The sequence below is a fragment of the Seriola dumerili genome, unplaced genomic scaffold (genome assembly GCF_002260705.1).
Source record: "Seriola dumerili isolate Sdu_G_001 unplaced genomic scaffold, Sdu_1.0 BDQW01000068.1, whole genome shotgun sequence".
Classification (NCBI taxonomy): Eukaryota; Metazoa; Chordata; class Actinopteri; order Carangiformes; family Carangidae; genus Seriola; species Seriola dumerili.
In genome coordinates, this window is record NW_019174323.1 from 18,551,980 (window position 1) to 18,623,524 (window position 71,545).

At 41.3% G+C, this 71,545-nt stretch overlaps 5 protein-coding genes across 7 annotated transcripts in view; 2 read left to right on the top strand and 3 right to left on the bottom strand.

The window, feature by feature from the left end:
• LOC111220133 (Na(+)/H(+) exchange regulatory cofactor NHE-RF1-like) overlaps nt 1-13,229 on the bottom strand; it is a 16,925-nt gene extending 3,696 nt beyond the window's left edge. The window contains exons 1-2 of the mRNA XM_022743118.1: nt 12,521-13,229; nt 1,037-1,207 (exon numbers count right to left, since the gene is read on the bottom strand). Coding sequence (XP_022598839.1) covers nt 1,037-1,207; nt 12,521-12,991 — 642 coding nt within the window. The 5' untranslated portion in view covers nt 12,992-13,229. The remainder of the gene's footprint in view (nt 1-1,036; nt 1,208-12,520) is intronic.
• Nucleotides 13,230-16,806: 3,577 nt separating this feature from the next.
• On the bottom strand, nt 16,807-27,577 carry LOC111220134 (ras-related protein Rab-37-like). The gene is made up of 9 exons (XM_022743119.1): nt 27,399-27,577; nt 21,210-21,320; nt 20,189-20,230; nt 19,936-20,002; nt 19,775-19,827; nt 19,620-19,685; nt 18,741-18,797; nt 18,419-18,495; nt 16,807-16,922 (listed from the first exon to the last, which is right to left on the bottom strand). The coding sequence occupies exons 1-9, from the start codon at nt 27,552-27,554 to the stop codon at nt 16,817-16,819; spliced, it is 735 nt and encodes a 244-aa protein (XP_022598840.1). The 5' UTR covers nt 27,555-27,577; the 3' UTR covers nt 16,807-16,816.
• A 1,968-nt stretch (nt 27,578-29,545) lies between these two features.
• LOC111220135 lies at nt 29,546-32,645 on the top strand. The gene is made up of 5 exons (XM_022743121.1): nt 29,546-29,730; nt 30,432-30,538; nt 31,129-31,218; nt 31,337-31,498; nt 32,036-32,645. Exons 1-5 carry the CDS (start codon nt 29,649-29,651, stop codon nt 32,246-32,248), a joined length of 654 nt encoding a protein of 217 aa, XP_022598842.1. The 5' UTR covers nt 29,546-29,648; the 3' UTR covers nt 32,249-32,645.
• Nucleotides 32,646-35,145: 2,500 nt separating this feature from the next.
• mrpl27 (mitochondrial ribosomal protein L27) lies at nt 35,146-38,879 on the bottom strand. The gene is made up of 4 exons (XM_022743122.1): nt 38,827-38,879; nt 37,573-37,701; nt 36,728-36,795; nt 35,146-36,641 (listed from the first exon to the last, which is right to left on the bottom strand). The coding sequence occupies exons 1-4, from the start codon at nt 38,864-38,866 to the stop codon at nt 36,435-36,437; spliced, it is 444 nt and encodes a 147-aa protein (XP_022598843.1). The 5' UTR covers nt 38,867-38,879; the 3' UTR covers nt 35,146-36,434.
• Nucleotides 38,880-39,385: 506 nt separating this feature from the next.
• On the top strand, nt 39,386-46,153 carry eme1 (essential meiotic structure-specific endonuclease 1). Of its 3 annotated transcripts, XM_022743302.1 has the most exons (10): nt 39,386-39,547; nt 40,069-40,825; nt 41,024-41,151; nt 41,891-41,980; nt 43,396-43,517; nt 43,877-44,015; nt 44,639-44,754; nt 44,878-45,067; nt 45,760-45,947; nt 46,108-46,153. In XM_022743302.1, the coding sequence occupies exons 2-9, from the start codon at nt 40,084-40,086 to the stop codon at nt 45,934-45,936; spliced, it is 1,704 nt and encodes a 567-aa protein (XP_022599023.1). In that variant the 5' UTR covers nt 39,386-39,547; nt 40,069-40,083; the 3' UTR covers nt 45,937-45,947; nt 46,108-46,153. The 3 variants fall into 3 exon arrangements, with proteins under 3 accessions (XP_022599023.1, XP_022599022.1, XP_022599024.1); XM_022743301.1 differs by lacking the exon at nt 46,108-46,153 and having other exon boundaries at nt 45,760-46,024; XM_022743303.1 differs by lacking the exons at nt 44,878-45,067; nt 46,108-46,153 and having other exon boundaries at nt 45,760-45,904.
• The last annotated feature ends 25,392 nt before the right edge of the window (nt 46,154-71,545 follow it).

A 71,545-nucleotide genomic window follows, 5' to 3' on the forward strand; every position in this document is an offset into this window, starting at 1 on the left:
TCATGTTCATGCTGGTGACTGTAAATAGATGGATGTGTGTGTCTGTCAGGGTGAGAGCTGTGGGGTCAGCTTTAGTCGGTTCGTCTGTTTTTTGAGGAGGTTGTTTCTTCTGTTTGTTGTTTGTTGGTTCGTTGTTTTTTTTTTTGTTGGTGATAATACATTTCTCAGTTCCTTGTGACTCAGTGTGTGACTTTGGACCCCCCCCCCCCCCCACAGAGGAGCGTAATGTTCCACTGGTGGAGAAGTTCCAGTAACACAGACGCAAAGTAACTGAATTATCGTGATGTTTCGAAGATAAAAGTGACGAATGGAGTGACAGTAAGGAGAGTGATGGAGGATGCTGGGTAACTGTTATCACGGGGCAGGGCACACACACACACACACACACACACACACACACACACACACACACACACACACACACACACTCCCAGAGCTGGAGCTAATCAAACATCCAGCAGATAAGGGAACTGAGGAATTCCAGTGGGAGGACGAGCTGAGCTGCAGGAGTCTCTGGTGGTACAGAGCACGGTGACCTCTGACCTCTGCACAGACTTCATCACATTCTCCACATTCTGAAATCCTCAACATGTATGTGTGTGTGAAGTCATGGTATGACTTTATTTACCCCCCTCCTCCCCCTCCTCCTCGAGTTCAGCCCACAGACACAGTAAGTGGATTAACTCCGACCCAGCCATGTTCAACATAGCCGAAACACCCGGGTGTCTCTCACACACACACACACACACACACACACACACACACACACACACACACACACACACATAGGAGCAGATATATGAACACGTGCACACACATGTAAAAACATACACACCACAGTAACACACACACACACACACACACACACACACACTCCACCTCCTAACGCTTCAGGGATTTCAGCTTTCTGCTTACCCACTGGTGTAATAGGATTACAGCTGATACACAAACAAACTAAATAAAACACACAAAGTATCAAGCAGGACTGATGGGTGTGTGTGTGTGTGTGTGTGTGTGTGTGTGTGTGTGTGTGTACCTGGACGATCTTGTCCTGTGGTTTGAGTCCGGCTCTCTGTGCTGGAGAGTCGTCGTCCACGGCTCTGATGAACTGACCCGGTTTGGACTTCTCACTGTGCAGGTTGAAGCCGTAGCCATTAGCTCCCTTCTTCAGGTGGTAGAGACGAGGCCGCAGCCCACCACTCTCATCCTGCACACACACACACACACACACATCAGTGTCAGAACAGCTTTATATGTGCAGCATGAACTAGTCGATCAAAATGATGATATTAATCCATAATTTATAACGTATAATCAATGAAGACTCGGACATTTCATAAAACCTTCAGACAGATGGAACAGAAGCACAACAACAGCTGATTTCTCTGTGGTATTTACAGCCTCTCACTCTGGTGGTTTAACGGTTTTTCTATGTGAAGTGAATCAGAGGACGCTCGGTAACGTGTCTGATTACAGGGACCAGCAGCTGCTCTCAGACGTGGTCATTCATTGACTATTTAGTGCGGTTAATGTGAACTTTCTCCACTGCAGGTGGTTCACGTCATCACTACAATCATTACATGTTCTGTACGTCACGTAACTTCCCTGTTTACACACTGTGTACATGGAGCTTATTGGGACAAATAACATGAAGGTAGATTTAAAAACAACGTCTTCACAGCTGCACTGACGTCAGGAGCTGCGTCTTCGTCAGGTGTTTTTCCAGGTGGCGTAGCTGCCATCTCTCCTCTAAACACGCACGCTGAAGACACGTATGGACGAGCAGCTCCACCCACAAAAGAAGATCCATACTATTATTTTTTACATTTATTTATTTTAGCCCAAAATGATGAGACAGAAAGTTCAAGTAAGTTCAAGTATTTGACTCGACATCTCCTCATCTCGTATCGATTATCACAAAAATCTGGCGATACGATTTGACCAGGAGCCAGGGGGCGGTTCCACAAAACACCTGAAGTTTTCTATGTAAGTATGAGACTTAAAGTTAAATTTCTCCAAATCTTTGCACTTTAACTATGAATAAAAAAAAGACTTGAACTGTTTTTGAGAGGCAGTATCATCAAATATTTCCTTACACCCCTACATCACATATTGTTGACATAAAGTTGTATTTTATTTGTATTTTTGTTTAGTATTAGTCTAAATGTGACTTAAAAATTAAAAGCTCCAACGTGATCTCAGAATTTAGATTTAACATAAACTGTGTTTCCTCTCTTTTCTCTTTTCCAGACAGATTTTTTCTTCCACATCCATGAGAGAAAAAACTCAACATCCCCTTTACAGCTGACATGTTACTGAGGCAGTAACAGCTTTGTGAACACCTGAAGCTCCCGCCCAGCTGATAAAACCGCTGCTATCTCTGCGACATCCTCGGCTATCAGGGGTTATCTGTAAATGATTCTCTGCCAGCTGAACATTTAAGATGCTGCATCCTCAGCATCTCAGCCGCTCCGGCGGTTAATATGAACTCAGCGTGGTTGATGATTGCTGAAACCTCCCGGGCGAGGACGACTTCAGACGAGCTGACTGTCAGGTTGAACAGCTGGCAGTTAATGAAGATGATAAGGATGATATAACAGGTGAGGTGCAAAGTGCAGGAATGCTGCGCGCTAAAGTCGGCTCACCTCACAAGCAGAGGCGTGAACGTTCTTCTTGATAAGGGGATTTAACAGCTGATGGTTTTACTACATGTGAGACGTGATGAACCAGCAGAAAGTGACTGTGCAGGTCACCTCACACCTGTAGAGCACTGGAGCATCTTTCACACACGGAGCACGTTGCATCTAAAGAGCCAGATATTTTTCTCTAGAGTTGGTGGAGACCAAAACAGAGCGAGTGAATATTAGCCTTACATTCACCTGCTCGCTAACACGTTAGCATGTTAAACTTTATAACATGAAAACATGTCAGTGTTGTGTCTGACCCGCTGCCCTCAGGTGGCCAAAAACATCAATTAAGGCCACGATCAGACAGGAAGAGGTTTTCTAGGGGCGGTAAGTGTTTTGCGCTCATGCTCCTCGGGTGTCTCCGTGTTTCAGATTCTCAGAGCATCTGGAGTTTTTGCAAGAACCTTCTGAATGCTTTTCCCATCGTCCAATCTGAAGAATTGAGAGGCGGGCCTTCTCTGGGCAACAACAAACATGGAGGAGGAACTAGAGGTTCAGCTAACGTTCACTCACTTTCACTATCCACATCTCCCCGGAGAAGCTGCAAGAAACATCTGAAGGAGCTGCAGTGATTGGCAGCAGATTGTCAAAATTTTCCTCCTCTCATCCTAAAATACGCCTCAAACCAACAGGTGAAGCTCCTGGATCAGCTGCTGGAGGAGGAGGAGGAGGAGGAGGAGGGCTTCCTATGTACCCACACAGGATCTACGTTTCCCTGCGTCCTCCACCTGTAGCCTATATATTTAAACGACATGTCCAAATCTGTGAGTTTACTTCACTACAATATCACAGTTAGGCTGAGGACAGGTGAGTCAGCGGTAACGAACAAAGATGCATCATACTGCTGTTTTCTTTTATAGATTATACGCTTCAACAATAAGGCGGTGAGGTGTGCCGTGTGTTTTGCAACCTGTGAAAAGCTTCATGGATTAAAAGTCCCGTCCCTGGATTTCATTTCATAACAAGCTCTGTGGATGAGTAAGGATCGGAAGAGTCTAGTTAAAACACTTGTAACAGCCACTCGTACACACAAACGTGGGAAACACAACAAGGTTTATTCTTTTTTAGATGAAGCTAACGTTATCTGACACTGTTTCCTCAACAACAAGTCGGCCAGGTGAGTTGAGACGGACGATCTGATGAGCAACTCTTGGCTGCTGAGGAGTGTCAGAGTCCGTCATGTAAGGTGAACGAGCACCTTATAATCCATTTACTGCACCACGGGGGAGCAGAGACTCAGCCTGTGGCACAGATAGACTCCCACCTCCGTCACTCGTACGTGAGCGCCGTCGTTCTGCCAGTGAATCTACGTACGATCTGAAGAAGACCCTGGGAGCATGGCTCTCTCTCTCTCTCTCTCTCTCTCTCTCTGAGATGAGTCTGTGTCTCTGGCTTCAGGCCAACATGTTGCCAGTCAGATCTCCGTCTCTCCCACTGGTTGAACTTGTTGTTTCGTCAGAGAGGCCTAAAGGGCCGAGGCCTGGGCGTAGTGACAGCACCCAGCGGGGAGGTGGAGGAGGAATAATGGAGGCAGCAAGAGAGGCTCAGGAAGGATGCCAGGAGGAGTTTCCTTTTGATCAGATTCAAAACTGCCGACGGTTTCAGTGAAAGTTTATCATTCAGCACAGACTCCTGTAATAAGCAGACCAGCAGGTTTCCTTTGCATTTGAAGCTTAGAACTGAGTAAACCAGGACATTTCTGAACGGTGGTGAGAAATGTATAGACATGTTAACAAAAACAATATGCGTCTTGTGTTGAAGCAGCTGTCTCGAGTATAACCTGCATTATACGTGACATCTGAGCACTTTTTGATTTTCAGAGCACACAGGAAAACCACAGTATCAGCAGACACACAGCAGAACAGTGCAGCGACAGCACGCGCTGTACAATAATGACACCTCTGGGTAAAGTCCAGCAGAGTCTCCACTACATGCCTGCACTCATATCATTTCCAGTGTTTGTTGCCAAAGCAACACTGACAATAAAGATCAGAGGAGACACGTTTCCACACGCTCAGCAAATTCAACAATGATGATCCTGATGATCCTGATTCTTACTGCGTTGACTAGTGTTGTCTCACTGTGTGTGCACACTGTTGTTGGGAAGTGATATCCAGTGGAACATACAATGTTGGCCACCAGTGTTTCAGTGGCTGCTGGTCTCTGATGCTCCAACCAGAGGCATGGTGCACATTTAATAATGTAGTTAATTGTTGGTACATATTAACATACAGTGCATATTCTATAGCACAGGGCCAAGTTACCTACAGACAACATACAGTATGCAGACTACTGTGGCTCCTGAAAATAACAACGTTTTTTGATGTTTTTTTTCCCCTTAATATATTGTGACATTTTTATGCCTTTTTATGCCTTACTATACTATGACCTATGACATATAGATGGCATATTTGTCCCTATATCAATAATAATGTTACCATATGTGTCCCTTATGAGAGGATATATCATTATGACATATGTACATCTTCTGGATTTACGAAGATAAAAGTCATTAATATAAACAGACACACTAAAATACATGTTTCTGTTAGCTAGACATGTCAATATATAATATTGTTCCAATTTCTAACAGGTTTCATATGTAATTTTTACATATAGAGGCTATACTTTAAATACATCCATGATTTTCCTTCATATTTCATATATGGAAATTCAGATCTTATATGTTAATAAACCGTTTGGTTGACAGCATTAAAAAGCCAATCTCTTTGTTTCGGAGGGGAACCTACACTCTTGGTGTGATGTGACTCTTTATGACTCTCTGGGCACAGAGGGGAAGTCTCATGTACAAGTCTCATGTTGTCTACATACTGATCTCTTTCTGTACAACCACCCTAACAGGTTTGTCTGTAACACATATGATCCTCACACTGAGCAGCAGTCAGTTGTATCTCAGTGTGTGTCGTCGTGTCTGTCCAAAACGGTTTCACTGATTAACACAGAGAGCACTGCAGCTTTGTGTTTATGGCCTGAGGAAGTCATTAGCTTTACATAATCAAACACAAACTACACAGAACCGCCACCATGTGTAGCACCGGTTATCATTCACTGGCTGAGACAAAAACAAACAATCTAGCCTCAGCGCTATAGCAACAAGCTAAAAGGAAGACAGGAAGTGGTTTCTTCAGGTTCCACCCCAGCAGCTTACAACTGACAGAGCAACCCGCTGTGTGTCTGTATGTACCCATGTCTGCATTGGTGTGTGTGTGTGTGTGTGTGTGTGTGTGTGTGTGTGTGTGTGTGTGTGGTGTGTGTGTGTGCGTGTGTGTGTGCGTGTGTGTGTCTATGTGTGGTGTGTGTGTGTGTGTGTGTGGTGTGTGTGTGTGTGTGTGTGTGTGTGGTGTGTGTGTGATGTTGTGTGTGTGTGGTTATAGAGATGGCCCTCACCCAACCACACTCCAAACCTGAAATGAGTTTAAGATTCATACAGGGCTGTTATGTTTTAGCTGAGTCTGAGTCAAAGTGCATGAGCGTGAAAAAGAAACTCGACCCAGCTCGATTTCTAAAAGTCGGCCACACAGTTGTTTTGGTAAAAGAGGAAACAAAGTGAAGCAGGTGGCTCATTTAACATTAAATAAATTATTTTCAGCACATGCTGCTCGTCGACGTCCTCATTAAGTTAGAAAAGCATTAGAAGCTAATGTTAAGCTACTTTAAATTTTAGCTAGCAGACATTTTACTGATAACATCAGGAGAAATGACACGCTGTTATTTCACTGAAATGTGTGCGGCTGCTATCGTTAGCTCACCATAGATTCTCAATTTAGCAAACATGGACTGATAAGAGCAGGAAGCAGCTGAGCGCACAGCTTGAGGACCAGCACCATATGTTATATAGTATAAATTCAGTCAGAGTGTGATAGGGGAAGAGACTTCAAAGACACTTAGCTAATTGCTTGCACCAAGTGTAATTATAACCCCTGTCGTGCCACAGACCCTGATAAAATCTTGAAAGATCTGCAGACTTTCAATGGACAGTTGAAGTTGAGGGTTCAGTCAGTGCAGAGGAGAGTAAAACCATCAGAGGGGCGACGGTGTTAAGAGCATGTCCTCGATTAACTTCAAATGCCAAATGCTGAAAAATGAATGGATGTGTCCCTGTTCCTCGATGGTAAGAATGAAGTTGTGGGGAAAGCTTGGACGACCAACAGGCTGTTTTGTATCTGGGCGCGTGTTTATTTAGACTATGTCACTAAGAAAACAGTGAGGCAGCGAGGATCTCAGTCAGATGACGCCAACAGCCCTTTCATGAAGTTTGTTTTGGACGGCGGCCCACACAAAGAACCAGCTGATGAAAAGTTGCTGCCCCGGGCAATGTCATCAAGATCTGGTCTCAGTAACAAAACCTTTACTAAAACAAATTCCTCCACGTGAGGGTCGAGTCAAGTCCGTTTCTCTTTATATAGCACCAAATCACAGCAGAAGTTATCTCAAGGCCCTCTACAAATAGAGCCGGTCTAGACCGCACTCTTTATAACACTTGGCGACGGCGGCAGGAAAAACTTCCTTTAAAGAGGCAGAAACCTCGAGCAGAACCGGACTTTAAAAATATGATTATAACATCACTGAACCCTCTTGTGGAGAAGTTTCTGATGTAGTTGAAAAATAATTTAAAACTTTTGAAAACTGTCTGCCCGTCCATCGATTATCTCGACGACCACACATCCGATCAACTTCACACTCTGAGGACGAGGAAGTGCAGCATCAACTGTGAAGTTTAAAAAGGGAAACATTAAACGACAGTCGGTCAGGGAGCGACGCATCCACGTAACTGACGTCGAAGAATTTAGAAATAGCATGGCCATCAGATCTGTCCGCTACAGAACATCCTGGCCCACTTAGAAAATATCTTGCTGACAATTCATTTAAAAACTAATTTAAGGATTTCTTATAAAAAATATACTCTGTATTGATCCAGTATTGGTCGAGCTACGCCACTAAATTAACTGAAGAATCAACTCAACATTTCACTCACCAAAACTACAAAATGCATCTAGATAAAATATTAAACTCACTGGGTGTAACTCCTCCGACTGAACTGAACCACTTTGGTCTCTAACCTGTTTCACCTGGGCTGGAAACATCCTGTCAATGGAATAAACTTAAGCAACTGCGGCCATGTTGAGTAACGTCACAGTTTAATCTTGATTTACAGCACAGTCACTACTCCTGAACCAATAAAGTGACAGATTAATTGTTCTTTCCCAGGCTTATATGAGCCAAGTGATAAGAGACATTGTGAAACACTAAAGGAGAAATGATCCTCAGTAAAGATGAGAGCTGCCTCAAGGCCTTCACTCCAAGTACAAGGATCAAAGTCTTACGTTCCTCTGTGAAGGAGTGCAAGCAAGGAGCACACAGGGTGAAAAGTGTTGTGAGACGATGGGTGGAAATATAATAAGTCAATCATCTTCTCTGAATGAGTAACCAATGGGCTGACCGTTAAAACCCGACCAGGTCAAAACTTAGTAGAAGATGTTGCTGGTTATTTTCATTCTGCCAAGTGTCAGCCGGTCACAGTGTTTTAATACAGCCGTTCTCATTTACATGTTTTTCAGTTTCTTTTGTCAGACCACAGAACGTGTTTGAAACTGGGACTGAAACGCGTCCGACAGCATCACCGAACAAGTCAGGTAAAGACAAAGACTGAGCTGTGATTTACTGTAAAATGATCCTTCAGAGAGAAAGTTAGAAGCTCAGCAGAGAGAGGGAACCGGCCACTCTCCTCTGCAGACAGTAGCTAAGGTTTGTCCAGAAAGTCGCTCGATCTGTCGCTAGGTGTCAACGACCAACGGGGAAACTCTTGGCCGGGCAACCAATGGTGTAACTTGATCACTCAGTCAGTCAGCGACATTCGCATTTATAGTTCTGTCCCTGCTGTTGTTATCCAGTCAAATGTCAAACCTTCCCTCCACACTGTGAACCCCCCCCCCTCATTCAGGATCCTCTTATTTCATCATTTGTTTGACTCGTTCACATCCACAACCACAGAACCGATCGCTGTTTAATCCTGCGGCCAGAACCTTTTGCCCACACACACATTCTCCCTTCGCCGCGGCCCTATTGACAGTGTGTGTTAAGTGAGGGTGTCGGTATTTCAGGGTCAGCGCGGCGTCCCACTCGAGGCGTGAGAGTCCTCTCTCCTTTCCTCCCTGGCCCTGAAGTCTTTCTCCTCATGCAAACACTGTGGACAAAGCCTCCTCTCTCTCTGCTGAGGGGAGTCTCTATGGTGACCGGCAGACAGTTCTCGGTGTGCTGGAGGACTGAGTCGCTGGAGGCCAGGATGTTACCATAATACGATGACATGCTCAGTTCATGCTTTTATCTCCGCAGAAAAAAAAAACAACAAGAAAAACAACCTCTGCAGAATTAGATATCCAGCTCTTTGTTGAGGATATCACCATGACGATTTTGGCTGATCTGGTGTGAAAATAGTTTGGTGACCGAGGCCTGATCTGCAATACCAAGTCCGGCCACAGGCAAACACATGAAAGAAACAATTGTCTGAGCATGATTATGCTCCACAGGGTTGGTTTCATATCATCATTAGCCAGCCCACTCGAGTGTATCCCACAGAGAGGCTGGTATCAGAGGCCAGGATCAGACCATTAGGCTCTGTCAAGCTTTACATTAGGGAGGAAAGTAGCAGGAGGTTTGCAGCATCCCAGCTGGCCAGCTTTACTGGAGTATTAGTGATGGGGCTTGAGCCAACTAGGTGGAAAGAGACCTAGAAATCCCATTTATAACAGCAGAACAGGGGCCAAAGGTGCCTATATGTAGAGCTACCTTTTACTATAATTAACTTATAATACATTTAAAAGAAAGTGTCCTGAATCTAGTATTTAGTAGTTACAACTGTCAGATACATATTTAATGATCATTAGATAAATATAAGTATCAGATCAGACTTGGAATCTGCAGATAGTATTAAAGGACACAGATTGGAATCAGGGCCAAAAACTTGATCAGGACATCCCAAAAAATCAGTTCTGTATTTTAACAATAGATATTCAGGGATATATCTAAATCAGTCTGACAGTAGCCGATCACAAAGAGGTGTAACGGGACGCAAAACTCACATTTCGGTACGTAACTCGGTTCTGAATTCACACTTCTATATGTTTTCGGTACAGTGAATAAAAGACCAAATATTTCTTTAAATTTATTATGAATTTCACTTGTAAACACAAATGTGTAAACTTGTTAACTTGTAACTCAATGTCAAACTGAACTTATTGATATATTTCACTCTATTCTCATGTTTTCTTTCAGAAATATAAATATATATGAGACAGAGAGAGAGAGAGAGAGAGAGACAGAGAGAGAGAGACAGAGAGAGAGAGACAGATACAGAGAGATACAGAGAGAGACAGAGAGAGAGAGACAGAGAGAGAGAGAGGTTAAACATGTTTTACATTACATGTTTTTCTACTTGGCAGAAAAGATGTCGTATCGATAAAAACAAAATGAGAAAAAGTTCAATGTAAAACGAGAATCTACAAATAAATGATGAGATGAAACGGCTGCAGACAAACATCAGCTAAGAAACTGAGATTTTTCCTCATTTCAAACGATGATGACATGTCTGTGTGGTAAAGACTTTATCACTAGTCCAACAACACATGCCTGAACACATCTGCTCCTGACACCCAGTGTAGTACAACACAGTAGTAACAGTGCCCAGGTCATGGCCACTGTCCACGGCACTTTTAAACCTTCATAGATAAACAGATCAATAATGAAGACAATCATCAGCTCAAGTAATATTGTGATGGTTAAGATTTTACAATGTAATGCATAATAATGAATCACCACCAGTTCCTTCGTGTTGCTTTGTAGCCGATCCTTATCTCCTACTTACTGAAGGGGCCATGTCTAAAAATAACCACGTATCCCATTATTTTCATATGAATTCCTGAATAAAATCTAACCGTGAGAGTTCCACACGGATCAACACTTCCACAATGAGGCTATTTCACATCACAGTTACACAACATTTAAATCAGGGCCCAGACTTTGCTCCGGCTGAAACAGTTACATAGTCTGAGAAATCTTCTATTTTTACAACCAAAGATTAATGTTATAAAATAACTTTTATAACCCACAACAAAGGCAGGATTACGGTCAACCAAAGAAAGAAACGTGTATCAAAGTATTTCAGTTTTTGCATGTGCATGTGGTGCACGTCAGACCATCGGATCAAGCTGTTTTTGTGATATCTATCTACAAAGCTGAGTCAGGAATTTCAAAAATGTTGACACACCTTAATCCAACACTAAATACTAGTTACTGTGAACATCTTCAAAGTGATATTCTATCTTTAAAACCCTTCTAGATAACGATAGAGTGTAAAAAAACAAAAAGGATGTCTCATTGATATGCAAATCTGACAGAGCATCTGATCCAACAAGCCGAACTGGACCGGGAATTCAGGACAAGAAGCTGAGACACTGACACACATTTCTATGACAAAGGCCTGGGACATTTCACTTTGCTGTGTCACCTCTCTGTCTTAGCTTATAGCCTTTCACTGGCAAGTGGAGGAGGCTGCTTATAGAGGATCTATTCACATGTAACCTTTGCAGCTTGCAGGCGATGCTGGCCCCAGATCAGATCGGGAGATATAAACCAGGGGCCACTGCTGCTTTGGCTGATGAATCTGACTCCTACATTGCAGATATTTGGAACGAACTGTGTTTTTAACTATCATTGAATATGTCCTGAACCATCAGAGATTTTGTCGTTAATAAAACGGTAGCTATCCCTTTAATACAGTACATTTGGGTGTAATGGGGCATTATAAACAAGGCTGCAAATCAATGATCAATAATCTTTTATGCCAATATAGATTTTTTATATTATTTTTTTGCAGTGATGTAAAAAATTACCTTCATTTACCTGGTATCTGATGCACTGGATTAGTCATAAATAGACATTTCCATCTGGATATTTTGTCAATAAACTGTTGAATAAACAGTTTGTTGATATAAATGTAAGTGATGTAACATAAAGTATGCTTGGGCACACATTATAATATAATATATAATATTATAATAATGCAATATTTTCCAGCATATGCAATACTTTCATAATATCAAAATAACAAAAAAAACAATTTTATTTTTTAAATATTTAATATAATATAATATAGGCTAATATAATATAATATAATATAATATAATATTTTTGGCAGCTTTGCACAGTTTGTCCTACTGCTGAGTCTGACCCTTTGCTGTGCTTACTGTACCTTGTACCTTGGCATGTGACAAATAAAACTTATATAAGATGACATATTGTATGAAAAACACCTGACACATAGAATACAGTCACATAATTATGTTATTATTGCAAAAAACAAGTTAAACATAAAAAACAATACATTAATTTTAAAAATCTGTTTTTTTAATTATTAATATTGAATATGTCGCAATACTTGGGCTGAAATATGTCAAGATATTAATATTGTATGATATATAAGAGTTGAATGTTTAGTGACAGATATTTATCTAAGGGCCAGAAAAAAAACTTCCATGGTGAAGTTTCTCAACTGACTTTAAAGATATTTTGTATGATATCTGTAGCTATATATTCATATCCCAAAACAAACATACATGATAGAGGATTTTATAGATATAACCAAATCCTATTCACAGGGCAAGAGGTTAACAGGTGACCTTTTGACCTGACAAGGTCTGTCTTTGAAGGCATTTATAAATATGATATGCTAAATATGAATATTATATCATATCATATCATATCATATAATACTATATTATACAAAGTCTAAGTAGTGTACAGTAACTTTTCTGTACCTTGGTGCTGGAGCTGACACTCAGCCTCCCCGACCTCTCCGAGGAAGTATCCCCGTTCTCTCGCTGGACCGGGGTGGACCCCCTCGGAGTGCCGTTGCTCTGTGAGTCCCCGCGGTCCGAGTCGCTGTCCCCGCCGGGCAGGGGAATCCCCTCTGAGGCGAACTCTTTCCGGCACTGCAGGTTGTGTTTCCTCAGCAGCTCAGTCGTGTCGGCGTCGACCACGATGAGCTCCAGAGCCCCGGCGGTGGCCCGTATCCTGGCGACCACTTGCTGATGGCTCTCGCCCTCCACGCTCTCCCCGTTCACGAACACCAACCGGTCGCCCGCGAGGAGCCCGGCTGCGGAGGCGGGAGTGTCGGGCTCCACGAGCCTGATGAACTGCCCGGTCTTGCCCTTCTCTCCGTGCAGGTGGAACCCGTAGCCGCTGGTTCCTTTCTCCAGCACACACAGTCTGGGTCGGAGGCTCGACATGTTGTTCCTCTTCTAACTTTAATCCCAAACCACTTCAAAGCCTTTAAGTAAAGAAGTCACTCAACCACCGTAGAAGAAGTGACACCTGTACCAGAGTTCACTTCCGCTCAACTGACTCAGTCAACTTTCCGCTGCTTACTCTGAGTTTTCACGCCTACAGCAGCTCACGGATCCTCCTTCCTCCTTCTTTCTGTGTTGCAGTCTTCTCTTCCACCTCCAGTCCGACACCGTCCCGCTCTGAGCGGAGGTACCACCGTCAAGCTAACTTCATACGATTAGCGCGCGTCGCAGAATTTCAAAATAAAAGCAAATACCGCTCATACGACACAGTCCTTATAACTTCATCAGCAATCGGTGCTGTAGAGAACTGAGGGGAATGTGGCATAAAACTTGGCTACTACATTATGTATGACCTGTAAAATTAAAGAAGTACATATCGTAATTTTACACAGTATATATCCAACACATTTATATTTATCCAAATATTAAGTAGAGTAGTAAGTTAAAATAGTTTCAATATACAAATTACATATTATGAACATAATAATTATGACACTGAATTCATTGTTAATTCGATGATCCTTTATGGCAGATTTCATATACACAAAGATAAAATTTTACAGACTATATTAAGACTTTTGACTTTATTGATACAAAAAAAGGAATAAGATTGTCAAACTGAAATATACTGAAATATAAAATTAGGCAAAACTCAAAAGGTTTGAGTATGATGCAAGTTTATGGTGGGAGAGTTTGACACACACATACACACACACACACACACACACACACACACACACACACACACACACACACACACACACACACACACACACACCCACACACACACAGAAGGTCAGAGGTTGTCATGTCAATATAGATAATAAGACAAAAATTATTTAGTGATTAAGTTCATTTATCAGGAGACTCCATTGATCTACTTTGACATTTAGTTTTGAATGAATGGCTGCATCACATTTTGGGAGAGGCTGTGAGTGAAGAGGATTTCCTCCCATAACCATTCATATGTAAACACTTCACACACACACATCACACACTGTGGCTACAACCATATTGGCGGCTGTGGAGGACACCACTCTCGATATAAAGTGTGTTCAGTTAAAAATACTTTATTTTTTATGCAGCATACAACACATCAAAGACAACTGTCATCAGCTTGGTCTGAACACACACAACTGTTCAGTGTGTAGAGACTATAATGGCCACAATCTGAATAATATTAGATTATAAACTGCATTAGACCTGAGCTGACTCAGAGCACACAATAATTAATCAATATGAAATATTTGCATTGCATACTGTTTATCAAACAGAAGTTCATAAACCTGCTTGTGTGACAGTAAAACCTGAACATGAAACCTCTGTTGTGACATCATTCGTGCTTTAAAGCTGCACTTCCATTAGCAATGGATCAAATTAATATTTGAGTAATTGTTTTGGGTGTCTGAGCATTTTTTAATCCAAAAAATTCTTCAAAAATCAAACATATGGCAAAGTTAGTTACTAGCTAGTGAAAGGAGTGTAGCACGGCACAACTAAAGAACCAGATTTGTATCTCAGGAGTTGGTGGAGACCAAAACAGAGATATTTACATTTATTTGGCAGCCAGAGATTCAACTTCAACAAATGCTTATGTGTCTGTGTGTCTGATGTGTAAATTGGCAACTGTTTGCTAACGAATGCAGCTTTAATATTAGGTCTGGTGTTTCAAAACTAAATTTACCCTGAGAATTGAGTTCAGATTTGTTTAGATATGCTAATTAGTTGTTCATATGTCTATGTTCATCTTGATGCAAATATAAATAGAGTTTCATATGTTCGGGAGGCTCTGCACATGCATGCAATCCAGCAAACATGCAACTGAGCTTTAAACTGAAGTTCATTATCAGGCCGTTAAAAGCAAAAATATACAATGTTTTTAGGAGGAAAGTAAAGCAGCCAACATGTCAAAAAGCAAGTGTCACTCACTCACAAATACAAAGGTGTTTCCTAAATGAAGGACGAAATCAGAAATCCAACCACGGGTAATAGTCAGGTAGCTCGTATCCTGCAGCGGTCCTCCTCTAGAGACACATCTCAGGAGACTCAAACTTTTTTTCTTTTTTCATCACTGACACGTTCCTCTGCATGTCCACAAACAGAAACTCAGGCGTGTCCCTCAGCTTCTCCAACAGCAGCCGGCCGTCACTCATCAGGAGCAGTTCGTCAGGAGGGAACCGGTCTGACTCGGCCACAGACAGACGGGGCTTTTTGTCCATGTACTTGGCTTTGAATTGCCTCCATGACACAGTGTGTGGCCTTTGTCTGGATCCGTCGGTAGATTGCATCATACACAAGGTTGCAGCAACGTTGGGTTTTTCCCTCAGGACGCTTCAGCAGAGACTCTCAGTGGTTGTGTGGGTGCTCAGCAACATCCTCCACTTTGGCTAAACTATGTGTTTACAGACGTTTATTGTTCTTGCATCAGCTATGATGTGGTGCTAAATGAGATGTCAGGTGTCAGTGATTTTTATAAGGCAAACAACCAAAAAATATAAATAAAAATAAATAAATAAATAAAGACCTTGCAGGAAAGCATAAATTAAATATTTCCTTAAAGGAACAGTTTGACATTTTGGACTCATTTGCTTTCTTGCTGAGCGTTAGATGAGAAAATTTATACTATCTTTACATGTTTAAGCTAACTTTAAAGCTAGAGCAGGCAGTTAGCATAGCTTAGCATAATGACTGGAAGCGGAGGGGGGGGGGGGTCACACATTGTTGTTTTTATATTTCTAGATACAATGAATGAATCACCTCTAAAGCTAACTACTGTTGGCGGGTGTGTTTTTTTAGCAAAGCTAGCAGCATGGGCGTAGGTTTGCTTTCAACATTGGGGGCGCGGCACGTTAAGCAGGGGGTATATAATATATAATATGTATAATTACGTTTGCCACAAAAGATTCAAACAATTCAGTGGCTATATGAGCTCATAGTAATTTATATTCATATTTTGGGAGTAAATAGGCTTTGTCATGAGTAATGTTTTAGTGTGTTTATGACATGATTATGGCTTGTTGTTGCGTTGCGTTTCCTCTTGGGCGCTCTAATTCTACCTCATATGATTGACAGATGTTTCATCCAATCAGCTGCCAAGTTAGTTTTTTTATTCAAGGCTTTTTTCCAAACAGGTTCCAACCTGAAAGCCTTCGTAGATCCGTGTAACAAACCATCTGGCACGTTAACAGCCTCATCTATACTTTGTGTACACTGGTGATTAGCAAATGTTAGCATGCTACCATGCTAAGATGATAGCATGCTGACGTTAGCAATATATATGATAAGAATGACACAAATGATCTTAAATAACTTGTTAACGTGACTTAAGAACAAATCTATTTGTATAAAGCTTTGCATTTTGCTGTATTTTAACAGTTCATCTCGGGGGGTTCGATAACGGGGGGGGCTGGACCAGATGTGTCCTCCTACCTTCAGTCTGTATGCTAAGCTAGAACCACGTCCTGACTCCAGCTCTGTGTTCAACACTCTCTCATCTCACTCTCATAAAGAAAGCAAACAGCACACTGTAAGGCTGTACTCTCACATGATTTGATGAGTCATTCTGAAGAGGTGGGGGACCCTGCTGTAGTTTGGTTTGTCCTCTGATCTACGTTTGGTTTTCAGTCTTGAATGAACGGCAGCATCTTATTTTGGGAACAGCGGTGAGTTCCCAAAATACTCCCACTCGGTCGCCCCCGGTGCGTCTCGGACAGTCTGTTCACCCTGAGCGGTGGGAGGAGGGGGGGGGGGGGGGTTAGATCAGGTCTAGAAGTAGCTGCAGCAGCCTGACTTCTCCTTCTGTGCTTCGATGTATTCGTGGATCTGGAACTTGGGCTGACTCGGGTGCTGGACGGCTCGGTGCTTCAGCTCCCTGAGGAACAGAACAGAGTTTGTGTCATCCACCTCTGGTGACATGGAGGTTCCTGCCTGACCACGGCCAGCTGATGTTATCTGGATTTTAAAGTGTGTTGTTGTTGGTGTGAGAACAACCGTCTGTAAAGCCAGCTGTGCTTCCCTGCTTTAAAGAGCTGCTGACCTAAAACTGTTGTTTAGAGGATTTGACATCGTGGTCAGGAAAAACTTTTGTGGCAAGAACAAACACTTTGTTTTGTTAGTTTATTATTTTATGTTTATAGAAACATGAAAAAACCATCTGCAGAATAAGGAGTGGTTCAGTCTGAACAGTGTTAGGGAAAGAAGAAAAATGAGCAAAATGTTTTTTATAAATAATTTCTGTCATGATTTGCCCCTGTGCCTGTGTTACTGCCCTGACTCTGTTATTTCCCGTTTTATTTTGAAACGAGTTTCGTTAAGCGTCTCTTGCTGTTTTACTTCCTGCCCCGTGTGTTTCCGGCCTCTGTGATTACCTGCTCTGCCCTCATGTGTTGCACCTGTGTCTCCCTCTGTCTGTAGTTACTTACTGTACTTTGAGTTTTCCAGACTGGATCTTTTTAATCTCCCTTATGTTGTAGCTCCTTTTGACTGTTGTCGACTCCATGTGTTAATAATTCTTCCCTTGTCTTCGTGGCTCCACAGTTACATATTCATGTTAATTGCTAAATCTTCTCTCATGTAAATTAAAACAGTTTTGATTATAAAAGTAAAACTCTAAGAAAAATTGTTAATAAAGTAAATAAACAAGTTTATATAATATTCCTCATGTAATCACATTGATATAAATCAGTGGTTTATGATGTTTTGTTTAAAGAAATCAATGTGATCATTATTATTGTAATATGATTTAGGTTCATTACATTATGATAAATATTTTCAGGTGAAAATTAATTATATTATAAGTGATTCATGTTCAGTATCATACATTAATACATTGGTTGCAACATATATTATAGTTTTTTTCTGTATGGAATAAATTATTTTTATGGGGTAAAATTAGTTTTTTTTAAATTAAGTTAATTTGAAATTCCTTGGTTAAGGTCCACTAATTAATTATTAATTAATTAATCAATTTAATGAAAAATACATTAATTACATCTCTATTAATGAGTCAATAAAAATGATTTGAAACTGTAACAAATGAGAAAATAGTGAAATTTCTGATGAAGCACTGAGTTATTAGATTATTTATAATAATAAATAATCAATAATCTAGAAATATGCTTCAGCTCAAGCTTAATGAGTTATAGTGCAATAATATGGATTATTATATTATATATTATATGATCTTTTTCAAAGTAGCCTCTTATTAGATTGAAGTCTGTATTATATATATATCAGTTACATATTGATGATAATTCAGGAAGCCGCGGTCAAATGAATAATATAATTAGAGGCTGTTTAATGTAGAGTGAAGAGAAGATGGAGACGTTGTTGTGTGCAGAGAGTTAGTGTTAAAACACAGTCTCATACTTGGCCACGGCGGTGAAGGCCAGCTCTACGTTCACTCCAGTCTTGGCACTGGTCTCCATGAAGGGAACTGAATATTCCTGCGACACGAAGAGGAGAAACAACAGTTTATAGTCTTTTATATTCATGTCTAATGTCAGTTTATTATATTTAAGACCATTTAGCATCAGAGAATTTCAGCTTGACTAAAGGTCTCTGAGCTGTGTCGTATTTACATCCATTCAAATGAAATGTTGGACCAGATGCAAATATCCCACTGATACAGCTGCAGTAAATGTATTGTTGCATAAACAACAGAAAGCACGTCAGTGAAGAGATCACTCACTCTGGCCAGCCTCTCTCCTTCGTCTCTCCTGATCGCTCTCTCACCGCTCATGTCGGCCTGACACACAGATTCACAGCGTTAAGACAGAACATCTAACAAAACAAAAGCACTTCATCTCAGTCACTGAGCATTTACATTTTACAAGATTTAAGTCTCACAGCAAATGTGCTAGTTTGCAAAACAAAGTCTGACACGTTGTCAGTTGCTACAGAAGCCCTGAAAGAAAAGGGACATTTGTTTCTTTTGTTTTTTTTGCCAGGATCATTTTTCTATTTTTTTCCCCCAAGAGGCAAGTGATTTTTTTGTCTTTCTGGAAGTGTTTGTTTTGGTAATACTGACTTTGGCCACAAGAGGGTGAAGTGCACCACGGACGACCCCAGTCTAAATCAGACTTAAAGCATTAATGTTTCCCTCGACGTGATTTTTAATTTCTCCAAAGTACGTGTGCTACCAAGTTATATAACATCACTGTTCTGTTCCTTCTCTTTTCTAGAGATGTAGCTTATTTTCTTCTCACAGAAACTGAGACAAAAAAAAATCCTTTGGGTGAAAATGTAATTTTGTAATTTTTTAATTTGTGGAAAGGACCCCCAGGCTTTGGGGGGTTGTCTCTCAGGGGTTGTTTAAACAGATGGAAAAAAACAAAAAATAATTTTAGTTTGCCTTTCTCACTCAAACACATTGTGTATCCTAGCAGCTGATTGATTGACCTGCTCATCAAAACCTCTGTTCAATTGATCTGCCAATCAATTATAGCTGCTTTCATTTGTAAGATTCATTTTCTTTGTGTTTATCTCCTCTCCTCTCAGCTTTCTCCAAACGTCACTTCTCAGCACTCTTCCCTTCACTTGCTGAGCTTCTCAAGCTTTTCCCTCTCACCTTGTTGCCCAGCAACATGATGACTACGTCGCTCTGCGCATACTCGTGGATCTCTGTTAACCAGGCCTGAGACAACAGAGACAGACAGACACATGAACGCATCGTTTTTATTTCCTCCTCCTGACCCACTCATCTCCACATCTCTCCAGACTCACCCTAATGTTGTCAAAGGATGATCGGCTGGTGATGTCGTACAGGAGGAGCAGGGCTTTGGAGACGAAGCAACAGAAATGATGAATCAACACATGCACACCCGAACATCACAGTAAACTCTCGGTACATGTGGATCATGTAGTAACGTAGATTTGTGTCTCACCGTGTGCGTCTCTGTAATATGCGTGTGTCACGCTCCTGAACCTCTCCTGTCCCGCGGTATCCCAAATCTGAAACAGAGACCAAAGCTATACTTGGAGCTCTGGCCTGGTTTCACATGGCTAACTATAATTTTCAGTTACAACACTGGTGCCCAAAATGAAACCAGTCTGCGCTCTAAAAATAGGCCGTTCTTATGAAAGCACTTCAAGTTTTTTTCTTTTTGTTTTTCCACTGGGACTGATTTTCTCACTGACCTGTAGTTTGACCTTTACGTCGTCCACAGTCACCACTTTATTCTGAAAGGAGCAGAAACAGATTTTAAATGAGACTCAAGACCGAAGGATAAAAAACACCTCAGTTACTTTCTCTCCAGGCAGATCGTTTGTTCGTCCAGGTTTACGGTTTACCTTCACACCACTGTAATGACGACGAGTCTCTGCGAGATTAAAGGCAGAGTCACACCAGCGGAAACCTCCTTGTACTTTTCTGTTGCACTTTTATTCCCCAAGACTAGAGCGTAACATCCACTTCAAATGTGCACTTTTCATTGGTAGAAAATCAGGTTCTGGAGGTCATTTATTTTCACTGTTATTCCATCCATAAGTAACACAGTGACAGGATGTGTGATTGTGTTGGTTCAAACACTTTCTGTAATGAAACATGTAAAACCAAAGATCCTATCAGACAAAATCTTTGTGTCAGTTTAGATCCTTGATGTGAGAAAGTTTTTGAAGCTAGTATCTGAGAAGCTGTTGTATCTACAGTTTGTGCATTGTGGGTAATCCTTGACCTTTGATGGGTGATTAGCTACAGACAAATCCAGCTGCTGTTTACTCCGCTTCCACTGTCCTTACACCAGTTATGATATTGCAGCTAGCTAAGACGAGCTAATGACACTGTGATTTATCATCTCAGATTGGTTGAAGTTGTTTTACTAATGACCTTGATCGACAGTTAGAGTGAACTGTGGAGCAGCTTTTACATTTTATTTATCACACTCAGTTTATATTCATGTTAATATGTGTCTGTCTGTAGAGTCGCCGCACGCCACTGACTTCTGTGTGTCATCACAGGTTTCCAATAAATCCAAAACTAACTGCACGGCGAGAGATAAATATGTAAAAAGAATTATATGTAAAAGATACACACACACACACACACACACACACACACACACACACACACACACACACACACACACACGACACAGCACACACACACACACACACACATAAACACACACACACACACACACACACACACACACACACGCACCGTGAATCCGATGCCCACTGTGGCAGAGAAGGATCCGGGGATGAACTTTCCCTGGTCGAACTGCACCAACAGAGACGTCTTCCCCACGCCACTGTCCCCGACCAGGATCGTCTGCAGGAAAACACACACACACACACACACACACACACACACACACACACACACACACACACACACACTTAAACACACTGACCCAGTCTGTATCTCTATATATACTCTACATACAGCCACTGAGCACTTTATTAGGAACACCTGCACACTCACACCCAGCAGGAGTGTTGTTTGTTCATGGCCACAGTTCACGGCTCCTAACCTTCACCTTCCTGACAAACTGCTCCGTCACTATGTGAAGGTAAACTGGGAGTAAAAGCAGATCCAGTGCAATAAAAACGACTGGAATCAGAGTCAGTCTTTCACCATTTCATAACGTCCAGGTGTGAGTCAGCGTCTGCGTCACGCTGGACGTTTCTGCTTTCAAGCAACACAGATAAAAATAATATTAATAATAATGATAAGAATAAAATAAGAAGCATTATTACAGTGTGAGTCACAAACTGGAGGAGACGACGTCCAGAACAACAAGTTAGTCACACACACACACACACACACACACACACACACACACACACACACACACACACACACACACAAGCTGTTGTGACTTATTTGAGTTTCGATGCTGTAAATACAGGTCGAGTTTTTTTATTTTGAAAAACAAAAGACATTTATTAGTCACTGGACGTGACGTCAAGTCATGAGAAATCCACACTTCAGAACATAATAAGGGTCTTTTTTTCAAAATAAAACACATTTTAAAGTGGCCTTTTATTGTGACCAGCCCAAGGAACACCTGTGCAATACTCATACTGTGTGATCAGCATCTTGATGTGATGCACCTGTCAGGTGGAGGGATGATCTCAGAGAAGGAGAAATGTTCACTAACAGATTGTGAACAGAATTTAAGAGACATAAACCTAAACTTACATCATACCTGTAATTCAACAACACCTGTGTGTTCACGTCACACACAGTCCAGGAGACGTAAACTGACAGCAACAGGACGAGACAACTGAAACTCTGAGTGAGCGCTCTCTGTCTTCACTTCCTGTCTGCGTCCAAATTCTGAGCAAGAAAAGTGACGTCTGCACTGCACAACAATTTTGCCTTAATGCTTTATGGATGATGAAGGCTGATGGGGGTGGGGGTGGGGGGGATTAGAGCTTTTCTCAACAGTTCCAGGTTTTACAGCTTCTCTTTGATCGGAGGGATTTTAGAGTCTCGTCTCAGCGCTGGAGGGAGATATACTGAGGATCCTGCCTCAGCAGCACGTCCTCGAATTTTCATATCAGCCTCTCTCAGGTAAAACTTCAATGACTCAGTCTCTCAGTCTGCTTATGAAATACACTGCTGAGAGAGAGAGAGAGAGAGGGAGAGAGAGAGGGAGAGAGAGAGAGAGAGAGAGAGAGAGAGAGAGAGAGAGAGAGAGAGAGAGAAAGAGCGAGAGGGGAAGAAAAGGGGAGAATGAGAAGAGGATCGAGAGGAGGGATGGGGGAGAGAGTAGAGGTGAGAGAGAGAGGAGGAGGCCGGTTAAATGGGAGAAGAGAGAGGGTCGTATGAGGAGAGAGAAGGTGCAAGTGTCGAGACGGAACGAAGGAGGAGTGAGAGAGTGATAGAGAGAGGGAGAGAGAGGGAGAGAGAGAGGGAGAGAGAGAGAGAGAGAGAGGAGTCATTGAAGCAGCAGCTTAAAAACTCTCATGTTTGTTCAGCGATGAAAAGGTGAAGCAATAAAATGTTGACTGGTTTTGGAGCGTTGGAGCCGTGTGCAGAATGTGGGGGGGGGTCTCAGGGGGTTCAGACCGCTTCACTTGGATCCTATGAAGATTTCAAAATGATTATTTTTATCTTTATTTTATTTGAGAATATTTCTAGCCGGCAGTTATTGCTATTACACGTCACTGACAGATATCAGTGTCCACAGCTGAGTGTTGAATGTTTACACATTACACTCACTGTGGCTTTCAAAATAAAGGCAAGAAAAATGCCAGTTTCTATTACTTTAATTCTTAATTCGCTTTGTAAAATTCAAATTTGTGCTTTAAGCAGATTAACGGAAACAGTTCCCTGTTTTATCTTATTTTATTGTGTGATATCTGTTTACATTTTACTTTGACATGTTTCTATGTTTTATATTGAGAAGTGCTGAACAAATAAAGTCTTCTTCTTCTTCTTCTTCTTCTTCTTCTAATCTAGTTGGTTAATGATGTGCTCCTCGCCCTTGGTAAGATAATTAGATGGAAATGCTAACATTAGCAGCTGCGCTACAGCAGATATACACCATGTTTTATTCATGGCTAACACTTTTGTGCTCGGGGCCGTAACAACAGACACGATGAATCCCTGAAGGTGGAGTGAGTGATCAGGGAGGTGCACACTGAACGCAGCACGAACCACAAACCAGCAGCAACATCATGATTTCATCTGTGACTTAATGGAATCTGTTTCCTGTTTCCTGTTTACTGAGAGTGTGTAACATAACGCCAGCATGAGTGTGTGTGTGTGTGTGTGTGTGTGTGTGTAAAATGACATGCACAGTACACGTGATGATGATCTGAATGTATGTGTGGTTTGAGAGAGAGGGGGGGATATGATGCTGTTTCCATGGTAACAGAGGTTAGATGGGAAAGTCAGCCTGTCTCATAAAACCTCACTGGAGACTGGAGGCAATTAGGTGAAAGTGCGGCAGATGTTTCGGGAATGAGACGTGGAGGACGTGTTGAAACAGATAACAAACAGATTGTTTTTTCTTCCTCCTGTCTGAGCTCAGCGTTCACTGAGAAACATGGAGGCCATCGTGGTCGTAAACTGACTCCTGACGCTGCCCCGAGAGGAGAGAAACCGTCACGTCTATCCTCCCGGGGAACAGGAAGCCCGTGACGCGGCTGGGATCTAACTCAGCCTGACGTCTCTCATATTGCCGCTAATTTACTGATGGACACGCGGCACAGCTGGGATCTGAACCCACAGAGCGGGAGCAGATCACTGCAGCTTCCTGTTCCAAGAGTCAGCCTGATGCATCACACAGACTCATGCAGGCTACATACTGATGGAAGGAAAATGAATAAGATTAGGTTAATGATCATATAGTCTATATATAATATGTGTAATGTGTAGAGAGGCTCTTAAACTTTATTTATAGTAGCACCTGTCAAAACACAGTCACAAAGTGCGAACAGTAAAAAATGAATAAGAAATGTAATAAGAAGTATTTAACAAAAGTTTGTGGTGGGGGGGGGGGCGTGGGGCTGGGGGGGGGGCGGGTCGAGGGGAGGCGCGGGATGGGGGGGGGTGGGGGGGGGGCCGGGCCGGCTGGGGGGCAATGAGGTTCAGTAAAAATAAAATCAGACAGTCAAACATAATGAAATGAATCAATAAAAAACAGGATGATGATAAAAACCTGATGATAAAAACACTTTTACGTGTTAAATGTGAAATATTTGAAGGCAAACCATTCCACATTTTCTTCTCTGTGTGTGTGTGTGTGTGTGTGTGTGTGTGTAAGATATTGAATGGTATATCACAGTATAAACGCTCCATTGATTTCAATAGAGCTGTTGTTTGGAGCTTAATATCAGATGTAGGACAACGTTACAGAACCACAGAGTCATTTCAGCTCCATGTCCAACCACTGGAAAAACCACAGAGCACTCAAAGACTGAGCTCTGTTTCGTTGTGTAATGACTAAAAAAGAAATTACCCCCCCCAGTAAAAAGAGATAATGTAAAAGACAGAACCAAAAAAAAAAGAAAAGAAAAAAAGAAAGTGAGCCAGGAAAGTAAAACTGGACGGACGTCGTTCACCTGAAAAGAACCGCTGTTCCTGATTTTTTAAAGAACAGCTTGCGTTGTTAGAAATTTGCCCCTTTGCAAAGCACCTGCTCCCCTCATGACACACACACACACACACACACACACACACACACATCTCTGAGGCAGTTAGAGGACGCTGGTGAGAGAGTGTAGTGGTTACATTCGGTTCGTGTCTCCTTGGACCAATTAGCCTTCGGGTAAAAACTCAGTTCTCACTAAACTTGTGCTAAAATCACTGAGCAGCATCAGCAGTCACCACGACGCTCTGATCATTATGTGTCAGTAATTCATCAACTATTACGTTAAAAATACGTTAAAACATAAAGGAATCAGAGTGTGCACTGATTCCCTCCAGCGACAGATGCTTAAATGGAAGTAGGACATCATGAACTAAAGGCCAGATATGAAAACACAAGCTGTGACTGAGCTCCCTCACTCTGAACCTGAAGCTGCTCCTGCAGTCTGTTATAATAAAATGTGACATATCTCCTTTCTCTTTGTTCCTCCCTCTGTAGACAGGTCAAAGGTCAGCACCGGAGGGAAGTCAGCGGACACAGAACCCCTTACTTGTTGGTGTGTGTGTACGCTAACGTAGCCGAACATAAGCTGCTCTTAACGAGTCACGGAACATTTATTAATTATAAATGTTACTGTAACTCATCACACGACATTTAGTCAATTTGTGTTTGACACAGGGATTATTTAAATTGTTACGGCTAATGTGTTAGCAAACAGCTGCTTATTTACAGAGACAGAGCAACGTCATCAGCTGGAGTAAACAGCTGCACCTGTAAACACCTGCTGACAGAACCTGTTTACGCCAGAAACTCCGACTCAGTGACGAGACACTCAGCTGATCAATGGTGGAAATATGATCAGTCAGTCAGTCAATGTCGTATCAGATTATAGAGCTGGCCCTGCTGATTGATGATGAGTAATGTAGTATTTTTACACTGTGGTACTGCTACTTAAGAAGTATTGTAAACTAACATGAAGTATATATATGTATATATGCCTGAGTTTGACTTTGTGACGCAAACATATATACTTAAAAAGTATCGTAAAGTAACCTGAAGTAAATATATATATATATATATATATATATATATATATATATACAGTATATATACAGTATATATGTACATGTACTTCAAATTACTTTACGATACTTTTTAAGTATATATATTTGTGTCAGAAACCCCGACTCAGTGACGAGGCACTCAGCTGATCAATGGTGGAGATATGATCAGTCAGTCAGTCCGTCAGTCATATATATACGTATATATACATCTGTGTATGGGTGGGGTACTGTATATCATGTGGGGGAATTCTGGGTTATCATAATCGGGCATATACTGTATCATCAAGCAGAGATGAGGGGCGGACTACAGAAGTCTGGTTAACGCACTTCTTTCTAAATCCACACCCCTGAGGTCGCGTCAGACTTCACACATTTCCTTCTGGAGCCTTTATACAGCTACTTTCACATATACGGATCTATTAACACACCTGCAGCCAGACCTAGATGTGACCTGGAGTGCCCTCTGTGTAGGAGGCTCCTCACCACTCAGCTCCGACTGTTGTAAGTGGTGGTTAAATAGTTTTTTAAATCTTAATTACAAAGGAAGGGAGGCTCTGCCACTTTGGTGAGCATCACTGACTTTTAGAGAGAGTGGTTGTTGTTGCAGAGTGATGGTGAAATGTTTTGGATGCCAGATCAGCTGCACACGTCACTCCTCCTCCACGCAGCCTAATCTCTGCTGCTTCTGAGACCAGATCTGCCTGAACTGTAACTGGCTTTAAAAAGAAGCTAGAAACTGCTCTGTTCTCCTCTGCCTTCATTTCATCTTTTAGTCTTGGACTCTAATGACATATTATCAATTTTATAATCTGTGTTTTTAGCCTGTTATTTCTCTGAAGATGCTTCTTTTATTTCCTTTGAGCACATTGAATGACAGTGTGTGATAATGTGACTTACAAACAAATGTGCCTCGCCTTGTCTAATTGCTCATTTGAGAGCGGAAGTGGATTTATGTTTTACAGATGGAGGAGAGATGAGGACAGGTTTGGAAGAATTCAGTGTTTCAGTCTGACGCAGGAAGCTCATCTCTGAAAGCCAGTAACGTGTGTTTTGGCCAAACGTGACGCGCAGCCAGGCTGGAAACGGACCAAGTGTCGGATCAGCACCACGGAGAGCGCAGCGCCCGGTCCAGCACGGGGGCGGATACCCGGATACCCGGATACCCGGACTGGAGGAACCGGGGCTGGTTCGTAGCCGAGCACGAAGCAGTGTTGCAAAGTTTAAAACATATTTTTTTCATACCTTGTGCATTAATTCCTCGTCATATGTCGGAGCTGGTGGGGTCTTCGCCTGGCTGTCGGTGGTCTCTCTGGATCCGAAGCCGCTGTCGGGCTGGATCTCTGGGTAAGCCGTGGTGTAGCACGCCGAGATCGGCTCCATGGACTCCATACGCTCCATGCTGTCGTCCTCTCCACTGCGCGCTTTTACTACCGAGGATCCTGGAGAGGAGAATAAAAAAATACCAAACCACCTCTCTCTCTCTCTCTCTCTCTCTCTCTCTCCTCCTCCTCCTCAGTAAGCCCCTCCTCTCCTCTGGAGTGAATCACGGTCTTCTTCCTACATCACTTAACATTTAAAAGGCATGTCGTGATCGTTCAACCGCGTCACGCCACACAACACAATGGACCGAGGGTGGGGGAGGTGAAGATGATGATGGGAGCAGGCGGAGGATGAGGACTAGGATGAGCGACCATTCACAGGAAGGAGAGGATGAGGAGTTCAGAATGACATGTGTGGATGGGAGGACGAGCAGGTGATGAAAGGAGGAGGTGAAGAGGAAAGAGGGAAGATGCTGCATTAAAGTACTGACCTGTGTCACTGAGAGAGACTGCAGACTTTCTACATTTCTCTCAGTTACTCAGAGACCAACCAAACTTTTATAAATCAAACTTACAGCTGTCTCTGCTAATTATCTACACTCACACGAGATGAATATATACAACATGTCAGTCACTATATTTATCTGAGTGGAGGAATTCAGATGGGACGGTTGCATCATATTAAAAATACATTTGAATTCACTCATTAACTTTTAGTTTTTATCTCAATAAACATAATATTCGGAAAATATACATTGTAATTTATTTACTTTACATAATTATAAATATGCAAATAAATATTACACAATTTATTTATTCTATTCTTTGATAAACAGTACTTAATAAAGAAATGATTACATAACTTATTTATTTAATACTGTTTATCAAAGAACAATTATTGTGTTTTGTGTAGAACATAGAAACTACCTTCAGTGAAAACAGGCACAATTTATCTATTTTATAGCTAATGTTAAACAGAGCAGGTAAATATATTATAAGAACATTAGAGGCTAATGAAATAATTCCAAAACTATAAAACTATATAACTTGTATATATTAAAAATATAAATATTATTTTGTTACGTGTTGAAATATTACTGTAGCTTTTGTGCGATGGGACAAAATTTGCAGCATATTTAGTTTATTAAGAACTAAACAAGTTGAATCAAACTGCTGTGTGGTCTGTTCTGATTTTTGTTGCAACCGACTCCGCCCTGTCAGCCATGACAGCATCATGTGCTGGACGCACTGACCTGGACACAAGCTGACCGTGTCACGAAACAAAGATTCAAACTCAGGAAGTTTCTGTGATTGCTGGCTATTAACATTTTCACATTTTGTTTTCTAAGATATTTTCATAGTGTATTTTTCACACACATTAAATCTTTTCAGAGGCTCAGTGATTAAATGTTCATGTTGTGGCAAAATCAGGCATTATGTATAAAAGTGTTTGCACCGTCAGAAAAATGAACAACTGAGACTTGACTTCCTTAAAACGTGTTGAACTAAATATAATATAATACATAACCATTTATTAAAAAAGACATGCAGCAACAGGAATCTGTCCTCTCCATTCTGTTCTTCACAACGAATCAGATGAAAATTCATCTTGAAGTCAAAGACATTTTATAAAACACGTGATCACCTTATAAAATATGATGACACCTGTCTTCAGCTCAACCAGATAAATATTAAAATGCTGTTTACACACATATCTATTCAGTAACAATAATAATAATAACAATAATAATAATAATCATCTTCATTTTAAAGTATTTAAAACTGCTGTATTGCTTAAAAAATCTCAGTGCCTCTCCAGTCCAAGTATGAATCTCTTATTTCCATTTAATGCTCCGCCACAACTGACCACACCCCCTCGCTCTTTTTATTTATTTCAAATCATCTCTTATTAATTAATATTCACTTTTTAAAAAAAGCCTGAGGTCACTTTCAGTAACTTCCACTAGAGTCTGCACAAGACTCAGCTGAGCAGAGCTTGTGTCACAGGTTGAGATTTCCTTCCTCTGGGGGGGATCGAGGTGAGTTATTTCTGCTGGACAACATGTGTGTTAATATTTACCTGCTGGATAATCCTGGAGCCGTGTGGGTCTGTGTCGGCTGTTTTCCTCCAGCTGGAGTAGAGAGGAGTGATGTGGTTTTAAGTTGGTGATGAATGTCTGACTGCCGAGAGGAAACGACTCTGAGGGAGATCCCTGCGATGGCACCAGAGTTACTGACTGTCATCGTGGCTTCAGGTAGGTGCAGCACTTTTTAATTACTCACAATTCATCTTCCTTATACGTATATATTCATCTATCTTGTGCTAAACTGGTGTAAAGTGAGGAAAAACATCAAAATGTTTGTGCTTATTTGAGTTTGCTGACACACTTTACAGTATCAGAAACAGTATAGGGCAGATGTGTAGCAAGATATCCACTGAAGAACAGTGTATTTACTAAAACAAGAGGTGTTTGAATAAGATTTCTGTATGTCCAGTCTGATGATGCATGTATCAGTCCAGTCTTAATGGTTAATGTGTTGGTACACTATTAAATGGAGGTGTTTTTGATGATTTCTCATGAACTGAAAATAGTTTTATTCTTTAAGACTTGAGGCCTCAAATGAAACTAAAATAAGTGTCACCAAAATAGTCTGTGACCAAAGTGGCTTGAATTTTATATCTGAATGTTAAATATACTTACTTACATCTCGATGCATTTTATCTACAAACAACAAATATATAAATGGACATTTTACATCAGTTTAAGATGAAATAAAACATTTTCCAGCCACTAATTTGTTGGTGATAGATCGTTAATATACAACTTTAAACTACAGTTCATTTCCTCTCCATTCATTATACTTGAATCTCACTAGTTCGCCCACCTTTATGTTGTTCTATAACATGTAGTTTCTTCTTCTGTGGCAGTAACTGTGCAGTTTCTCTCCGTCTCAGTGTCCTGTGTGGCGTTTTGTTTGGTGATCCTCATGCTGGTGGTCGTCCTGTACAGGAAGGATCCTCTCTGCTGCAGATTCAGACCCTACACAACAGAGCACTACTCAGTAAGAACCTCGAAACCTTCTGTATCCCTCCAGTTTTCAACCCCCCTTATATCACACTCTACTGTTTTTAACTTTAACAGCAAATCTAAGGAGTTTACAAAAGTAGAGATCATTAACCATCAACAACAACAGGAGCAGACCGAGAACCATTTCAGTGACCAGATGTTCCACTAGAACATCTCAGACCAAAACAAACACTCGGCCATGACCCCGCCCTCCTAATATTTAACGGGATAATTGTTCTGTTATCTCGAGATAACAGAACAATTATCCCGTTATCGTGAGAAAACAAAGGTCCGTTGTCTCAAGGCAACGGAGCTTCGAGATAACAAGATAATTATTCCATTATCTCGAGATATTGGAATAAACAAAGTAAACGAGATAAAAAATATTCGCGAATATGGCCTGTCTCAGCTTCCGTATAGCAGAGTTTGTTTAATAGTTTATTTTTCTTTCACTATTACACCGACCTTTAACACTGTTGAGCTATTTTAACACAATCAGTTGCTGCACGAGTTTAATTTAAACAAACTGACATGGACTCAACTTAAACTTTGTGGTGACAACAATCGGGATCTTTCTCTCCCGAGGATGACCCTCCTCTTTACCACAGAAGACTCACTCTGATGGGCAGCGATGAGCTCCGTGGGGCCGTGAACCAGGGAGCCGCCGGGCTGCAGGTGAGAAGACTCATGATGAGAACTGCTGTGAACGTGTGAAATGTGTCTCGTGCAGCTGTTACAAATGTCTTATCAGACTATTAGTTTATGTGTGTGTGTGTGTGTGTGTGTGATCGAGGTTCCTGGAGGAGTGTTTGTCATAGGGAAGCCGAATGACTACCACATGGAGGGGCCGCTGCCGAGGCTGCCCTCGTACGAGAGCGTTCGTAAGAAGGACAGGCAGAGGCAGATCCACTGTATGATCGCTCAGCGCTTCGGCCTCAGCGGCTGCCACGATGAGGTGAGCGGCTGTAGGATGTTAAATGTGTTTGGGACAGTCACGACATCCGAGCTTTTCTTTTTCAGGTTTGATGAAGTTGTATTTATTGATTTGTGTCTGACGCTGGAAACCACCGGTTACAACAACCTGAACAGTTGCGTCAGTCCCATACACACTTAGACGCCATGTGATCGATGACGTTGCTAGGTAGCTATGTAGCGAGATGAAAACCACATTCTTAATCTGATCTCTCACTGATCGATCGTTTCACCAAACGGCTGAAACATTCGTCATGTCGGACCCATCTGAACTGCTCCTGATTCAGGGGAAACAGGCGAACCTACCCTGACCCCGGCCAGATCATTAGTCTTCAAGCCAAAGCTGAGATAAACCTCATGGCAATCATTAAGCTTGTTTTCTTTCTGGAGTTTTGAAAGCTCCTCCAGCTGAATAGTACCTCCCCATGACTAATAAACTGTTCTTTGTGTCTAAAATTGCAGGGGGCTCCCCTTTAGATCCTTTGCTATGTCACATTTCCTTTTTCACATCCCATTTTAGCCTCCACCAACATATGAAGAAACCCTCCACCAGTCCCTTGATATTTCATCTGTAAGTCTGCAGTCTCCGGATGTTCGCCCGTCAACCCGCCCCCAGGATGAGTCCTCGAGCCTCAGCGAAGACACACACAACCTCCGTCAACCATCCACAGCGCTCCGAGGCCCGGCTTCCTCCTACTGCCCGGCACAGAGCTCCAGGTTTCTGTCTCTCTAATGGCCCCCGGAGCTCTTTGCCAAGACTCGGCATAAGGAAGGGGGCTACTGTTGTCAGAGCCAAGAGAGTGACGCCATCAGGGCCAAGAAAAGCGTTTCAGGGAAGGGAACGCTTGTTCTTTGAGTCAGAGCTGTTGATAGATCTTTGTGATTATTCTTAGAGGTATTCTCATGATAATGACTCTGACTCGAGCTGTACACTCCCCGAGGGTGAGAATAACTTATCTGTGATTGTCCGTGCGATTTCTAACCCTTTCCGAGAATGGTGCAGTGGGAGGACATTTTTAAAGGTTCGACAAATGATGGATCAGGATGTTTTTCTACTTAGATTTTTTATTAAATGTCTTTGAATGTAACAGTTTTTATGTAACTACCAATTAAATCCCCAATTGAAATAACATTTAGACCAACATGGGATGCTACAACTCTCCAATGACACCCAAAATGATCCAATTATTAGGATTAATAATTCCTCACAGTGACAAACACCTATAGAACCTCTATACAAAGGCACGGTGAAACCAGAACTAAACTGTGCTTCAGAAACTTTTGAATTTAGTGAACTTTTGAATTGACTTTAGTTGGATTGAGTGAACACCATTTCCCCAAAAGCCAAGAACTCTTTTAAATAAAACTGTTAAAATTATGAAGATTTCACTTTCTAATCGCAAGCGACGTGGTGGATGCAGATTAGTCTTAAAATATAAAAAGTAATCCCAGGAACATACTTCACTTTTTGATGATGACAGAAATGTTAAATGAGAGTTTGCACTGAGCTACAGAAGCTAGCTGCGAACTTGGATTTCATTCATCATTAAAGTCAGTAGCACATCATCCTGGAACCATGAATATCTGTATAAATATTTTGTGCCAATTGACCCAGTAGATGATGAGGTATTTCATCAGTCATCAGTCATTACAGTTAATCCTCTGGAGACCATGAAAATCTGTTCCAAACTTCACATCAATCTATCCAATGATTGCTGAGATATTTAACTAAGAAAACACAAGAGGAAAGGCCGGGGATCATTAAAGTCAGTAAGATTCATCATCTGGGAACCAAGAATACCTGTTAAACATTTCATGCCAGTCCATCCAATAGATGTTGAGATATTTCATTAAAGTCATTGTAGTTCATCCTCTGGGCACCATGACGACCTGTCCCGAATTTCACGTTAATCCGTCCAACGATTGTTGAGATATTGAACTAAAAAAAACACAAAAGGAAAAGTCGGGGATCATTAAAGTCAGTAGGATTCATCCTCTAGGAACCAGGAATGCCTGTTGAACATTTCATGCCAGTCCATCCACTAGTTGTAGAGACATTTGGACAGACACACTGACAAACACACTGAATATTTTAAAACCAAATGTCTTACACAAGTTTCTACATAATTTCAAAAAGAGCAAAAGTTTTCTCAATGAAGATATTCGTACATCTAAATGTCTTACACACTGAATTTTATCTTGGATGCAGGTGCGTTTGAAAGTGTTGCCTCAGTCTTGATCATCCTAATGTTTCGGTCTCTCTAGACCTTCGTCAATGATTGAAAGACACTCCCGCGGGAGAATAATTGTCGCACACCTGGGCACACAAGATGGGTGGAGCACTGTGTATTTAAGATCATGGTTGTAAGAACTGTTCTTAAAGACCTTTTGACGTAGGTCTGGAGAGACCGAAACACTTGGATGATCAGTAAGTCGTGATAATGGAGCAGTGTGCAGAATATTCTTTTTTCAAGACTGAAGAAACACATTAAAGTAAAAATATTAGTCGTACTGGATTAATTAAAAATCTTAAAGTAATCCGTCTGAGAGACGTATTTGGCAACAGGGGCGCCGCCAGGGATTTTGGGCCCCATGAAAAAATATCACATTGGGCCCCCTACCCAAAGGTAAATAAAGAAAATATATATTTTTTATTTTTTTGGGAGGCCCCCTGTCAGTCATGGGCCCTTAGAATCGTCCTAACTTTTCCCCCCTTTACGGCGCCCCTGTTTGGCAAAATCAGGTTTTGCTTAAAGTGTAACCGCCCCGCCCTTATACTTTACCAATTACTGTTACTTTGAGTTTGAGAGGGAAAGTTCAACAGTTCACGGTTACTGTTTAACCCAGATCAAACACTAGCCACAGAAAACACAAACCCAACACAAAGTACTGTGAACTGTGAAAATTGTACTTTGCTGTTTGTGCATCCATCAAGGATGACCTGCACTGATACTGGCCTGGACTGAGAGGCAAGAATGCAGATCTCTCACAACAGCCAGCGGCTATTCAATAACTTCACGGCTCATTTGTTCTTCATAAAAAGGAAAGACATGGACACTTCCAAACGCTTACACTCGTGGTTTATGGAAATTCCTGAGTTTATCCCCGGTACGTTATCCAATCTGGCAGTGGAGTGCGAACAGCAATTCACCCTCCAACATCTTTGAATTATAAATTATAATGCTGTGTTCTGCAAACTCCTCACATCCATCTTTACTTCTGCTTCATGACGGCGTTCCAACTCCCAAACAGTGTACCAGGCGTTACCCACACTCCCTCTGCATACCTCTGAAATACATCTTCTCCCATTTATCTCTGTATCTTTGCTGATGGCTTTTTCAAAGTAATGCTGACAGAATATCTCACCAATAAGCTTGTACCATTCACTACAAATATTATAGAGGGATGATACCACAGCCTGAGTGGAGGAAGACCTGTAATCTTCTAAGATTAACTTTTAACAATCATAAACTTATTTTCCAAATGTACTTTTATCTGTAAAACCAATTTATGAAGAAATAAACCTGCAATTTAATGCAGTTTGGACACTAATCAAGCTGAGGAGCACATAATGTAGCAGTGATTGTGCAACATCTTGTGGTGTGTCTTGTTATTGCACTTTTTCAACAGTACAGATAAAGTGTTTTATTTTTCCTGTAAAGCATTGTGACATTCAACACTTGTGACTAAATGATTAACAATTACAGTTAAAGTTAAAAAACACACACTTTGTGATAAATTATATTATCACAATCAAAAATAAAAATCTGCATAAACAGGACTGAGGTGGTGCTCATCTCCAAAGAAATTAAAAAGTTGTGAAATGTATTCAAATATATATATTTATAATAATAATATATATATCCAATCTATAAAGTATTGGATTGTGTAATTTGGACCCCAACTGATGAACATTAGGACAAACTCATACTTACCTGATGTAAGGGGTGCCATCTTGTGTCCAGATTGGGCTACTGCACTTTTTTTTTTAAAACAGCAGACATGAAAATACTTTTCTTTTTGTGAAGACAAAATACTTTTTTTTTTTTTTAGAATGACTGGGGCCTTTGTTGCATCTCTTTCCCCTTATTTTCGGTCAAATGTCACTAATAAAGGCAGCAAATGAAGAAGAAGAAGAAAACCACTTTTTTTCCTGTAAATCCAAATGATCAAGAAAATGATATAAACAATACGTTAATGTCCAAAAATAACCATGTATCTCCAAATTTAGTGATTTGGAATTTTTCAGCTATACTGGGATTTAATTTATAATACATTTTTAAGGATTAAAGATTTAATTTATGAGGAGTTTGTTTACTGGATGAGATTTTCTCATACTTCTTAAACCAAAAAAAACATTTACAAACCAGTTGGATTATCTGAAAAAAAGAAAACACATTGTCAAAGAGCAGAAAACAGATCTGCTCTTTCTAAAACTTCACAACATCAAGTTTTCGTGACTGTGACGTGTCCAATTTGGACCCGAACCTGATACAAATTGGGGTAAAATCCGGTGGAGCACATGATTTAAAGCGATCTGGTGATGTCTTGTTTTTTGTATAGTTAGTAACTATGGGAGAAAAAAAATACTGTAATAGTGATGCCAGAGACTGACAATCTGTAAAAGTGACGCTGGAAATGTTTTTCCTGTGTGTATTTTATTCAGTGAAGTTTCGACCAAATCAACTGTAAATGCAAAGTGTGACAGTGTCTCATGAGCAGCCGAGGACCGAGTCATTCTGTATGACAGCTGACCTCACGGACCGGCTCCGTCTAAAGGTCAAATCACCTCAGTCAAAGACAGAAGCCCGAGCTGCTGAAGTCCTCCAGGGTGCTTGTGATGTTTGATCCTGACCGCCACAGGAATACAACAACAACAACAAAAAAAAGGATGAGGTTCCAGTTCAGTCCAGTCCGTCTCAAACCATGTCCATCAGTTTGAACTTGCCCTCCTGTTTGAGCGGCACGATGTTGATGAAAGTCTTGTAGAGCACGGCTCCTTGCGGCAGTCTGGGGATGATCCGTGACGACTTCCGGCTGCGTGGCGGTGGGATGAAGACCTCCTTGGTGAACCTGACATAGCCGTCCTCCAGAGCAAAGAGATTCCTGTTGGTTCCCAGCCCCACCTGGAGGAGAGGAGGTGCGAGACGTGAAGGTGTACCCTTCGGTCTGAATCAGGTTCACACTGTTGATGCAGGGTGTGTCTACTCACATGAGCTCCTGGGTGATACCTCATCACCCTCTGCGTCGCAAGGATGTTCCCGGCATGGACGAAGTTCCCTGGAGAACAGATGGGAAGAGACGATGAGATCAACATCACAGACTGTAAATAAAGATGGACGTCGCCTCTGTAACGTCACCCATAGGTTTCTGAAGAGCAGTTTTGAAGCTCAAAGTGAGCTGCTTCACCGTCACCATCTTGGCAGTGTCTGACTCCGCCCCTGGTCATGTTGTTGGTTCATGAATCAGCCCTGGAGGTTGTTAACACTGTTTCACACACTTTAAGCAGAAATTAATTAAACTTTACATGAATTATTCTTTTATATTTTCACTGATTTCCATTCCGTTCAGCATGGAATGGAAAATCAATATATAAATGACTAAATGAATCAATTAATATTATTGCCACAAGTCTAGTTGACATTACATAGAGTGCCACCAGGATGCAAATGATCAGAGTGCATGAATTCATCAGAATCATTCAGCTTCTACAGCTCCCAGCTGCATTTAATGAAAGTTTTATTCCATTTCTAATAACTGAGTTGACGAGGAAGTTAATCTGAAAAACTTCTGCTGAGTTGAAATAATATGATGAACTTCTCTCGCTGGGAATAAGGTGGTTTTACTGTTCCAAACCATGAATTTCTCATTACAGAGATGTGTCTCCTGTGACCCTGTTTTATATGCATGTGCATCAGCTCTTCTATTAATATTGTGACATTATCCATAACCAAAGTTAGAGGGCGGAGAGAAACACTATGCCTACACCAACGCCTCAAAGAGAAGACAAATAACAGGGCACTGAGACGCTGTCACTTTGAACAAAGTAGGAATTACCATCCTGTTTCTTGAAGCCGTATCTCCGACCGGGGTCTTTTTTCCCAACGTTCTTGCAGCTGCCACCGGACTTCTTCGACGCAAACCTCACAGAGTCCAGCAGAAAGGACTGACCGGGCGCCAGCAGACCTGAACCCAGCAGCACGAAGAAGTTCATGTGAAATCACAGAAACATCCAGTTGACTCAAACATACTGTAAACAATGACATCACACCAAACTCCATTAAAATGGGATAATAAAAATGTTCATAATGTTTTTCCCCTGCAACAACAAACAGGATTAATTAGCAGCGGTGTGTATTTGACAGCAATTATCGGAATCTCAGTGTGGTCAAGTGCAATATCCAAATCAGAGGAGCCGCAGTTTTCTTGATAAAGGTGAATGTGTCACAACAGACCATAGTGTTGTGCTGATAGAGAGATGCTCCAGCTTCTAAATCATATTCTCCAGGCGTAAAGGAACATGATTGTTTGGTTCAAGCCCCAACAACACAATCACATCATCATCATTTTTATTCATTTTATTTCAGTGAAAATGAAATTCAAAGAATTTCCAACTGAAATCGTGACTCATATCACAATATCTGCCACAATGTAAAATAAACATATATATTTTTTCCATATCATTCAGCCCTAGATTGAACTGAAGAGTAATTCAGACGAAATCCCTCCATAACACTGTTGACTAGAGCAGAACCCTGTCTGTCATAATTTACTTAATCTGTAAAATGAGTCCCAGAAATAGGGGATGGTAGAAACCATAAAAAGATCAGATGTTCTTTTCCTCTGGAGAAATATTGTGATGCACATGCAGTCCAATGTGAAACTCCGTGTTTAATATCAGACATACAGCATTAGTCATGCTCATATTTGCTGGTCAACCATCTCTATGCTTGAATGTGCACAGTGACACCTAATGGCTGGTCGTGATATTACAAGCACTCAGATTTGGAAAGGACCGATCTTGATATTGAAATTGAATAGGATAAAATGCTGGAGGCTGCAGGCTTTAGGGTGATGCCGTAGCTCAGCTTAATACTTTTTGTTGTGAGATCCACGAACTGTTCGCCTTATTTTGGCGTGTTAAGACAGAAACTCGACACGTTAACACGCATTTTAACGTCGCGTAAACACAAAATGCCTGAGACGTTATTTACGCAATGACGTCAAATATGGTGAGAAGCAATAAAACTATTTCGCACAATTTGTAAATTCATCAACAGCGTGTAAAGTACTAAGATGAACACTTCATACCTGCTCGAGGCTTCAGCATCAAGGACACCAGCGCCGCCATCTTGAACGATAGTACTGACGTCAAACTCCGCGCGACACATCCGGTTGTATTTGCTGCGTTCAAATTCCCCAAGAAAGATGGTAGACCGAACCACTTTACTGAAAATACGGTGTGAATATCTTCAGAAGTTACATCTAGGTAATCTTAATCAGGGGCGGAGCCAGACATTGTAAACATTCGGCGATTTTTTCCCCCCATTCACAGCAGCTACATGCTGTTTACTGTATCAAGCCATTTGAACATCATTTGGGAAAAACATGAAAGTTGCCCAGGAAAAAAATCATGCTAAACCTGCATCATATTTTGAATCTAATTGTTCTCTGTCTCCATCATTCTGAAACCACAACACAACAGATTTTGACAATGACTAATTTTCACCCCTGTCCCATAAAAAGAGGCAAAGATTGTCTGATGTGACTATTTTGAATTTACACGACATAGGTGGGAAATGAATTTGCGTGAATCCGGTGTCCCATTTACGTGAATGCAACACAACTTTGCAACCCGGGTAAAATCAAATGTGCCTTCATGTAACACAGCAACAGGTTGGCTAAAACTCCCCGCGGTGTTCGTCCGTCGAAATAAATAAATACCAACTACAACTACATGCTAATGCTAGTAGCTAATACTTACTTAAGCTAACCTCCTTCTTACCTGAACGTCTGTACGCAAGATTTCAAAGTGAGTGAAACTATTTCCAGCTAATCTAACGTCTGCTGTGTATCTTTGTATGTGACGGTTCCTGTTCAGTGTTAGTTAATAGTTTGGTTTCTCTGTCGTCGGGTAGATGGAGCTCGGTCTGCAGCTTCGTACTGTGTGTGTTTCACCCATTTGTTTTTAAGGGAACGTTAATGCTGTAACAGACTCAATTAAAAAAAGTTGATTATTTATTATCAGTAAGCTTCAGTAGAGTTCGGCAGAGCTAAGCGTGCACTAATTATACCAACCACAATTTCTCTGAATAACCTGCTGCTTGGTGGATTATCTCCACGCCGAATTTACCATAACACCTGTACTATGTTATTGCTGCAGGTTATGATATGTTAGGTAATGTGTATACTGGCTGACACACTAATAAATGTCAGATTGGCAGATTTCTGGCTGATGCCTGGTGTGTTTTTTGCCGCCAAAAGAAAAAGGCAGTTTTGATTCTTGCAAGTTGATGATCCTGTGATAATTCTTGTCTCATGTCTCATATACAGTAACCTTGGCTTCACATGAACATGGGCAGCTACAGTGACTCCACCAGCGACCTAGACGAGGAGTTGCCTGTGTTTGACTTCCTGAGCCAAACCTCAAAGCGACTCGCAGAGAAACCAGACTTGGTCGACCTGGATGATTCTGATGCAGAAGACGCAGCCGTCTCCTCCTCGGTGAAGGGTACTGCAGGCACATGTACGGGAAGGACTGATGTAATGATGATCAGCAGCGATTCTGATGACGGTGCACCGTATGTCCCTCTGGCGCAGAGACTCAAACAGAGACGAGACAATGTGATTAGCGCCTCCTCCGCCATCACTAATGGGAAAGATGCTGCGCAGCATTCGCCATCCAATCTGGCCGGTTTACAGCCCTCCTGCCAGAATGGGATTCCAGAGTCAGAGCCCCCGCTCAGCTTCCATCGGATGAGGACAGTGAGCCATGGGGCCTCAGTTGGCCCAGAGGAGGGGGCGGCTCTCCCTCAGCGATGGCTGCCTCCACAGCCTTTCTCCAGTGTAGAGAGCAGTGACACTTTCCCTGCCAAGAGGAAACCTGCCAAGCGGACGGTGGAGGAGATCCAGGCCTCCAGGGAAGAGGCTCTGAGGAGAAGACAGGCCAGGGAGCGACAGCAGAGGGACAAGGAGGTGCTCAGGCTGGAACAAGAGAGACAGAAAGCAGAGAGGAAAGCTCTGGCAGAGGCTGCCAAGGCCCTGAGGCCAGAGGAGTGTATCAAACACATGGTGGTGGCTGTAGACCCAGGTAAAGGAAAATATTTAATAACACTTGGCAACGTGCACAAGTGGATAACAACATGCGAGTCTCTAGATTTATTGGAGATAATTTTAGACTTCAAATAAAGCAAGTGTGTGTATTATCTTCATGCTTTGAAGGCATCATTTAAGCTATGAAATGGGTTTATCCTGGACATTATTGTGGTAACTGTGTTTGTGTTTGCAGCTCTCTTACAGCTGGAAGGAGGCGGGACTCTGCTGGCGTCGGTGCAGGCTCTGGGCTGCAGCTGTGCAATAGAGAAACAACCACTTCCACGCAGTGTCAGCTGGATGAGGAGGGCTCCCTGTGCACAGGTGATAACACACACACACACACACACACACACACACACACACACACAAACACTTGTGCTGGTCCTTGAGTGTGTGACGCTGGACCCATATTCACACACTAGCAGCTGAAAACGAGTCTCGAATTGTTATAGTTATGGTTATTCATGTTCGCCTTGTTGTGTGTGTTAATTTACTGAGAGCTTGTGACACTTGAACGACTCTGAAAGAGCTGTAGTGATAAATGTAGAAGGATGAAATGCCTCAACACGAGCAGTTAGAGGAGCAGGTTTGTGACAGGGCTGCTCGATTATGGCAAAAATCATAATCACGATTATTTTGGCTCACCTTTAGAGCCTCACATGGCCAAACACCCCAACACACTGCTGACCGTCTCCTCCCTCATACAACAAATGGGGCTCTTCCCTTTTCCCTGGCCATCCCTCGAACCTGCCATAATTTTGATTCATTGAGACAGGCTTGTGGTCAGTGTGTCTGAATACTTTTTTATTATTTATTTTTATGTGTGAAAGGTGCTAAATAAATAAACTTTTACTTACTTACTTACTTACGTGAAATATAACATCCAGTAATGTCACATTTGTTGTAATATCTGTCTGTAATTAATGAAAAAGAGGTTGAGAAAAAGAAGTTGTTTTATAATGATCATTAATTCAATAATAAATAAATAATAGATAAAATATCACTTTTCTTGATAATCATAAAGTGAGTGTGGCTCTCTCTCCTGTTCCCTGTGTCTCAGTCAGATGATGGCGTGTCTGTACCAGAGGCTCATGTTGTGATGCAGATGACGGTCGATGACTTCATCACTTTGATCCACAGCTACATTCAGGTGGGTGGAGCCACAGCTGCTGCTGCTGCTCGTGGTCACACTGTCACTACAACATCAGCAGAGTGACTGACCTGCTGCTTTATAATCACACTTCAATGATCCCAGTGAGGAAATGTGTAGATGTAGATAAAGATATATACTTTATTTTATTTTGTAATAACAATAGAGTGGAGATGAGAACAGAGCAGATGGAGGAATATTGAATGTAACACATGTGGTGGTGGTGGTCTGTCACACACGTCATTTTCTAATTATTTCCAAGTGCTCTTAAAAAAAACAAAAAAAACCGATGTAATTTGGTTGTAATTATAATTATAGGTAAAATAGAGAAAGTGTTCAATTAGAACATGCTATTAAGTGTTATTACAGTTGGATTACATTAGACTGTACAAGTGTTCCCCATTAACTGGAGTGTGTATAAACAGGAAATGTTCTAGGGAATTATTTAGAAGTGATGTATCCGTCACATCATCGAGGATCCGTCAGAGTTACAGTTACTGTCGTTCTACCACAGCAGGAAACACAAAGATCATTCTGCACGAAACAGACTCAGTTTAGAAATTGATCAGTTTAATAAGGACTGATGAAGCCTGATACTGAGCCTTTTGACATTGTGTTAGATATAAAGATTTAAAGCTCCATATTTTCTTCTTCTTCTGTGTTTTATTTGAAGTGTTGATCCATAAGAAGATATATTTGTGGTTTTAAAAACCAAAAACCATCTCAGTGTAGTTTTACATCTCCTCTCTCAGGCTTCTCTCTGGAGCTCTAGTAACAACAGGTCGGTGAGCCAATCAGAAGAGAGGAGGCTCTGAGCCTCTCTTCTGATTGGCTGACTGTTTTCTGAGTGATCCAGTAAAAATATAGCAGATTTCAGGTAAAAACACTCAGAGAAACCAAATCCTGCAAGGTTTGGATGGGGGGTTCAGGGGGGCGGGGCTTGGTGACTGCTTTGTTGTGACATCACAAAGTTCCAGAAGTCCTGACGGCTGGTTTTAAGGCTCAGTTTCTGAATACAGGCTGTGTGCATTTCTCTGTGGACTGAGGCTTTGATACTTTCACAGTATTAATATAGAAGCTAGACCTGATCTATAATCACACTACACATGGACACAGACCTTTACACTGGAGGAGCTTTAAGATTTAAGATGTATATAAAGATTTAATTCTCCCATCCTGCATTTTATACATGTCACAGAGCACGACAGGATGTTGACTGCTCATCTTTTAATTTGTCTCCCATTTGTACAAATCACATGTACAAAATTACAATATATGATAAAAATCAGAGGAAGATTAAAGCCTTTATGTATTTTTTGGCAATAGAAGACAGTCCAGGCTGAAATGTAATCTTGAAATGTGTTTTGTTGACAGCAGGTTTATATATTAATACCTATGACTGTAATCTCCCTCAGGAAGAGAGGCACGACAGGTCAGACTCTGGTCCCACGCTGACGTCCTGGATGCAGCAGCAGCAGAGGCTTCACCCTGGGAAGGTCCTCAGCCTGGTGGTCATCGACATGGAGAAATACTTCAGGTGGAGGGGGGGGGTCTGAGATTAGACCAGTCAGACACTGGGGGCAGCGATAACCTGCAGTCAGCTGGTTTGAATTCCTGTGAAGATGGGAAACGCTGCCCTGAAGGTGGACTGACTGATTGGATGGAGAAGTGTCTCACAGTCTGAATAAGTACAACAGTGTGAAGTAATAGCACTCAATGAAAAACAACACAGAATGGCACTAAGCCGACCTAAACACATCACACATCACTGTCAGCAGAGTCTGGCAGAACTCAGCTGGAAACCGACTGAAGAAAATGTGTGAAGAAGAGAGATGGAGCGAAGACCAGAGGTCCTGAGAGTTAACGACTAAGAGATAATAAACTTCTTTTCCTCAGATCGCAGAAGTCACAAAGCCAGAAGAGGTTTCGAGAGGCCGTCGCCAATGAGGAGCGGGGAGGAGGAAAAGCGAGGAAGAGGAGGAAGAATGGTGGAGCCGAGGCGCTGCCTGAAGTGTCACGAGTTGAAGTAGAAGAGGTGGGGTGGTCGGTGGATGAAGAACTTTCATAATTAGCGGAAGAAAAAGAAAATGAGAGAAGTTTTCTCTGTGATATAGAATACCTTCATTTTTCAATCTTAAATTCCAGTAATTTACCCACGACTAGTGATGTATCCATTAAAACTCCTTAATATATTATAATTCATTTAGTTACATTAATTTAATTTATAACTTCAAAGGATCTTAGTTTTTAAAATAAAGAGAAAATTCAGGCTGTTTGCTAAATTTTAAAGAGTATTTGCTCCCATTAAAAAAACCCTTAAACAGTGAAGAACAACTAATGTATTATAATCTATTATTTTATCCATAATTTGGAATAATTAAGCCCCAGGTCAATTTGCAGTTTAATTGAAGATGGTACAAAATAAGAGATACCTGTAATTTTATTTCTAACAAGAATAACACAGCCACCAGAACACACCTTAAACTGATAACAAATGGATTAGTCAAACATTTCAAATTAATGTGTGAAATGAGCTCTTAATTTGTTAATTAAGGGCTTTTAAAAAGTACGGCGTGTGTTTTCAGAGTAAAAGGATGAATTAAGGATATTTTATTGTTTTATATTGATTCACATTTGTCTTGTCCTATTACCCATCAGGCAGTGGTGCATCTCCAGCTACACACGGGGGTCTCGGTCCGCTTCTTGACGACCTGGAAGGACTTTTCGGATCACATCACCATGACAACCAAAGCGGTTGCAGAGGCGCCTTTCAAGTGAGTGAGCTCAGTTCTTCCCTCTTTACAAAACACTGTCACTCAGATCAAACAATAATGTGTGTGTGTGTGTGTGTGTGTGTGTGTGTGTGTGTGTGTGTGTGTGTGTGTGTGTGTGTTCAGGCGGGAGAGGGAGCAGACGGGCTTCTCCTTCTACCTGGAGAGTGAGTGGGCGGGGGGGCAGCGGGTGGATAAAGCCGGTAAGGGTCTGCTGCAGGTGTGGAAGAGACAGATCCAGCAGTTCAACAGAGTCAGTCCAGACATGGCGTCGGCCATCCTGGCAGCGTACCCGTCCCCTCAGCTGCTCAGGAAGGTAACGTCACCTCTGACACGTTAACCATACCTGACTCCCCCTCCGTCGTTAACGATACGTAACAAACGCTCCTCGTCAAGATGGTGGTCGGGACTTTTCTTCCCTTTTTACATTCCTTGCTTTTTCTGTTGATTGTATGATTTTTTTTAATTAATCATCTCTGCATTCAGAAGCACGACACGGTGTTGGGGCCAAATTCAGGGGAAAAAAGAAATATGAAATTATGAGAATAAAGTCAAAATATTTCAAGAATAAAATCGTAATATTAGGAGAATATTGTAAAATGTGTAAAATAGATTCAGTTTCTTCACAGTCTTTTCAATGTCCTGATGATGATGATGATGATGAGCCATAAGATGAAGAATCTCCTTATTAGTGAAACCTCTGCTAAAGTAGAACGTCACAGGATGCTCCACGTTATTCATTTCAAAGCTTCTGATGTTTGATGTTAAAATTACAACTGTATTCTCTAAATTTCAGATTTTTTTTCCTCTATGTGGCCTTAATACTTAAACTTATAAATACATCCCTATAGTTAACACATATTTATCACCTGGTATCTGGTATGAGATCAGGGTGTTAAGTGCAGCACAAGACAAATGACTCCTTCATGGAGCTTTAAAGATCAAAACAACAGAGACACATCTGCAAATTAATTAGAAAAGTTATTTTCTTTTTTCCTCTGTCTGCAGGCGTACAGTCTGTGCAAGTCCGACCATGAGAAGACCTCGCTGCTGTCTGACCTCCTGATCCGCAGAGGAGAGGGCGTGACCTCCACCACTCGCCGGGTCGGTCCAGAACTTTCCAAACGCCTCTTCCTCCTGATGAACGCCTGCGATCCTGAGCAGACGCTGGACTCCACCGTCTAAACTGAGAAACGGTCAGTTATTGATTGTTTCTGATCTATGATCTTTGACGTGGCAGTTCGTGTTCACAACATTGAATTCAATGATATGTTCCTGGGATTCTGTTTTTAAAATGTTTTTATATATTAAAGTTTTATTAAAACATAATTTTCGATCCGCCCATCACTTATCCAGGCACCAACCTCTGACGCTGAAACATTAAGCCGACACTGAAGTGACAAAACCTGCAGTTCCTCCAATGACCACTAGACTCTGGCTCCAACAGTGAGTCAATCCCCATAGACTCCCATGTTAAATTGTTTTTACAACTTTACAGCAGATATAAACATGTATGGGAGTTAGGGGCGGAGTCAGACACTGCCAAGATGGCGACGGCTTAGCAGCTCGCTCTGAGCTTCAGAAACCTGTGGGTGATGTCACAGAGGCGACGTCCATCTTTATTAACAGTCACTAATCCCTATACAGTTGGAAACAAGTGTCTAACTCAGGGCTCAAATTTCTGTGTTTGAATGTTTGAAATGTTTTATTTACAAATGCTAATGCTGCTAGCTCAACATAGCCTACATGAATTGTTGAATCTCTACCACTGAGTTGGGAAGAGCAAAGTTAGCATGGGAGCCATATTTAACAATGAAGGTTTGAAGTGGAGTCTTGCAGTTTATTTTTCATTTTCAGTCCTTTTCAGCGTCTTTCACAGCAGCTTGATCTCTGTGGCTCACCTCTAATCTGGTTTAATTAAGCATTATATGTTCAGCGCAGCACCTCAGCCCTCGTGTTTTGACTGCTGTCCAATTGAATTACATGAGCTTTCTGTGTCATTGGGCGCTCCCGTGTCTTCATCGCTACTGTGTGTGTTGGGCCTTGTTACGCCCGGCCCCTGTTTGTGTTTTCATGGCGTGTAGTGGCAAAAAAAAAAAACGCCGCCATGAATCTGCTCCACTTCACTTTGCATTGCCCACGGCTCATTTCCACTGCATTAGCAAAAATGGAACCTGACCAAGAAGTGATGAGAGCCTGGAACAGAGGAAGAGAGGGGAGAAAAGAGACGAATGGGTAACGAGCTGTTAAATGGGCTTAAGAGATGAGCAACATGCCTCACTCCAGGTCCTGCATGCAGAGAGACACAGAAAGGTTCAACAGTGCACGGTGACAGAGGAGGTTCACGAGGAGGAAGGGACTGGAACAAGAACTAAAACGATTAGAAGACGAGTTTTTTCACACTGAAAAATACACAGCTGTTTAGTCGCATCACAGACCCTCAGTATTGTAGCGGTCTTGAACGCACATTAGTTGAAATTTCTTCCCAGTGAGGATTTAGTTTTACACTGTGCAAAGCAGAAACAATAGAGATGAAAAGTAAATCTAATTAGAGCCATTCTAAACATATACTGGAAGCATTTCTAATGAGAAAAGAATAAAGAAATCAAACTTATTTTGCACTGATGGAATTATCACAACATAATGATAGTGTTTATTTTGTGGAGGACTTCTTAAACGCAAAAGGAAAAACTTCTAGGAGACATTTCCCCACATACGTTAAACTTGTACCGATCAATACTTTTATTGTGACCATATTGTTTTCGGGTCGTTGTCATGAACGCGATATCTCAGTAATGCTTTGGAGGAACTTCTTCAAATTTGGGCGCAAACATTCACTTTGACTCAAGGATGAACTGATTAGACTTTGGTGGTCAAAGGTCAAAGGTCAAGGTCACTGTGATCTCGCAAAATGCGTTTTTGGCGATAACTCACAAATTCATTCTCTAATTATGACGCAGTTTAACTCAAATGTCTCAAGGGATAAAATTAAGGGATAACATGTTATATGCAAAAGGTCAAAGGTCAACTTCACTGTGACATCATAATGTTCTGCAAAAACACTTCTGGTCATTATTCAACACTGTAACTCAGGAAGGAGAGACTGTGTCCATGTTTCCTGCAACTTGACTGATTGCTGGAGGAAACAGCCACGAGGAGGTGATTTTCACTTTTAGCTTCCAGCTCAGCTGTTATGGTTTACTCTCAGTGAACAACCTCAAATAAACCTCAGCACTAACTGGCAGGCAGACGAAGAAACTAAGTTGAAGTTTGAGATATTTGATGTTATATATAATTAAAAACAACAGATTACAACAGATTACAGTTGAAATATGGGCCCCACAGTACCACCACAAATCATTTCCAATTAAGACTGATTGCATGAACCTCAGTTCTGACCTGGGTCATCAGTGGAGTCTGGAACATACCACCAATAACAGAAGGTGCAGTAGAGGTCATTGTAGATGCTTATTTGACACAAGGATTATTTGTGGAAACTGGTGTTTCAGCGTGAAGGACACTGCAGGAAGTCAACAATGGTGTCCAAGAAGAAAACAGACTGGCACCAAACTGCAAGAATAAACTTTGCCAAAGAACATGAAGAAGAAGCCGGATGAATGTTGGCAACTCATTCTTTGGTCAGATGAAACCAAAATAAACTCGTTTGGATCAGATGGGGCCCAGCATGTTCGGTGTGGACCTGGCCAGAACCTCCACAGTGACTGCCCAGTGCCGACCATGAAGCAGGAGGTGGGAGTTTGCTGATAAAGAACTATGAACGTGAGTTTGCACCAAAATATGAAATGAAAAAATGACTCCCAAGAAGTCTGAAGAAGTTTTGGCCACAGGAGGAAGTTTCCAACATGGCGATGATGACAAACACACTTTGAAAATCAGATGCAAAAATCTGACAAAAAACAAGAATTGAATCTCACTACTGAAGGCTGTACTGACTTTTGTTGTAGTTTTTCTTAAATATGGACCTTTTATTATAGTTTAATAGGTAAAACATTTCTCTATTTTCTAATTAATAGTAGTCGTTCTTCTTTCTCTGGGTGAAATTGAATGAAATGGACTGAATTGAACCTTTAAAGGCAGAGTGAAGTTAAAGTGATTCTAATCAATTACACATCTGGTTAGTTAGCCGGTGTCGCATTTGTGCATCCAGTTATATAACATTACTTCCTTGTGGACGTTCGTCTTACTTTGTAGTTTGCCAAGATGTGTATGTTGGTGTGATGTTAGCTACAGTAGCAGGAGAGTTGTGAGTGTTGCTGTCTTCAGCTGGTCTCATCCTGTCTGCATGTTAGCTTAGCGGCAGCAACTATAGCAACAGTTATCTGTCTTGCTGTTTGTTCTATATCACGCCTGAAGGGTTTTTAAGTAAAAAAAACACACGTTTGCCAGCACAGGAGATTGTTTGGTTGGATGCATAATTTGAAATGCTATGCCAGGTAACGTTACCTTCCTTGTTAGCCTAGGTGCTAACCTGGAAAAACAATCTAAAAAACCAACTGTTGCTAGTTTTTATTCTGTTGTGTTTGTGTGTGTGCATGTCCGTTGTTTGATAACATTTTGTATTATACAGTTTAAGTATCCATAAGACGCTCTTGATACCAACATCGTGTCGTCGCCTTGGCAATGCGTCCATGAATTTGGGGGCGGAGCTTCTGAAGGGAGGGGTGTGTTTGTTTTGCTGTTGTGTTATATATCAATACAGTTCTCCAGAATCACTTACTCCATCTTTAAGGACCCCTCACAGTCGTCTCACCTGCCTCAGAGGACCGTGCACTTTAACACTGGTCGTTGGCCCAAAGCTGTTGTTACATTACATGATTCAGTAGCTTTTAGTCCTTGTAGTCATGCAGGAGGAGTCCTACTCTGTCTTCAGATACCCTGAGTTCGCGTCACACAGCTCGGCAATTACAGTGAAAGATACATGGCTTCGCTCTACCTCAGGACAGGCCTCTGGTTCCCTTCATTTCTTGTTTGCTTTGAGGTGGGGGAGACTTCAAGGATGCTAGTGGGATGGAGCAAAAACAAGAAAAGGGGTTGTGCGGGGTGAAAAATAAGAGATGTGTGTAAATATCTCATCCATGGCAAAGTTATTTCCCTCTGGCCCCTCCCTCTCTTTGACCTCCACTCGAAAGGAAAGAGGGTTTCATCTTTGGCATGCAGAAATATGAAGAGCGATGCTTCAGAGCAGCCCATCACTCTGTTTTTTTTTCTTCTAAATATCCACTTGAAGATTCTGTTTGATGCACATGACAACCTGTGAATGTGGCATTTATGTATGGCAACCCCACACTTAGTGATAAAACTGCACTTAGAGGATTTTAAAAGGTGCCATTTGAACCGTACACAGGGCCAAAGTGCTGCACTGTCATATGCTATCGTAGCTTTTTCCTTCCACCGAGAAAACAGGCTTGTAAAGGGATATTTTCATCAAATCAACATAGCATTTACAGAATATGAGGGTTATAAACTGTTTACACTTACCTGAAACTGATACCACCACATGCATCGTTTCTGAGCAGAGCTGTATAAAATCATCTGGGGGCCACGGGGCAAAAATGATCTCTGGTCCCCCACTGATACAATTAAAATGTTCTTAAGCATAAATAAGACAAATTCAGTTCTCGAAACCACTGGAAATTAGATGATTTTAACTTATTGAGAACATGCTTCTCATTTAAAATCTGAATACAAAAAGGGTTTCTCCCTTTGCAGTGTTGGGACTCAGCAGCACTCACTCCCTATGTTTTCAAATTTGACTCTTGCCGTCTGCATAGATAAATTATTGAATATTCAGCAAAACTGCTTTACATATAGCTTGAGGGCAGATAGGAACTAAATGAGTGTCCCAACTTAATGTCTTGCCATTGTATGCATGTGCACGCTATAAACTCACTCTCTAATAACGTGAAATGATGAAATTAATTTAATAGAGAACATTTATCTGGGGCTTCACTGTGAGAAGCAGTGGTGGGTGACCCATGTGCTCTCACTGGTCATTAATTAAAGCATAAACAGCAAAGTTGCTAATGCAGCCTACTGATACAGTTTGAACAGGCACTGCATGTCTGCAAACAATGTCTGTGTTTTATTTGAAGTGTTGATCAGTAAGAAGATATATTTGTGGTTTTAAGAACCAAAAACCATCTCAGTGTAGTTTACATCTCCTCTCTTCTGATTGGCTGACTGTTTTCTGAGTGATCCAATAAAAATATATCAGATTTCAGGTAAAAACACTGAGAGAAACCAAATCCTGCAAGGTTTGGATGGTGGGTCCAGGTGGGCGGGGATTGGTGACTGCTTTGTTGTGACATCACAAAGTTCCAGAAGTCCTGACGGCTGGTTTTAAGGCTCAGTTTCTGAATACAGGCTGTGTGCATTTCTCTGTGGACTGAGGCTTTGATACTTTCACAGTATTAATATAGAAGCTAGAGCTGATCTATAATCACACTACACATGGACACAGACCTTTACACTGGAGGAGCTTTACATACTAATTTATTTAGGAATGTGCACCTTATGATCACTCAATTAACTAAAATAATAAGGGCCTTAAAACTAGATTTTATCTCAGATCTGCCGCTTTAAGATTAAGCGACCATGCAGGTGTTACCATTAGGCCCCTGTCATTTCATTTTATATTGTGTTTTAGTGTCAACAAACTAATTTTCAATTTATCAAATCACCACAAACTGATTTCCTTTGATTGCCCTCAGGGCCTCACTTTGCTCTGCTGTAATCAAGCCTTGGTTCTGAAGATATTTAATCAGCAGAAGTATGTAAAGTCTAAAACAGTTTCACATTCAAACATGACCTGCATCATTATGTGTTGTTGTGCTTTGTTTGAATCATGTAGCCTATGTACAGTGTGTCTCTTTTCAGACCTCCAATCTAAACCACTGTGTGTGATTGAATGTTGCACAGCATAAAAACAAACCCACTAATTAGACAAAGGTGTGAATGAATCTACTCATAATCATGCCTAGATATACAGGAAACTGCAGTGAGTGAGTGGTTGTGTGAGTGATTGTATTCCGTCACTAGGGGGCAGACTTGTGCCACATACAGAACCCATTGGTTTGGTACAGAGTCAGATGGGGGAGATGGAAAAACATCAGCATCTGTCAGGATTTTGGAGGCTGGATAAATTATCAAGCAGGCACAAAATATATCCTGTAAACTAAAGGACACGGAAAGATAAATATGCACATGGAAAAAAACTGCAGCAGATTTTGATAAATGGCTCAGATAACTTTGGGAGGATTTCCTGTACAGGGTGTGTCAGTGTTTTATTTCTACATAGGATGTCAAATATCTCGAGGCGTGCCTCAGTCTGAGCCGTGGAGACCCTTGAGGAGGAGCTCATTCATGTTTAGAAGCTGCATTGTGGAATAAGGAGGATGTATCAGCATGGATTAATGTGAAATAGGTTCTTCAACCCCTCTCTGCCCCATTAAAAATGTATGGTCATGAAGTGTGATATACTGTGAAACTATCAAGGGGATTGGGCTTTTCTCAGGGCTTATACATGCACAGGGGGTCAGTGTGTTTGTGTGGCTGCTTTGTAAATGTGTAAATGTACTACGGGTACTACTACTATGAACCTGAAACAGGAAGTCTGTCACCTTTATTCTGTTATCATCTTCATGAATTCATTAATTCACTGACTACATTCATTCACCAACCTTGATATGCTGTACTATAATGTCACAGTTATGTCCCAGATGCTTGATACTTTCCCTGTGTGGATTCACCCTTTGATCCAAACCTTAAAGAGGAGATGAAGTAGCAAAATAAACACATATTTATAGTGTAAATGGATTATTCATGCATACCACAATAAGAACATCATAAAAGTACACCTTTTCTAAGAAAAAATACGAAACTGTATGCTTTTATGTTGTATTTTTATACTAGCGCGCCACAATCTTTGTTTTCATCAAGCATGGATGTTTACCAAGGCTAAACTTAGGTTAAAGCTCCACAGTAATTCTACATCTTGCTTAAAACTGCTCTGTGAAGCTTCAAGGCCTCTAGGCCTTATGGTTTAGTTTAATAGGCCTTTATAGTTCATTTTTTCGCTGGCGCCCATAAACCTCTCTAAAAGGAGAAACTGAGAGAAATGTGCTTTAACTTTTTAATGTGAAATAATAGAAAACATACTGAAGCATTTAGATTCCTAAGAATTCTTTTGGAACCATTCAAAATGGAGCTGATCGTTGTTTCCACACCTCTCAAAGCCTATTGGCCTTGGCTCTGAAGTGCCCATCCCCCTAGTTTGCTCTGATTGGTTAGGGTGAAAAACATAGAGAACACGTCTTTACGTCTTACGCTCGTTCACGCTCGCTGTCTTCCCCTGAAGTGAAATCTGCTCCGAGCTTTACATTTATTTTTGACAGAAAATGTCACTGTCTCCACATGCAGCTGCTGGAATGGTTAAAAATATATATCACTAACTTATCATGACTGTATCATATTCAGCGTCAGTCTGGACATAGAAACTATAGTGGAAGCTGTCAGTTTTATGTGATGTTGCTGGTGTGATGTCGATACGACATCAACAGGTCTTTCCTCTGTCTGTTTCTGCTGCAGACGTGTGCATGAATCTGTAGCTCAGTGTGTCCACTCCAACCCATTAACATGGCCGCCGAAACGAATCCAGTTTGGCAGGTCACTTAAAACATGACGTAAACAACTGATCAATTATTGATTCGCTAATCCATTAATCAATTGTTTTGGTTCCACAGGCATGTGTAGACAATCCTGTGATCGTCCTGTTCTTAAGAAGCAGATCATCTTGACTATCGGAGGCTTAAACAAAGGTGTGTTCAGACTTAACGTGAAGCGTCACAGTTAGGTGAAAATGTTTCATCTGGAACAAAAAATATTTTAAAAAGAGTGAAAGAGAAAAAACCAAGAAATCCTGGAACGTCCTGAAATCACTCAAGCAGTTACACAAAACACACACCAGCCACTCCCCACACAGTCAGCGCGTCCGTTGCTAGCTAGCTACTGTACAAGTGTAATGACAGAGTGTTTATGTCAAGTAAATATAAACCTCATGCAGATTCTTGTTGTGTGAACACAGCTCAGGAAGCTACAGCACAGTGGTGAGATAAATAGCATGCTAATGCTAACTTTAGGTCATGAAATGTAAAATAGCAGGGAAAACATTTTTTGTGTTGAAAAGCATCGATCAAGTCTGTAGTCAGAGGCAGCTACATCATTCCTCCGCCTCTGCTCCGTCATGAGCAGAGTACTAACATCCACAGCGTTAGCTTTAAACACAATAGGACCAGGACTACTGGAAAGACGTGGTGGAAGTTGCCCTCAGGCACTTATCAGAGCTCAGCTTATACCCCTTAAATCACAGTCTTAACAGCACGCAGCGGGGAAATCTTAAATCTGCCCTTGGAACGGCACGTCTGTTAGCAAGAGACCTGGAGCTACAAACTACACCCATCAAATTTTCATTGATCTTCCATCTCGCAAATCAGAGTGGTCGTCTTTTCGCCGTCCTCATCAGCATGCGGTCAGATGCTGGTGCGCCCGTTTATTCCACGCAGCTACAGAAATCACAATGTGATGGAGAAACAGAAGTTTTTAGCTCATCAGAAAATACACAAACAGAGATTCTCTCAGGGTTTCGGGCAAATCCCCGAAGAGGCAAACCAGACACCCAACCCCCACCCACCCCACCCCTGCACTTTCTGCAGCCTCAGCACCAACACTCAGTATTCACTCCGCACCGGTAACGGCGGTGGCTGGGGCGCTCCCGCAGGGCGCTCTTTTTTTTTATTAACATTCTGCTCTGCTGCCGTCCCGGTTGCTTGATCCACAGAAACAAATTGGGAATAGCCTTTGATACAGGGGTTGAAAACACTCCCAGGGAGTTCACAGAGACACAAGAAGCGCCATTTCCTAATCGCACACAGGCAGGCGCACACAAATAAATGGAAATAAGTACAAAGATGCACACATTTTACATGCACGCCACCAGCTGAGGAGGGATGCTCACACCCGTCAATTTACAGCTGTCACACTGGTTGTTATATGTCAACCCCTGGCTTGCCTTCAGCAGAGTGCCATTCAAAGAGCTCAAGTCAAATCAGTCACGGCGACTCCTTGGACGTGAAGTGGGCCGCTCCCCACAGTCCTTGAGATGCATGGCAGAGAGTGACAGGCCCTCGAAGTGATGTTTAAGGCCTTCTTTCTATCTGACTGCCAGCAGCGTCATGTCTGGCTGTACTGATGCCGGACGCTGTCCTCTCTTTGTGCAGCTACACAGCGCAGACCACATGAGGAAGACAGGCCTCTTCTTCCTCATGGGGAGATAAGCAGACAGCAGAAAAGAAAGACAGGTAGACAGAGAGAGCGAGAGAGAGAGAGCGAGAGAGAACGAGAGAGAGAGAGAGAGAGGGAAGGTGGGCAGTTGGTGGAGGAGGGAGAGTGTCATTCATCATTGCCTCTTTCCTGCTGGTCTGCCTCCTTCCCCAGTGAGCCTCTGTAAACTGAACCACAGAAAGATAAAGCGTTGAAAAAAAAAGATCACACACACACACACACAGACAAACACACACACAGACACACACGAGGGTACGGGAACACACAGGACAAACACAGGAGGGCACAAACACACAGTGGGGTAAGGGATCGATGCCCTGTGCAGGATGTGCAGTTTGAAGGACCTGGTTGAAAATATGTAAAAATAAGCTTCTCATCTTCATCACTTAGAATGTATATTTACATATATTTATAAGTATATTAACCTATTAACACAACAGAATAAGCTTTTGGGAGTTTCTCCAAAAATGTAGATTTCTATATCTATTATATTGTTGTAAAGCTGCCTGGCTGCTTGTTGTATTAATTAAATCAGTTCAAGGATAAAATAAACAAAACTGTTTTTGCTCCCCAGACTCCAATAATATAATATAATATAATATAATATAATATAATATAATATAATATTTGCTCCAATGTTGATTTTTCATTTTTGCACTTATATTTCTCCATGTCTTATTGCTGTCTTGCAGTGGTTGTGTATTCTTTTTTGTGTGTTTGTGTGTTTTTAATATGTGCCTGTTTAATTGCCCCCTTTGGAGAAATAAAGTTTATTGAATTGAAATGAAGTGACACACAGGCCAATGAGGAGCCCACGTTTGTATATCTGTGGGTTTGTGGGCCAGAGAGGAAAAGCAATAAGCTAAAATAGGCTAAAACTCACCATCTAATGGGGCCTGATTGATCATCATTATTATTCCATTCATTACTATGAGCAACATCGCTGACAATACACTGCCGTTTGATGTATATAATATAAAAGTATTGATTAAGGAGCTTTAAAGATTGGAACTTATAAAGGTATACAGCACTTAAACTATCACACCTCTCCCTCTGTTTCCTGTCTGTGTTTAGCTTTTGTGATTGAGAACCAGGAGCCGAGGAGTCAATGATTCCTGTCCAGCACTTTCGCACAAGATTTCCGCTTCATATAAACTTGAATAAATGGTATTGAATGCAACCTTGGCCCCTGGTGTTGCTCTCTATCAGCACTACCTCAGCTCCTATTTACTCCCTCCTGTCTACCCCATTACCCATGATGGAGCGAAAGATCCATCACTCCAACTGGCTGCTTCATTCAGCCATCAGCCAATGAACGCTGGTAAATAATACACACACTAAAAAAGTCAAGTTAAGAATCAGTTTGGGAATTGATATAACTCAACTCATATGTTGACTGATTGCAGGATAATGAGGTGATTATCAGATACAGACTTTGAAGCAGCTCCCATTAAGTTGGGTAATGTTGCTCTTGTCCCTGAGGATTTTACTTGCTAATTTTTGCTCCATTAAAAAAATAACAATGAGATGCACGACATCTGAAATTCCTCAAACAGGGAGAAGAATTTCTTTTGCTCACAAATAATGCCTTTAGCCACCGAGCCGCACGGGAGCGTGAAAAGAAAAAAAAACGGCAAGTCATTTTCCCCTGCCAGGATTGGCTGAGTGCTGTGTGTAACAAGAGAGACTGATGTGGGCTGTCAGATAAATTCAGGCTTCAGTGCCACTTTCGAAATTACCCTGATAGAAAAGAGATGGTGGTCTGGTGTTGAGAGGCAACCTCAGCTCAGGTGTGACTGAAGTGAGTCTTTTACTCCAAAGATTCCTGCTTCCTTAACTCCTCAGGCTCCTCATGGCCAGGCAGCCGGAGGAGCTCATTTTAAAGTCAAACTGACATTAAATTCATTTTATATAAGAAACCAGAAGCTAGTTTCTTTTTTTTTTCTTCTTTTAACCTGTGTAGAAAATTGTAATTACCAAAATGATATGTAGGTTTAGTGTTCTCCAAGGGGTGTGGGTCTTTGGTATCAGCTGGTACAGTCATTTTATTGATACAGGTTGTTAGCTGTTCATTAGTCCCATCTGTGATTTAAAGCAGCTGTAATCAATACAATCAATATAATCACAATTTGACAATATGAAAGGGGTAATTTGTAGTGAGGAATCTGATCCAGGTTGAAACAGATATGAATGCAGTGAATGCACCATGGGGTGATGTAGACAGCTAATGCTAACTGGAATGCTAACTAGACCCTGTATAACCTTTGTATAATACAGGATGATCACAACACTGATGACTCAGCAGGTGTTAAAATAACATGAACGAAAAGTAACAAAGTCCAGTTGGAATAAGTTCTTGTGTTAGCAAGCATGGCTAACTAGCTTCCACTTTACGAGCAGAGGCTAGTTAGCCTAGCTTGCTAACTTCTACTTTTTGATTGGAAACAAACTTGACAGCAGGGTGAGTCCTCTCAAATTCTGAGTGTTGTAAAGGAACCAAGCATCAACCAACACACATACGCCAAAACATGCAGTTCCTCTAATGACCACTAGAGTGTGGCTCCAACAGTGAGTCAGTCCCCATAGACTCCCATGTTAAAATGTCCAACTTTACAGCAGAAATAAATATGTTTACAGCCTGGTACAAAAACTGTTTTTCTCTCTAGAGCTAATTTCCTCCTTCATGACACCTGTTTATATAACTCACCTGTTTACATTTTATTAAGGACTAAAGTTATGGAGAAATGAGGGTGTGGCTACTTTGAGTGACAGGTGGGTGCTGTCACAGTCCTCTAGCTGTCTGCTCTGTGTCACCTCAGCTAATTCAAGTCACTGAACGTGACCTATCGGCCATGGCTGGGGTGTTGGTATGGAGGATTTTTATGCAAATATCAGACAAATAATTTGACTTGTTGTGCAGTTAATTAACTAACAGAATGTGAGGAAAATATTAGCATTAATTAACAGGTATCGTTGTCTGCGCTCACCATACCTGGCTCATTGGCTTAGCCTGTTAACTAGCTAATTAGCCAGCAAATGAATTACCCTTGGGTTAGCCTTCGATCAACACGCCCAGCTGTGCTAACAATGCTAGCGGGAGTGTATTCTTACCACAGTTATTAAACTGGCTCCACACACACCCCACCTCTTTGCCCACGTTTGGAGTAGCAGGTAGTTAGGGGTGGAGTCAGACACTGCCAAGATGCAGCTCAGTCTGAGCTTCAAAATGGCTCTAAAAACATATTTTATCAACATATACAGGGTTATGACATGTTGTACTCAGTGGTGCACCATGGGGGACGCCAGCCCACAAAGGTCACTCAACCTTCGTCTTGTAAACGCCCCCTCTGTAGCTTCTAGTGTTGATGGTTCCACAAATATGTCCAGAATGGTTTTATCCTCTTTTGGAAAAACATGCACAATAGATCATTTACAGTTTACAATATATTTCCTCTCTTACAAATGAAGTGAATTCAAGTTTCTGTTCGACTTTTAAAAATTGCAACACTTGTATTAAATCAGCTGCTGTCGAACTGTAAGATTTAAATAAATAAGCTGAATTATCAAGTTTAAGAGAGTTACTGACTTGCTTACAATCTAATTTGTTTTTTAAGCAATGTAAATGAGCCCATCCATCAGCAAAATGCAAAAGACTGAGACTGTCTACAGTCAGGAGTGGCATAACAATGTTTAATTTTCTAGCTCTCTTCTCTCACAGCAGAAATGCCTCTATGTGTTTTTTTTTTGTCACTTCAGAACACTGAATTTTGATAGGAACTCAGATGTGTATCTGTGTATCTTTGTATGGACATGTCATGCTTTTGTGTCACAGATATCCTGTTGCCATGACTACCTCCTCAACACCACTATCTTACTATCCTGTGAGAGTGGCGCTGGAGCTGATGCGTGATTCGTGTTTTGGTAATCAGTGTCCCTTCACTGAATTATTTTTCTCTATATTAGGATCCTGATTCGTTTGGCGTCTCCCCCTGAGATTCACGTGGAAACACCAAGATCTCCTTAACAAATAAACCCCATAATATTCTATAATATCCGTATAATATTCCTACAACTTCGACTTAATGTGTCCCCGTGGTACAGTAGACTCCTTATTGAGCCGGTTTTATCATTCCTTACAGCACCCCCATGATATCAATTTGAACACTCCTTTAGGACATGCAATGCAGCTGATAATTTTGCAGTGATAAGTGCATGATATCCTTCTATCAGTTAGCACCAGACACTATAGTTATTATACATCATGAGGGCTCTCAGACAAAAGGTAAATCAAGTGAACAGCGGTGGAATAGTTTGCTGTGAGATGCACCGGAGCAGATAAGGAATCGTTGAAGGTCTAAATCTCTATTAACTGCCAGCTTCCGCAGCAGCGCCGGGATGAAGTATAGATGGTGATGAAGTTTACACACCTGACAAGTGATGACAAGGTTATCATGACTCGGGCCAACACGCGTCCCGGCTGTGTTAATCTCACAGGCATTGTGATCCCATCGTGTGTCTTCGACATGGATAGTTTATGATACGGAGCTCGACTGTATATAACATCAGGTGCAGAGGGCTTATCTGAATACCACAGCTTCCACCGCTTATCTGTGAAACCTCGGCGCCCACTTTATGTCTTCTATAATGTTACCACTACAGCCGCTCTGTGGGATTTACTGTAAGTGCCTGAAGTGGAGCTCTTCATGAAAGCCACTGCACAGCAGGAGTGTGCGTCTCGGAAAACAGCAACAATTTTGTTATTGTCTTCCAAAACAACCCATAGGAGTGTTTCCTGATCCTGAGCCCCCGTTGGAAGGATGACATGATATTATCTGTTACAAAAACTAATTATGTGGCTGCCGATCTCCAGTGCATACTAATGCTCTTTTGGAAATTTAAATTTGCTAGCTGACATCCAGACACACACATCCTACTGTGATGTTGCTCTGTTACTACAAGCTACAGGCTAACGATTGCTTTTATATGATGGACGTAGTTATCTAGTGACCCCTAATACTCAGAGTGTGAAGTAAAAAGTGCTTTTTGAGGTGAGATTGAAAGTGTGAACAGGGAAGTGCAGGGACCGGTGACATGCATTCTTTATTTCAGGTGCGTCTGCTCTTTAACTGGTGCCGCGTCACACTGCTGCCACAGTTTATTACATTTACATTTACACATCTGACACAGCAGAAGAAGAAGCAGAAGAACTCTACAGGTGTGTAGGTGAGATCAAAATGAAGGCCAAGTTTGAATATCAGTGCTGAGGACTCATGTTATAATGTAGTGTTAGGACAGCATGTGTTCCTGGGGCTTTTGTCTTTCCCTACCACGTCTCCCCTGTAGCTCCACCCAGGCTGTTCCTGATTACTCCTCCATGAGATGCACCTGGGGAGGAAGGGTTTAAAAGCTCTGGTGCCAGCATCAGAAGAGGCAAAGGCTTCTAGTCTAGTTGCTGTTGTCATTGTTGTTGTTTCCTGATTTGGTTTCTTTCGTGGACTTAATTTAGTGGTTGTTTTGTATATTTATGTTAAATGAAGTCTGTGGACTTTGTTGTTTTAGAGGTGTCCTGTGAGTCTGATGTGGGTCACTGCTGGAGTGTTGTGCGCGCCTTACAGCCACCCAGAGGTCGGGGCGTAACAGTAGTAATGACTACTGAGTCCTTATGTTTGGTCTGTAGTTCAGTACAGTTCACTGTGTGACCTTTATGCAAAAATGAGCCTGATGGTCATTTTCATTCTCTGCCTGACGCTCAGACTGTCTGTTCCCACCACTGAGCCTGTGTGGGGTTAAGTTTAAACAGCTCTTGACTCACCTCACCTCGACTGTACGTTATAATATAAAGATGTGTCTACAGGGAGTCAATCACAACATTAATAACAGGTGAAACTTTGAGTGAAGGAACCCTGCTCTCAGCCCTTTTTATACATAATACGACCACAGTCTCAGCAGCCTGTATCAGCCAGAACATTTATGTAGCTAATTGTTCTCATTCCCCCCGTGCACAGAAAAAAAGAAGGTTATGAAGCTAAAGCATCTCTTCCAATTACTGCTGAGCTTTCCTAAATTCCACCGCTTCATGCCGTGTTCAAATTTCACCCTTCAATTGACTTAATACCCGTGACTCAATACCCTTACTCTAATTTAATACTAAAAAGAGCTTTTGACCTACGTACTTGTGGCTCTCATTATTCTGACTGGCTCCATTTATCTTGTCGTAGGGGCTGTTAACTGCAGCAGGATGACAAAATGGCATCAGCAAAATGCCACTAAGCATTTTTGAACTAGATGTACATTGATTGGTTTTGTAATTAGCACCCAATGATTTGATGCTGCCCGACAGGAAAGCCATCATCGTGTACACCATATATCAGCATTACAGATGGAGTCGTTTCTGATTGTGATCACAACTAACGACCTACCTCACTTCCAGATCCATCTACCTGCGTTTTGTTGTTGTAACTTTCATTTTATTCACATTGTGCCTGATGAGCTAAAATAACTTCAGATGTCACCGTCTCTCCTCGAGTGCCAAGTCCTGCAGTGAGGACTCATTCCAGCAGGAAGCATTAGTCTGAACATTACAGGGTTGCAGCAACAGGGAAGCAGCTTTGCTCAAATTAGTTTGATACACGATGCAAAATAAAATGAAATTTTTACCACTGCCATCTGGAGGCAAATTTACACACATGGCCATAAAAGACATAAAAATATTTAAAAATTATACTGTGAGACGGGGATTAGGCTTGGCGTTTTGGTGTTTATGTGCTAATGTTTCATTTTCTCTTAAAACACGTTTCCTGCTAGTTCTGCAGCGTTTTAACAACATCAGCTGACTTCCTCCTTTGCTCCATCTTAATTTCCACGGCCACTAGACGTCTTTGTTACCTCAATATAGATATACGTCGTTTTAGGGCAGTTGGTGAAAGGACTGATTATGTTAGCACGTTAGCAAACAATTGCTTATTGCATTGTAGACACAGCAACATTAGCTTTTATTTTTAGTTGTGTTTCTGGCTACCTGATTCTGCTAGCTCTGTTTTGGTCTCCAGGTTTGGGCCGTAAAACCAAAACAATGAGCTGAAAGACACTAAAATGCTCCATAGAGCTGAGGGAAACTTCAGAAGTTGGATGATAATTTTCTTTTTTTCAGATTACACTGTTTTTGACCCACTTTTCAATTAATAATATGTATCAGACAACAGCCTAAAGTTTCATTTTAGCCATTATGAACTTGAAAATGTTTTTTAGATAAATCTGCTGCTGGTGATGTTATTTTCACCAACTCACCTCTAACTTTGTTATTTGGTGCTGGGAACCTAAAAGAGGCTAAAAATCTCTGTAGAGCTGCAGAGGTGGATGGTAATTCTCTGTGACTACAACCAACCCCTTTACACACAGTCATTTAACACATTGTTGATATAAACATTTATCACTGGCGGAGCTTTAATATTTCAGTTCAGTACATTTTGGCAATCTCTATTGTTTGCTTACAGTCCAATCAGGAGACACTAGTTTACAGTTTCAAAGCTTTATTGATTCTGATGCTGGTGTTGGTGGGGAGGGATGACACAAAGCTCCTGTCAATCAACCTTAACTATTCCTGCACACATGTCACATTAAAAGCAGGATTGGATTCTGTCCTTTGAGCTGCTGGAAGGCTTTTATTGTGAAACATCTTTGCAGGAATAGTTGAGTTTCATTGGCAGTAACAAATCATATAGTGGAAGCAACTTGAAAAAAAAAAATTGAACGACAACATTATTTTCGATAATAAAAAAAACAGATTAAACAGGTGAATTTGATTATGATGGAATTAGAGCATCAACATTGTACAAAATTAAAATTAGACTATTGATAAATGGGAATTGATCAGAAAACAATAAGGCTTCTTACTAAAATATGATAAAAACAAACTTTAAGCATCAGCACTTCTGGAAAAGGAAGTTGACTCAGGGACTTTTATTTTTACTAGTCAAGTGTTGGGAGCACTTACAAAGCTGAAAGCTCGTTCAGAGAGCATTAAACTTTAGTGCAGTGAAACATCATATTAGTGTGATAACATGTTATTACAATTTGTCCTTTAAAACTGGCACCGCAGGGCCAGCTCTTTGTAAATGGACCCCTGATAGTAGTTTTACTGCCAACATGTTTTTGCGTTTTGTCAATACAGACCAAATTCAATTAAAGAAAAACATAAGCTAACTGTAGAGAACTTTCACAATCTGAAGTGGATGAAGATATTAGGAAAACACAAGTTTGATGAAGCCTGTTTGTATTTAGCGAATGTGATGCTGCCTCCAAACAAACCGACCAAACCTCGTCCTGTGAATGTTTATTAGTCTTTGCGTGGATCAATTTCCCAGATGATTGGTGCCTGGATGTGCAGCTGTTTGAGGATCAGGTCTCTGAGACGAACACGCTGATGAATTATTTCAGGGTCTGCTGGAGGGATGGTGGGGACAAGCTTAGACGGGACAGGAGGTGTGTGTGTGTGTTTGTGTGTGTGTGTTTGTGGTTGTGGTTGTGGTTGTGTGTGCATTAGAGAAGGTTTACTTGAACAGTATGGAAATATTTTTGACTTTTATAAGTGTCTTATAAGATAATAGAGAGTTTGAATAGACTCAGGATCTCTAAAATGGCCAATAAAGTGTCAGAATTAACACTGGCCAGACAAGGAAACACCCAGGAAAAAGACCGGCTCATTGGACAGACTGATTCATGTCATCAGTGACATCACAAAATGTTTGTAAAGAGAACCCATTACTTCCATTAGGCTACTGACAGTGTTAAGTGACCTAACACTGATATGTCTCCTGGGTAAAGCACGTGTCCGAATTAACATGAATTAGGTGTCCAGCTCTTTAAAAGTTCTGTAAACATTGCCACTAGATGCCATACTACGGCTAATGCAGACAGTTAGCATGGTAGCGATAGCAACATTTGCCAAACACATTCATAATATTGGTAATAGCATGTTAGCTAACGTTATCATGTCTACTGTAGCCGTCACTAATAACAACTGACATGTAACATTTTAAACCACCAGGAAATTCTGGAAGGTCACTTTCACCTGAACGCTGATTACAACACACACAGAGGTGGTGTGACTTTGTTCTCTGCTCAGGACGCCTTTACTACACTATAGGTGTTTGCAGTTATATTATTATTTAAAATCTTATTTACAGAACCTTTAAGTAATCTATTTAGTATTACGCAACAAATATTTTAATGAAAATTGGTCTAACTTCTGCGTCTGAAAGGCCCAAGGTGTGAAATGCAAAATGAATGCCTTGTTTCCAGAGTGACCACACTGCCTCCTAGCGACCATGGACAGTTAGGTCTCTAACTCCTAACTGTATGGTTAGGCCTATTACTTGAGTAAGATTGTATTTTGTTATATTGTTAATTAAATTATTTATTATTTAACTGTATAGAAATCCATCCTGAAAATTAATCAGTCCTTTATCATTCTGCATATGTGCTGCAGTATGATTATTGTTGGAGGTATGTGATCTTCTGTGCGTAAATTAATTGAATCCTCCAAGAACAAGCAAAGGTTCCAGATCAGTTCCTCTCCCATTCCTTGAAACAAAGGAATGAATATTCATTAGAGGTGAAATCATAATTCAGGCGTGAAAGGTCGTTTTTCCCCGCCTATAATACACACCTAGACCAGCTGATTGACAAAACGTTTGACCGCCTTTGTTACACACTTCCTCTTCGCTTCTTTATTTAGGAAAGTCCTGCAAGCATATCTTGAAAGAGGGATGGTACTCTTCGTAACCTGAGAGAGGTAGCTGACGATTATAAGTTGTTCTGTTGGCTTCTTCCTGGCATCAAACATCAAAGATTGTGATGAGACCCCATGTACTCTAATTACAGCTCAGCTTTCAGCCACCCAGAGCAAGTGCATGGTATAATTATGAAGTTAAAAAATACTGCCAAAGGACATGATTTAATTACAAGCAGCTTCATGAAGGAAAATATTGATTACCTTATTGATCATCTGACTCATGTTTTTGGCTTATCTTTGCAATCTAGTGTTATCCCACATGTATTTAATTACCCAAGTTATACTACTCTGTAAATCAGGTGATCCTCATAGATTTGGCAATTATCGTTCAATATTGATATTAGCATGTTTTTTTCATCAATTTACAACCACCAATAAGGTTTTTGGATGAAATATTCAACTTAACTAACATTGTTTCAGCTTGTTCATAATATTTCTTCTGCTTTATATGATAGAAAAAAAATGTACTTGGTGTCTTTTTAGATTTGACCAAAACATCTGATACAACCAAACTTAATAGATATGGCGTTTAGATTTAGGATGTTGCACTCAACTGGTTATATATTAATGTTTGAGTATGTATCACAAATAATAAAGGACCGAGAATAGAACCATGCGGTACCCCAAAAATATTTAATATTTTTAGCTTCTTATATATGCAACCATCAATGGATATAAAGTGTTCTCTACCATTTAAATAGTTAATAAGCCGTTTGAGAGCTCATTTTTTAAACAGGCTACTGTCGTAGATCAAGACATCAATTAAAAAAAATGTTTAAATCAAATTTAGAGGTCCCCAATTCTGGAAATCATTGAATATGACACTAAAATATTCTTTGCCAGCTTCTAGGACACAATTTCTTATTTTATATTTCATCTTGAACCTCTGATAAGAGGCTTCTTCTTTGCTTTCACATATGCTCTTATTCTAGGTTTTTCTTTTCCTTTCTTTTTTTTAATTTTTTTTTTTTTATTAATGCTAGAGTTAGGGTTAGGGGCTTGTGTGTTTTTTACTGTCTTGTGAATATATTGCATTCTTAATATTGTGCAACCTAAACTAAACTACACTAAGCTAAAAACAATCAGCTCCTACCGACAGGCACATTTTTGAAGGAATAAGATGTGATGTGGACTCGCTGCACCTTATCTAACTGAACAATTGGAAGTTTGCAAACACAGTTGAAATGTCTGTCTCAGAAGGACTTGTCTCTTAATTACTCATTTGATGCTGGTGTCACCAAGCCCACTGGGCGCGCTTTATCTTTGACAGAGAAGGTGTGTGAAGGATGGTCCTCCTTCACATGCAGTATCAAAGCAGACTGTCTTCTGCGTGATAGTACTGAGCAAAGACACTTAAATTATTCAAAAATAGCAGGAGAGGGGCTTCTCTAAAATCTCCCGCTGTGCAAGCTCTGTAAAATCACTTAAAAATGGAACAACACAACGGGAGCCGGCTGAAAGAAAAGGATAAAAAAAGAAATGGTATAGCCCTGCATACAGTTATCTGGACTGCAGACCTGGCCAAGGTAACCATGATAATCTTGTTAATGTATTTTTCTTGAGGCAAAACTTGAGTGAATGAGAAAAACACAGCTCTGACCATCAATAAATTCATCTTTCTCAACTACAAAACACCTAATGCTGCAATCCCTCACTGTCTCTGACTCTGAAGCCCTGAGGTTCTCTCTACTCCCAACATTTCTGGACTTATTATGGAGAAAATAAAAGCTTATATTCTTTTAGAAGAACAGCACAAATTGAATTCCCTCTTTTAAAAACTAAAAACTTGAAATTAACTAGTTTGCATGTGCTGTCTGAAGAGAAAGGTGTTTAAAGCTGCTCCAAATGGCCCCACTTGAAGGCAGGGGAAAAGCCTGACATCAAACTTCAAATAGGGATTATGGACACAGGTTTGAACGGTCGTTCCTCAAAGGCATCCATCGCTCGTGCAACACAAAAGGTGACAGAAGTTGTGTGAAGAATTAAAAACAGAGAGCTTGAGAGAGAAGTTTAAAACCTGCACAACCAACCCGGATTGTTGGTGTCTGTAAGAGACAGACTGTCAGATGCAGCACCACCAATTACTGTAGAGGTGTTTGTGTGTGTGTGTTCGTGTGTGTTTGTGTGTGTGTGTGTGCTGGTGGTGGTTTTAAACCCCTGTTAAATGATCCAGCGAGCACTTAGTTTGAAGCTTACTGACGTTGTAATAGCACTTAGGCACAGCACACAGCAGTGTTCTGAGCTAAATGCTAACATCAGCATGGCAACATGGTCACATTGACAGGCTGATGTTAAGCAGGTAATATTTATCATGTTTACATCTTTAATATAGCATACTTACACTTGTTAATTTGCACTAAACGCAAAGTACAAATGAGGCGGATAGGAGTCAAGGTGGCACAAGAGGAAGTGGCGGTGAAACTTTCAGGAAGATATTTCTGCCTGGACCAAAGTGACCGAACAACTGATCAACATTTCCATCCTCAGAGCCGAAGTGCTATCACAGCTCATAGACATCAATGAACTATCAGGAGTCTAAAGCCATGCTAGCAACTCAGTGAGAATATACTGTAGATACTGTGGTGATTTGTGCTAAATGCTAACTGGTAAGGATTTGCTAAGATGCTAATGCTAGCAGGTAGAATGTTTACTGTCTTAATTTAAAAACTAACATTTGCTAATTAGCACTAATGTCATTAGCTTCACACATATTTAGTCATGAACCAAAGCATTAGACAAATTGAGACTTTAACCTGATGATGGTGATGATGGCGGTCACCAGAGTTATGAGATTTTAATTGTTTTAATAACTCATTGACTGTGTCTTTTTGGATGTTTGACCCCTTCACACAGTAAACCTCGAACTGATTCTTTGTTTCACAATTAGCAACAGTAACGAGGGTTAAAATCATATGATCTGCTTTTAACATTTCAATCCCATTCCTACAGGGTAAGGCAAAAGAGAGACAAACAGTCACAGCTCTCATCACTCCAAAGCTTTGGGTATAACCTACGAATGTTTCACAGATAAATGAGAATGTCAGAAATCCCATAATGTGATTTCCGCCCCCATCTCCCTTCCCTCTCCAGAGGACAGATTTTTAACTGTAACAAAGATTTCAGCTTGACATTGTTGTAGCTCAGACTCTGTGGATCCACAGGCACATCATCATGACATAAAAAAAGAGTTTCCCTCTTTTAATCCTGCAATGCCATTAAAGTCAGACGCAGATCCCCCACACACCAGTCAACATTCAGGGGCTTTTACAGAGCTCTGTAAAAGATTACAGAGCTTTATGGTTTACTGTTGTCTTTGCCATTACTGTCCATTAAGCTGTCCAATTGCCCCTCACTCCTGGACTCCAGGTCTGCGACACAATGATGGACGGACTCTCACCAGAACCGCTCACAACTTCTGCCTCACCATAGACAACTCCACTGTCTCACTGTCAACCTCTCCTTCGAACGCCACATCAATCAAATCACCAAAAGTCTTTTCTTGCATCTAAAAACAAAACATCTCTGTCTCCGTCCATCACTGCACCGATCTGTCCATGTTCAAATCACTACAGAGGGCACTGTATTAAGTGGTAAAGTAACGGTAACGTGGTGTAATACAGTGCACTCCGTAGGTGCGCTTGTGCGTATGAATACGGTAGTTCACCGGTTGAATAAATGTAGTGCCAAAGGAAAGTGCTGTTTTCACAGGAAGATAAACTGCTGCAAATATTCTACATCATTTAAACGGATATTGGATTGTTTCGGTGGGCGTTTAAAAACACGTTTTTTTCTCGTGGCCCACAGCAACACATCGCTCTGCCACTCTGTCAGGTGCTGCCGGTCGGCTCTCCTAACTGGGAGCGTGCTGATCATGACCTACTGTAGGTAATGTACCGACTATATATGACTACCTCAACAACCCCACGTCAAAACACCTGAACTGCCCCTTTAAACCACCTGAATCTAATCAGTTCCTCCTCGAGTCCAACGTTTTTACCAAATTTGAGGAAATTCCCTGGAGCCTTCACGTTATCAAGGCCAAAACCATGTTTTATGAGGGCACCATGACCTTGACCTTTGATGTTTGACCTTTGACCACCAAAACAGAAGGAAAAGGAAGTCACTCCCGGGAGCCCCCACTTTTCATTGGCTCACAAATCTGGGGTGTTTGGCGGGAGGTCTGCAGTGGGACCTCTCTCATTTTGGCAGATAACTATATCATATTGTTTTAATAAGGTATTGTATATAAGGCCTTAACCGAGGAGGATCCTTCTCTGTGCACAGGCTGGACACTTGGATAATTCTAATTTCACACTCCTTCTTCAGCCTGCTGCTGCTGAATTATAGTGAGGAATTAAATAGAATACCTTGGGGAATGGCGAGTCTTAGTATGGGGATATTATTGAAGGAATGCCTGCTGAGAAACTACATATTTAAATAAAGCCCGTGGCAAGCTGTGCCCATTTCCAGCAAATCCGACCCTGATGTTCGGCTCATCGGAAGTGGTGTGGACGAGGTTGTCCAAGTGTGCTCCGGGCTATGCTTTATTCACATCTCTGTGACCTTGGGACTGGGAGATCCATTAAATTGTGATTAGTTTTGATGTTATTCTGCTGACTCAACTAGAGGTGCGTGCCGGTATCCCTCTCAGAGGAGAAGCCTCATAAACTCAATTCAGCTTATCACTGTGTCAATATCACCAGAATTATGAATAGTAATAAAAAAACAGCCCGTGCAGGGGAGGAGGTGGTAACATATTTATGGACTCGTTGCTCCTGCGCACACACACACACATCTGAACGTATGCTCTGTCTCTCACACACCAGTCACTTCAGGTTATAAGAGGACGTGGGAAAAGACATTCGCTTTGTGTCTCCTGTCCAGACTGATGATTGGAGTGGAGGATTAAGTGGAAGCTCCAATCAGGAATGAACATGAAGCTAAGCTAGCCTCTAACCTGACTGCTACACAGTCAAGATGACCGGGTGGAGGTCGTGTCGCAGTGCCGTCTGGACATGACGAGACCTGCTGAAATACCGTGGTCGTGTCAGATGAATCCTCTTCTAATTCAGCAAAGAGACCAGTAACTCATCAACACTGGAGGTTTTCAGACAGTTCAACATGTTTCAAAGCAGAACAGATTTCCATATTCTGTTTTCATTCTACATTCAAGGACACTTAAAGCAGATCTTTGTAACTCTGGAAGAAGAAATAACTGTCTTTCTCTTACAAATGAAAAATGATCTCATGAGGAATCAAACACACCCCTGCTCAGTTCCGTTCACTCGGTACTCATATGTCTTGCTGCACTGATCTCGTATTGTTTAGAAAATTGTTTAAATCAGGCTCCAAACTGTGACTCCCAGTCTGCTGTCAACAGTCTCCAATATCTCAAAGATACCTCTCATTTTTAATCAACCAATCACACCATGTAACCAATCCGGCTTTAGACTGTAGCAGACCAAAAGCAGCCACACGGTGCAGACGAGAGGCATCATACGTCAATAATGATACACGCATCCATACACGCTTCCGACACACACTGCGAATCCTCGACGTTTCACCTAACATCACCACCGGAAGACTGTCCCGTCCACGAGCGCAGCACCTGTTGGAAGTGCTGAACAAATCAGAGACGTGGACGGTGACTCGGGTCTGGAGCAGGGCTGTACTCGGTGCCACAGTCAGGTTACGTGCGTCAAGAAAAGGATAACTTTAAGAAAAAAGGCAGTAAATGTTGAAAAGTTGGAATAATACATGACACTTGGAAAATTCTCCCTTTTGCATAATGTTGACCTTCACCTTTTTGCAAAAGTAAAACCTCCTATAGTTTGTCTGAAGTGCAAGACTGTGTGAGAGAAACTTTGTCCGTTAAGGAGCCACCGAGGAGCGGTGAAAAAGAACATGGGAGAGAGAGGGAGAAAGACAGAGAGATGTAGAAGTTGGGGACTTGAAGACATTTTGTGTTTGTACATCTGAATCCTGGCTGGATGCCCTGTTGTCTGCCTTTCATAAAAGAATTTGCTGACAAAGAGGGAAATGTGGGGAGAGTGTCTGCTCCTCCTCGTAAAAATATACAGTATATTTTTGCTCCATATTTTGATTCCACCTGTCTACTGCTGTAGGTGAAGTTGTAGCCTTCAAAGTGAGAAATATTCAAAGCTGGATTATTTTGACACGATGGTGGAATACAAACTTCAGAAGAGAAGGTTACAACAACGCAGCAGCCCCCCCCCCCAACAAATGATTTCCTCATACTGTAAAAAGCTTTTACCATTTTCATCAAAAGTCAGCAGATTGAAAGTAGGACATCAATATCCTTCTAAATGCCCAGATGTCAGATACTCCGTCGCATACCTACACCCATGAAATCAATTACCTAAGCTGGGACGAGATAACATTTGAAGGATGCTGCATACAGTACGCTTGTTATCAGGAGGCTGCAGTTGAATCCAATCAGAGCGCTTGAGTGTGAAACCCATCCCAAACCGAGCATTATTTATCCTGGCATGACACAATGGCTGCGTCTGTGGCTAAACCCACCGTAACCTCAGCTCTGAGCCGGGGAGGGGAGAGAGGGGAGGCAGAGGAGGCTCCGTTCAGGTGGAATAACACTGAGATTTACTGTGTAAGCCACACTAC

Excerpts from the sequence above, each read along its gene's own strand:
- LOC111220134 (XM_022743119.1), bottom strand. The coding sequence starts at position 27,554 with ATGGAGCGTATGGAGTCCATGGAGCCGATCTCGGCGTGCTACACCACG. Across the intron at positions 19,828-19,935 it reads ATATTACAGAGACGCACACG|CCCTGCTCCTCCTGTACGAC; the intron begins GTGAGACACAAA and ends TCGTCTCCAAAG. Across the intron at positions 16,923-18,418 it reads GCCTTCACCGCCGTGGCCAA|GGAGCTGAAGCACCGAGCCG; the intron begins GTATGAGACTGT and ends TCTGTTCCTCAG.
- LOC111220135 (XM_022743121.1), top strand. The coding sequence starts at position 29,649 with ATGTCTGACTGCCGAGAGGAAACGACTCTGAGGGAGATCCCTGCGATG. Across the intron at positions 29,731-30,431 it reads GACTGTCATCGTGGCTTCAG|TGTCCTGTGTGGCGTTTTGT; the intron begins GTAGGTGCAGCA and ends TCTCCGTCTCAG. Across the intron at positions 31,219-31,336 it reads AGGGAGCCGCCGGGCTGCAG|GTTCCTGGAGGAGTGTTTGT; the intron begins GTGAGAAGACTC and ends TGTGTGATCGAG.
- eme1 (XM_022743302.1), top strand. The coding sequence starts at position 40,084 with ATGAACATGGGCAGCTACAGTGACTCCACCAGCGACCTAGACGAGGAG. Across the intron at positions 41,152-41,890 it reads GGAGGGCTCCCTGTGCACAG|TCAGATGATGGCGTGTCTGT; the intron begins GTGATAACACAC and ends CCTGTGTCTCAG. Across the intron at positions 45,068-45,759 it reads CCCCTCAGCTGCTCAGGAAG|GCGTACAGTCTGTGCAAGTC; the intron begins GTAACGTCACCT and ends CTCTGTCTGCAG.
- mrpl27 (XM_022743122.1), bottom strand. The coding sequence starts at position 38,866 with ATGGCGGCGCTGGTGTCCTTGATGCTGAAGCCTCGAGCAG. Across the intron at positions 37,702-38,826 it reads GATGCTGAAGCCTCGAGCAG|GTCTGCTGGCGCCCGGTCAG; the intron begins GTATGAAGTGTT and ends TGCTGGGTTCAG. Across the intron at positions 36,642-36,727 it reads GGTATCACCCAGGAGCTCAT|GTGGGGCTGGGAACCAACAG; the intron begins GTGAGTAGACAC and ends CCTCTCCTCCAG.